Source organism: Schistocerca gregaria, chromosome 1, assembly GCF_023897955.1.
Source record: "Schistocerca gregaria isolate iqSchGreg1 chromosome 1, iqSchGreg1.2, whole genome shotgun sequence".
Taxonomy (NCBI): Eukaryota; Metazoa; Arthropoda; class Insecta; order Orthoptera; family Acrididae; genus Schistocerca; species Schistocerca gregaria.
Window position 1 is genome coordinate 745,658,289 of NC_064920.1, and position 72,089 is coordinate 745,730,377.

The following is a 72,089-nucleotide window of genomic DNA, read 5'->3' on the forward strand; positions in this document are numbered from 1 at the left end:
GGTTCACCACCTCCCTTCTCTCATCATCTCCAGCACGAACATGACACTACACTACGAAGGTACACCCGTCACAGTCACCTACACTTAACAGATACACTTTCTGATAGCTGGCGAAGGAAAAGAGCCTATGGGCTCGTATGATAGGTAAAACCGTTTCGATTACGCAGCTGAATCTGTCCTTCGAGGTCTCCTAGCCTTTCATGCACTAAGACTTTACTTTACTTTAGTGTGCTTATACACATTATTTCAGTGGGCCTGTAGAGCATTATATTTCCTAAATTAAGATTTACTTTTGATTTGTGAAACATTTGCCTATTCTCTGAGGTCCCGTAGCGTCGCAGGAAGTCCTAATAGTGGCCGCGGCTAGAATCCACCCGTGGCGTGCTGGAGAAATAACCCATCGTACAGAGTGTTTCAGAAAGAACACACGTACTACAAGGTATTATGCTGTCAAAATTGTCCATAGCTGCGCCGTCATTATTAGAGAAATGAATGCATTGTCTAGTTTATATTAATTGCCTCTAAATGCCGATTGTCTTGTTTTTTGCTTGTTTACCGTCACAAGTTGCAAAATGGCTACTTCACAGCAGAACTAATTTTGTTTTCTCGAGTTTGCGAAGAGTAATTCTGTGGTTACAGTGCGAAAACGTTTCAGGTTGAGGTACCAAACTAATCCTCCGAATGGATGGAACATTTGGAGATCGTATTGTCAATTTGTAGACACAAGTCGAGTATGTGAATGTCTCGTGTTTCTGACGAAATGTAGCAAGAATTAAAACTGCTCTCCAACGCAGTGTCACAAAAATCAACTCGTCGTTCCACCTAGAGGTTACAACTTCCGACAACAAATGTTTGGTGTATTCTGAGACGTCGATAGACTATGACGCCGTACAAGTTAAAATTATTACAGTCTGCACGCGATGACGATAAACGTAAACAAGTGGCATTTTTTTGACGAGCTTCAGAATACTGTTGACAATGCTAACACTTTCCAAAAGCGCACTTTCTTCAGTGATGAATCGACTTTTCCCCTTAGTGGGAAAGTAAGCAGACACGGTGTTCGAATTTTGAGCCGACAGAACCCACAAGCACAGACTGAACATCTAAGCGATTCACACAAAGTCGATGTATCTTGTTCCTGATCACACTCATCTGTTTACAGCCCATTCCTCTTTGATAGAAACACGGTTAACGGTCAGCAGTGTCTTGGTTGTTTTCGAGGTTGAGCGAGAAGTTCATTTTTCAACAAGAAGGGGTTACTTGGATTGGTCATCACACAGCCGGCGACTTAGCAGTTGGCCCGCACGGTCAGCGGATTTGACGGCCTGTGTATTTTTCCTGCAGGATTTTATTAAGGACAAGATCTATGCACCAACACCACCACAGAATACAGAAGAGTAACCTGCTTCATGTGATTTGATTTTATCTGGGAAGCACAGACAACACTGGTCAAGCCCGCTGCTGCCCGCACCGAAACCGGGTTTATTGTGTGGTATCTTTCCTTATGCTTCTAGTAAAGCCAACCAATCCCCTTTTAACAGTGCAAGCAGATTCTATACCAGTTCTTTGCTAGACACAATTTTTTCAGGACTGGTTCATCAGGATATTCTGTGTCTTTTAATCTCCAATGCCTCGCATTCGGAGATCAAATGTGATGCAATTTTCTCGCCCACATCACACATCCTACATTTGGGGTCTTCTTCTATTGTCCCCATTATATGTAGGTGTTTTTTGAAATTCCTATGGCCTGTCAATAGTCCACCATGGGTATCATTTCTCTCCTGTTCAAGCCCAGGATTGAAAGACTTCTCTTAGAACATGGCTTCGGCATCTATACCTTGCTATGTTTGTCAGGACAGACTATTATTCTACATGCTGTCTTCTTGTCCAGTCTCGTAGTTTCATTTTGATCATCGCCTTGATGATTGTCAGGACAGGTTCCGGTCCAAAAAATGGTGTCATCGCCCCTATCCTGGCCAACCTATCGCCTTGCTCATTACCACTACTCCCTGAGTGACCAAGAACGGACAAAAGGTTTACCCTATTGCTTTTCTCTAGCTCCACAAGGCCTTTGTGGCATTCTGCCATTATCTTTGATCTCGTGGCAGAGGTTGCCAGTGCTTTCGGGGCTGCTTGGCTGTCTGAATAAATGAAAATGCTACGACCTCTGTAGCACCTCTGCAAATTCTACTCCACATACACCATGATAGCAGATATTTCTGCTTGAAACACAGTGGCCATCTTCCCTAGAGAGACTGCACTCTCCAGCATTGGCTGAACCCCGTACAACCCGGCCCCAACACTCTGGTCTGTTCGAACTGCCAGTGAACCAGACTATGTCCCCAATACAGTGTCGAAATTTGTTCTCCCAGAGCTCTGTACTTCCAATCACCACATTGAAAGGCTTGTTGAAGCAGCTGTCAGTTATTATGTAGTCGGCTTGCATTTCCCCAACCACACATATGTCTACCTAACTCAGTATTTTAGTGTGAGATACTGGATACCCCAATTAGTTCCAGATTTTGCCTGTCTTTAACCTGTGTGCTCCAGCTGCTGCCTCCATCTTTACCCACAGCTGTAATGGTGGTATGTCTAGCATGGTTTACATCCCAGCAGTGAGTGTGCTCCTAATTCCTCTTGCAATGGGAAAGCAGGCCAATCTCTGCACCTTAGCAAGCTCCTTAGCAGTTACCTGCTGTTCTACCTTTTTCCAACACACTGTAGCCCCAGAGGTAATCATACGTCTTACTACTGTGCTGTATATCGAGCACATACTCTTGGGGCTTAATCCCCGGTTTTTATCACAAGCTGTTCTGGTACTCAATAGAGTACCTTCCGCCTTGGAACTGGTGCTCCTCACGTGAGGGGTCCACGACAGTTTCTCATTCGGGGTTACCCCTAGATATTTCACTATCCCCTCCACTGGTAGAGTTTCATCGAGAATCTTGGGATTGCATTATGTTTATTGAATCTGCTTCCTCGTAAATGGTACTACGACAGTCTTCTTAGGACTGTCCCTTAGATCTTGTTTCCTGCACCAATTTTGCACAATGTTCAATGCTCTTTGTGCCATAGCTCTGACTGTACTTGAAACTTTGTCAAGTATTACTATGACAAGATTGCCTGCGTACCCCTGACAAAAGTACTGACGAGAGTATAATTCTACAATGAAATCATTCACCATAAGGTTCCACAGTAGAGTGGACGGGACCCCTCCCTGTGAACAGTCTCTGGTGGCGTTGATTACCATTTCTTTTCTTGTGTCATGGTGGCTTCTACCTTTCTATCACTAAGCATGGGTCAAATCCACCTACAAATGGTGGTCTCCAAGCCTCTGCTGCCTTAACGATGGATTCGAAGGTCTTGTTAAAAGCCCCTTCGTTGTCCAAGAAGATGCAGAGGGCTATTTCGTGAAAGCGCAGTGCATTTTCCACCTTCCCAACAAGCTTGCGGAGTGCAGTTTCACACAGTTCTCCTGGTTGGTATGCATGTTGGTTTATGTGTAGAGGGGCATAATCTTAGTGGAACGTGAAAGCCAGCTCCCAACGCTAAGGGGAAACAGAGAAATTTTCAGCATTATTTACTCTTCCACGGGCGCGGTAGTGCAGCAGCACAGACAGACACCGTCTATGTCAGCATGACAAATCAGAAGCCATCAACGTGCTATACACGGTCACCACAGGAGCAGCCACTGCTACTGAGGATAATGATGGTGGTAAAGCTCGAACCCAGAATTAACGCAGAGCGAATCCGCCTCCTTAGCTGAGTGGTTAGCGCATCTGATAGCGACGCATTGGGTCCAGGTTGGATTCCCAGCCGGATCGGTGATGTTCTCTGCTTGAGGACTGAGTGATGTGTTAACTTCATCACCATCATCGAGAAGCAGTTCGCCCAATGTTGCGTCAACGGAAAAGACTTACTACTCGGCGACCGAACTTCCCAGGTGGCGACTCCCTGCAACCAGTGCCATGCGATCATTTACTTTCACTCAACGCAACAAGAAGTCCTAAAATATTTTATACTGGAGTGTTGTCGCAAAAAGAACTTTGCTCTCATACGCAGATATGTTGCTACACTTCTGTGCCACCTAATACGACATTCACTTTGTTTCTATAAAAATACCAGACGACTTTAAACGCTTTAGGCTGAAACTGCAATACTTGCATCCAGAGTTACAGGTGTTCACTTTAATTTAATCCATTTAAGTTTTTCATCTAATAGGGTAGCATTCTTGAGTGTAGTATATATCTTGATAGCATCTAGCCTCAAGGTAGAGATAAAGTAATCCGTTTCTGTGGTCGAGATGAAATTGTGCTTGCTGAAAGTTCTGGAAGACGCACGCTGTGTACACAAGCAAGAGGTACACAACGGACACCGCTAGGGACCACCGCCACACAGGCTCAGCCACTCGTCTGTCGTCTCTCAGACCCGTGCAGCAGCCTCCAGATGGCGATCACAAACCTGGACCTCTTCCTTCTTCCACTCCACTTCCTTCAGCGTATCGTGTATGTCTGCTAGAGTTCCGCTTCACCAAAATTCTGGTTCAGTAGTTTTGGTACACTGCATAAAGACGACTTTCGTTCTTCTTTTGTTGGTTTGTTTGTTTGCCTTCCACATAATTTTCCCCACCTCGTTCATTATTAGTCCATTGTGTATTTTATATCCTTAGAGGATATAAACTGTATTTTATAACTAGTAAAAATTAGTTGATCACTTAACTTCTGTGCTTTCATGTAACGAAAGCAAGTACTTTTGATGCAACTGCAGTTTACATGCGCAACGTTATTGTTGTTTTGTACTCAATAGAATGCACTTCATCATAAAGAAAGGCAAGAGTTTTCTGTTGTTTGATAAACACGAAATATGTTTATGAATAACAGAAACATGTTTATGTAAATTAGATAAAGTACTGAAGCGATGTTTGATATATTTTTGTTTTGCTGTTCTTTTTAATTTTATCTTTTTGTTGGGGTACTATAATTCCTAGCGCTGAATGAGACATCTGTATTATTTCATTTATTTATACTACAACATCCCTCTGTTTCGCATTAGAAAACAACCGTTTTTGAATGAAACTTGAATTAAACGTCGACAGATTCAATTTTGATATAAATACCGTCTACTTTTAAGTAACAGACAAGAAGATAGCTAACTAGAGCAAATATATTCCACAGAGTATCCGTCGCTTTGTGTATCCTCACTTAGTTTCTAGATGGTCCACTGCTTCCAGTTTTCAGAGGAATCTAGTAAGACAGTGATCGCATACACAAAGAAAGAGATTGTTTTGAGGTAGTGCCCCATAGGTATGCAACACACCTAGCGCACAGGTAATGCGGGTACGACCTTAACTGAGCAAAGCAACTAGAAAAGCTACAGTAGTCTATGGTTACTTATGACAGTGTGTGGTTGCCTACAGTAGTTTTTCAATTGCAATGGCCACCTGCAGTTTGGACAGGAAATAGGGAGTGTTGTGAGCCGTAAACTACTTCAGTTCCACTTTGTGTTGACAGACATGCAAAACCTTCTGCTGACACGCTCAAAGCATGAAACGGCACTTACCCTCCCCTAGTTCCCCACCAGCTATCAGACTGTATCGTTCAGCGCCTGCAGTCAGCTCATTAAAGTACTGTGATGACCGCCTTCCGAACTAGCGGTCGCTGTGATTGGACTAGCTAGTGTCTGGTCAATTACAATCAGTTATAGTAACAATATACAGAATGCCAAGAGACAGTTATTTAGATATCATTGTATTAGGTTTAGGACATCAAGTGACATATGTCAGACTGTTCCAATATAAAGTAGAATTTTGCAACATACTCATAATAAATGTTATCTGTGAATCCCTTTTGTCTTGTCTTATGTTTGTTACAGTGCCGACCTATCAAACAAATGTTTATTTACAATTGCGCAATTCGGGCACCGTTAAAGAACCTTAGTAGGTACACACGTTTTTTGTTACCTTGGATGTTTGGACTAAATTAACAGTAGCATTCAGTTCCTACATACATAAAAACGAGAAAAAAATCACAAGGATTTTAAGAGTGGAAGGAGATTGTAAAAACAAAATTTATTTTGCAGACGTAGGTTAAAATTCACCAAGATGATGACCGTTACATAAATTATATCTAACTGAAATTCCTAGAAGACGAGAAAGAACATATTTCTTTTTACAGATGGGGATTGTAAAAACAAAACTTATTTCACAGATTCTGGTTAAAAAAGTTCTCAAAAACTCGCTCTTATGACTTGACACTAACTATCGTACTGTTTCATCTGATTGTTAACCCTCGTATTCTGCCGCGCTAGTACAAACACATCATTCCCTACCTTACACCTACACATTCTGTCCAGAGATCTACCCTTCCTTCCATGTTTAACGGAATACTCCTCTTCCTCTTCCACATTTTCCTCACTCCCTCTCCATCGTTTGGTACGTTGATCCCCCCCCCCCCCCTTTTCCCGCCCACCTCCTACCCACAATTCTGCCTTCTCACATGCTTCCTCTACGTCAACAACACTCTTCAACCATTGCTCGGTTGCAGCGAACTGCTGCGCTGGGGTGAACCGTTCAATTTTTTACAATGACTGACTCCAGTTGACTATTTTAAAGAAGCCAACTGTATTTTACTTTAAACCTATAATATACAACCGATAGTTTTAATTCTGTTTTAGAAACATGTATTATTTTAATTTTTGTTTTGTTTCTGAAACTTTGTAGATTTATAGCATTCTCGGCTGAATAGCCTCAAGGAACCGTTGCGAGTCCACTGAAATAATAACAAAGGAAAAAAAAACCGTTGCCTACTAGGACTACACTGTAGATTATTATCAGTAAGTTTGTGCGTATATTAGTGGCTCTTCTAAATTTAATGGTGGAAGGTAGTGTTGCAGATTTTGGTATTCTCGATGGTTTCTGTGCTTTTAAATCAGTACAACGATTATCCGCAAAAATTTTGTAGCGAAAAAGTCAAACTGCTAAAACTTTTACGGTTCAGCTTAACTAATTACTCTGACATTGAACCAATAATTTCCAGAAATTGTTGAAACACTTTTTCAGAATATTCTGCAGACCACAAACGATGATGACTTATAACTAATACATTTTGAATGAGTGAACCGCACTGGCTATAAAATATAATTTAGTAAAAGTTATAATCGGTTTCTCGTCAATTGAAGTCGCATCCTCAGGTGATCTGTACAAAGTTAGTAAGGAGCGTTTTTTTCTTCGTCTCCTCTGACGCCACCTGTAAACACCTTCCGCGTTACAGAGCGGTCAGTACTGCCTTGCCTGCTGCCGCTCCACAACCTTCCTGCTTGTGGCGCCGTAAGGCTCTTATATTGAAACTGTCTGAGTGCGTTAGTAATCTATAGCTTTCTTTAGCTCGTTTGGTTTTATTTTTATAGGTTCTGCTGCCCCCTTCATTTTGACTATGGACTACCGTTTTTAGCGCTTTGTTTGTTTACAGCTTGACGTGAATGGTGAGGAGTGGCTCTAAGGCAGTTGCCATTCCGCTATGACTTGTAACAAAGAATCTTTGCGAGTACTCTTCAAGTACTGCTACATGATACTACTTCCCAGTATCCCATTTTTTGTCTCCCAGATACAAACTACCAAACAGAAAGTCGGAATTAATTACAACTTAGAAGATTTATTCTGAAAACAAGCTGAAATATAACTCAGCGTTATCAATCGTGTTCAGGTTGGTAGCCAAAGTTCATCTCCCGTAAACACTATTACAGTAACAGCGTCGCCACAGAGAGAGAACTGCCCCGTACTCCAGAAGGCCTACCAGACGATTCCCCTTCCGGGCCGCGACGATGCGATTTAATCACGTGGGGCTGCAACTTGATTGTCTCCTTCGACTCCAGCGCTGTGACTGCTGCATCTCTTGCGGCGCCTCCACTGTGATCACTTTGAGGCATGCCGCGCTGTTTCCACAGGAGCGTTGGCACACGGTGCTCTAGAAGGCGGTGGCCGCGTTTTACGAGCGGCGACCCCACTGTGGCCGGAGTGGCCGCGCGGTTTGGGGCGTCATGTCACGGATTCGAGTCCTCCATCGGGCATGGGTGTGTGTATTTTCAGCATAAATTAGTTTAAGTAGTGTGTAAGTCTAGGGGCCGATCACCTTAGCAGTGTGGTCCCTTAGGAATTCACACAAAACAACAACCACCCCACTGTATGAATGCACAGCACAACACCTTCATTCTTCAGACAGTTGTTAAGGACTTCCTTGTTTATTTTGTACAGATCACCTTAGGATGAGCCTTCAATTGCTGAAAAACAGGTCGTGAGATTTAATAAAATATATTTTACAGCCAGTGTGGTTCATTTCTTCAAAATGTGGAAATCTGGCTGCGGTTGTCCGCAATTTAAAATACGAATAAGTTGTAATTGAGTTCTTGGCTGCATGGTATGCTGTGTTGTGTTTGTTCTTCGCGTTGAATGTAAATAAAACTGGATTCTAATTAGCAGAATCGCTAACCTCCAGACGTTTTTTAAACCCAATAGTCTAGCTTTTACATTACTTTTTGCTCTTTTTGTAAATTATGTCGTGGACAATGCATCTCACTGCCGACGGCTGTTCACTGTAACATGCTAGTGCTTGAGCAAAGCTGCAGAATTAAAGAATTGTCCGAAGAACGAATGAAAAAAAAGAACATTTGGTCCAATATGACCCAAAGTTTCATTGCTACGGTAACGAATAAAACTGAGTTACCCTAACGATTCATTCCATACTGAGAAGCCAAAGATACTTATTTGGTAAGAAAGTATATATATTCGTAAGTCTTTTCTTCATGTTCTTCTTTTTCCTAGTCTGTATCCTGTCACTTCACGGGGGCGAAGTATTAATTATTCTGGGTGTAGGCCTCTAAATGGTAGAGGGCGGCCCTGCCTGTTGTGCCACCCTGTAAGGTGTCAGGCAAATCCAACACCTTCCATGAAAACCCTAACATGATAAGCAAATCCAGTAGTATGTCACATAGCTCCGAATAAATCGTGACATTAAACTAATCAAAGTAATACGAGTAACGAATGAGCAAATGGAATACCACAGACTAACACAAGAATGCCTAAATGCATGTCGTACCTTCCCACCGTGAGACCGACGCAGTTCCGAGGGGAGAAACGAGAATGAAAGCCAAGAGCAGAACCGTGTTGAGCTAGAAGGCCATACGATAAGGGACGGACTGGACACCCACATCGCCAGCTAACCATTAGGACGACACCACCTGCAAGTCTTAGCGTGAGACTTTTTCGCGTCTTTGTTACGTCAAGGACCAACCGACAGCCCATGTTAAAAGCTAGAGCCCCCCAGAAAAACAGTATAGATCTTACGATAATACAAAAAGGGCCACACCACGCAAGTTTTAGCGTGAGACTTTTTCGCGTCTCTGTTACGTTGCAAACTTTAAAAACATTTCCCCACCACCAAAAGTATATCGTTTCTCATTGGATAGACAGAATTTTTGTAGGCGGAGCTTAAGGTTAACATTGAGACCCTGATTGGTCAGATGAAAACACAGCCAGATAGTTTTTTTAAACCAACTTCGGTAAATTGTAGTAAGGAGAAGTTAGGAGAAGTGTTAGTTCCGAGACGACGAGGTGGATGGCTGCAGTGCCGGCCGCAGCCCCCCTGCGTAACCGACGACAAGTTAATGAACGCACGCGATGCCGCAAATCTCATCTGTTACACCCCCTTTTTGCGTAATACTAGGGTCGATCGTAAATTAAAGCTCATGGTGTTCACATTTGCCAGTTGAAGTAAAAATCTGAAATGCGATGATTTCTCTGTTATATAATTATTGAGAAGCCACATCAGCAACTGCAATTTACGACAAGTTAGATCAATAATTAAAGATAATTGAGGGTCACTATAGACCATTTTGATAGTTTTCTCTTTTGCGAAACTTAATTTAAACCTAGATTATAGATGTGATATGGCATAGGTCATCCTTCGATCCATTGTAGAACTTGGAAACCCATTCAGAGAATATTCGTTCACATTTTTGTTGAACACAGTTGGTTTTTACCATCCTGTATTGAAACATTTCGTTTTATCAATAGTTCAGTTTATAAACAATGTTTTGTGAGTAGAATAAAATTTCCAGTGGTAAACTTAACTGCTTTTTCGACGTTATTTTAAGGCTAAACAAAAATAGGAAAGCCTTGAACCCCTCCCACTAAATTTAGTTAGCATTAAGATTCTTTTACAGGGAGTGCAGTGGAGCTGACGCTGACATTTTTTGGATATATCATCGCTAGTCTCACTGAACTCTTCTGAATTCTACATGTCATGTGTGGTCTGGCGCCTCCTTACCAGCAACAGGTCCCAGGTTCAAACTAGTCAGTTCCCTAAAAAAAAAGCTCAGAGCGTCGTTGGGCGAAAGTGGTAGGGAGACACAATATAGAACAAACCGACACTACCATGAATGTTTAGCAAATGGCGACCCTGCCAGGATGGTAAAATACCATGATTGAAGGTCGACCACATGCCTAACTAGGTCAGAAAAATACCTGCTGAAAAATTTTCGTAGTTAAATATGTTTCTTCTTAAAGTTACACATAGTCGAAAACAGTAGCTGCAGCGATAGATAGTAAGAAAGTATTCTAAAAATGTGAGACATTCTAGCAGAGACAATAGCATAATTAAGTTATGAATTTTAATATTGTTAGAATTAAGTTTTCTCTCCAATGCAAGCGCACAGGTGGCGGATACATCGTTGACAAGTTGGTTCTGACCCAACAAGTAAGTGAATTGATTGTCAAGTCGTGAGAACAAAGAGTTTATGAAACGCGTGAGATCGTATGAGCGCATGTTGACGCGAAGTAGGACGCGTGAATTGCTTTTAAAACAGAAAATAAGGGATTCGAAAAGATTAGCAATGGCAGATCGAGACCTTGACTGAATTGGGGTAGAGACCCAGCATGAAAATGGACAGAGAACAGAGGACAGTACAACAGACGATGCAGTATAGCGAGAAATAGGACAGATAAAGCACCATAACGAGGATAATGTACGCCAAGGCACAGAAAACCTACGTCAGCATACGACAGAGGAGCAGGAAAGTAGTGAGACAGTCGATGAGGATTCTAACTTGCGTCTTGAATACGTAGAACCCATAGTACAAGTAATCAGAGCTCCCTCACAACAGAGTACAAGGAATGCGAGCAGAAACGTGTCACAGCACAGTTCAATGCAATCGGTTGCGAACCAACAATTGGGCGAAAACACAGAGCGTAGGACATCGGAACAAAACGCAATAGGACCCACCAATCTGGCAGAATTATTACAACAAATTACGGGAACCATGACAAGGCAAAATAAAGACATAGCGAACCAAATTCAAATTCAGAATGCAGAAACCGCGAGACAAATGCGTGAGATTAAAGAACAAAACAAAAAAATTCAGTTACACCTAAGTCGTATTGAAGACGAGGCAAAAGAATCTCGAGAAGTGATAGGACACTTAATAACAGGTCAAAATCAATTGAGAACAGACAGTGACAAGGTACAAGGGGACGTACAAACATTGCGTAATGACACTCAGGACGAGATCAAAACATTACGTAACAACACCCAGGCAGAAGTCAAGAAACTAAAGAAACAGATAAACGTAATTACTAGACAAGCAGCAGGTACAGCGGCTGAAATTGTTGAAAACAGTGTGTTACACAAACGTATCACAAAAGCAGCGCTGAAAAGATATAATAACCGCATAGTCAAAATAGAAGGGCAAACGAAGCGACAATTTCAGAAATTGCGAACAGAGTTGTTGCAAACCATTGAAGAGCGTAGTGAACAGGATCGAAGAAGCACAGAATCTGCAACCACATCCGTATCTGTAACAGCACCGGAGAAACAAGCAATTAACGAAGATATTACGCATTTGCGATTCAAATCACAGGCTGAAAGTAACATACGTGAAATCAGACAGCATGCACAGCAACAAACACGCTTCGAAATTCTTGATGAACAAACGGCACCACAAACACATGCGGAACCACAAATGTAAGCTTCAAGACAGTTTGGATCGTGCAATGAAACAGCAAGGTTAGCCAGACAAGATACCCAACCAATAGGTGACAATGGAAATCCAGGTCGCGAAGAGTACAGTGCAATGCATTCAGCTATACGTTCACAACCGATGGAAGAAAATTATAGCGTACCACTCCAACGATACTACGCAAGGGTAGGCGAAAGTTACAGTGGGCAATATCCAATGGATCTACCACAACCGGAAAGAACGACGGGAGAAATGATCAGAAACAAAAGTGGCGAAGAATCGCTAATTTCAGATGGAACTACGACGAAGTACGACAACGATCATTTCCTCACAGTCAGAAAATTTCAACACTTTCGAGAAGGAAACTCATTACATCCACGAACTTTTATTGATCAATTCCGAGTCGGATTACCAGAACACTGGACGCTAGCACGCAAATTAGACTCTATATGTGCACACATGTCAGGAACAGTCGCAGAAACCATGCAAAATGTTGGAACGACATGCCGATCGTACGAAGATTTCAGAGAGAAGTTTCTCTCACGATATTGGTCCAGCGAATCACAGAACAGAGTGAAGTACGGATTATTACAGAACCCATATTTTGAAAATTCAGGAGAGAAGAGTCCCGTGAAATTTTTCGTATTAATGGCAAAGAAAAATCAATGCTTAGATGTACCATACAGTGACGGAGAGTTGATTAAATTATGCGCGATGAAGCTACCATTGAAATACCAGCAATCAGTAGTAGGTCGCGGAGGCAATGACGTCGAAGCATTTAAAGGTATTCTAAGGGAACTAGAGTTCATATTTTCGGAAGATGACACAAGAAAAAGATGAAGCGCACGTGAAAACGAAAGCAAAAAGCAGTGGCATCCATAAGACACAGTACGAAGAAACAACAATTGTGAACCAAGTGATAACTTCAGACCAAGAAACGACAATAGATTTCAACATGGAACCGGTTACGGATTTAGAAGAGAATATGGCAACAACTATAATTCACCCAGGAACGGTAACAACTATTACAGAGGGAATAACGACAACTGAAACGGGTACTGGAGATCCAACAGACCGACAAATTATCAACAAAGAAACCACTATCAACAAGCTGAACAAGAAAAGCGAATACAGATAGAAGAGTTGGAAGTAAGATCACCAAAGCCCGATAAACGTTCGAATTGACAGCTAAGTGCCCATGTCGAAGAGAATGACGCACCGACCCAGGACAATTGCAGCACGTTGAACAGAGAAATAAAAATCTTATCACGAGAAGAGAAGAAGGAAGAAACAAATCCGCAGGGACCAGATGAAAACGAAGACAAGAAAATAACATTATCGTGTTGGGACGAAATTAATTGGGAGAATACTGATGAGGAGGATGAATTACCAGAGGCATGCACAACGAATGTAGGAGGAAAGGCCAAGGTAATGAGTATTGCACAGATATTTGAGATGGAAACCAGGGAAAGCGAATTCAATGAGGATAATGCGCAGTCGAATGACAATGAAGGAAGTTATGAAGCGATAATTAGTGCATTTAGATGCGATTATGTGGAAGTAGCGACGAAGAAGGAGAAGATAGACGAGGATGAGGAAAAAGTAGAGCATGGTGAAAGCGTAAATGAAGGAAGAAATAGAGAAGAGGAAATAAAAGAGAGAGAAGTAGCAGTCGAAGCTTATCCTACAGAAAGTTCGAATTCACAAGGGAAATTCCTAAAAAGACTCATGTATGATTCAGTGGAGGATTCTTTGATGCAAGAAGAAGAAGAACAGAACCAACCCTTTCAAATTCAACCAATTGTGAAGGCCATGGTAGAGCATATCCCAGTCAATACTGTAATTGATAGCAGAAGTGAACTGACTGCGATCTCAGAAAATTTATTCATGCACTTGGAATAATTATACATAACTGTGCTTAAACTGACAAAATATTTTTAGTGCAACGCAATCTGACTTCCAAAAATCCCTACGAAAGAATGGCATTGACTAACATTAACCTATACGTTTCACAAATCACTTACCTCACAAAAATCTTCGTTACTCAAGCTACTGCAATACAGCGAGCGCCACTACTGCCCGCTAAATAAAAGATTCAAACTACTGAAAGCACTAACTACTGATAGGCATAGTTAGCAAATGAAAGATTTTAATACAGAACAAACAATGTATTTACCTTAATAGTCAAAATATATATAGCAGTTCATGACATCCAGTCTCACAAATTTCAAAACTCCGCCATCTCTTTCCCCACGTCCACCACTACTGGTGGCTCACCTCCAACTGCGCAACGCTACGCGCTGTTCACATCCAGCCGCCCAACACTACAATGGCGAGTATTACAACAATGCCAACCAGCCACAGACTGCGCACAGCACAGCGCTACATGGCGTTACCAATAAAAAAACTTAAACAGCCTACTTACATAGCCCCCATGCTCCCCACAAAAGAATTTACAAATTGTTTTGGGCAGTGGCCAATACAGATTTGAAAACTTTTTTCATAATTACAATAACAAATAAATGAAATGCACACACTTATCGATACAATGTTGGTCAAAAGCTAAAATTTTCTCACAGTCCATAAAAACAGTCCTGATCATTCATCAAAGTAAAACTGCAGTGTTTTTCTCAAAGTCTGAGTAGTAAAAGAAAATGCACACAGAAATAGTGGATTTCCATGCAGTCTTGAAGGAGTAGTGTTGTCCTTCCAACGGAAAGACAGTGCTGACTCTTGACATGCTGACATGTAATGGGCCACAACAGAGCAAACCCACAGCAGAGTCAGTCGAAGTTTTGAAGAATATTGGTAAGTAAGTCATCACAGAGCAGACCACTGTAGTCCTGTTAGAGATTGCAGTATTGGTGGGCCACCAGAGATGCAGACCAACTGTAGACCTTGTAGAAATAATGGTATTGGTGGGTCATCAAAGGTGCTGACCCACTGTAGTTCTTGTAGAGATGGCTAGCAGCTATCTGTTGCGACTGTGCAGGTGCACAATCACCATCGAAAAGTCTTGCAGACAATAATGCAAGTCCTTGAACCACCACTTGTGCACTCACAAAGTTTTTTATAATTGTCCTTAGAACCAGCAATGCTGTTAACCAGTCCCTTGCTGAATTAGTAACACATGGGTAAAAACAATCTGTCCCCACTCCTCACATATTGTCCATATACTATGACCAACAGAAACGTGTGCATTGAAATGTAACTTACAAGTTACTTAATTTGATGAACTGGTGTCAATTACAATTTTATAACATGAGAATACAATAATAAAGGTACAAAATATATCATTAAAGAACATAACAGTACAGATAACTTTCGTAGTAAAACAGGCTTTACAAAGAATAGAAATAAACATGCACATCAGTGTTACAAAACTTATGACATAAGTACATACATAAAGATCAGAATAACTTTTGAAACCTAAACTTCACATATGAGCATTAAAACAGATCAGAATTAATAATGTCTAACATCTTTACGAAGTAAATAACATATTATTAATGAAAATTATATTTGAGGATAACAGTATTCCTCATCATAGTTCATGTAGCTGTGTATTAGAAAAATTCTGCAACATAAGTATTATCAGATAAACATATAAAGACCGGTAGAACATAAACACAAGGGTACACGAACACATAGTGGGATAACAGAAGGAAAGGACAGGGTTTGTTTTCAGTGTAACATTTGGTACTGCAGTCCAACCCAAAACTTCATTCTGTAGATCTTTCGTCATATGTCAACATTTGTTTCCACCAAAAATATCCTATCCAAGCATGCTTTCTGTATTTTGTTCACATCCTCTTTCAAAAATAGTTTTTCTCCACTGTACACTACTTTTTTGGCCAAATCATTTCTTATAGCTTCTCAATGCATTTCTTCCAATTCATCACAACTCGTACTCTTTTATAGCATACCCCATCTTAAGTTAACTTAAAGCTACTGAACTCAGATGCTAAGCTAAGGGACGAGGCAATGCAGCAGCACAAAACAATGAATACAAACAACAATGAAAAAAAATGGAAGTTGTCAAAGCAAGCAGCAATATTGAAACTAATATAAGGCAATGCGCAGCAAACAAGAAAAATAAATCTATAGTAAAACTGGCTTAACAGAGTAATACAAAGTCAAATTCAGTAACATTATTCCTGGCATACAGCAGTAGCAAATGCAATAGCTTATAACTAAACATGACAAAGCTCAAGCAGAAAAAATATTACAGTGAAGACAACAATGTAGAAAAGGGAAATGTCTATTCACATATTAATGTCTATGTCATTAAAGTGGTGCAAGACAAGAAGTTATTCTACCATAAAAATCACCAAGCACTTGAAAAGAAAATTATGTATGCACTTCCTGTGAAGGGAATACTTTTTGTGCTTCTTCGTTTTTTTTAAAGTACATCATAAAGTTATTATTTACTGGATCTGTAGGCATAAAATATCTATATTAGTACATCCTTTAAATTTTATTGTACCCAATGCTGCAGTGCAGCTAGAAACTAGATATTAAACAAAATAGGCAAAGCAAGGCGTGAAACGTCATTCGCTAGCCATAAGTCATTTCTTAATGCAGTAAACAATCTTCCAAATAGCAAGACAATAGACATGAAATGTTTCTCATCATTTCATTTCAGTAAATATCATAAATTAAGAACTCCAAAGTGTAATCATATGTTTTCAAGTTTGAGTGTGTCGCATTTGCGACACTTTCTACAAAGAAATGTCAATAGCGAGGATAATGGCCTTTTATTTTTCTTGTGCCTCAGAAAGGCACACACTAATGGCTTGTTTCCAGGTGGCTGTCGCGCAGCTGGGTGCCCACGACGCATTACATGCAGGTGGTCACTTAACTTTCTTACCGAAATATTTACGACACCAGTGGCAGTCTCATATAAAAAATTTCACAGGTCAAGAATTTGCGTTACAAATCTGTAGAAACAAAATCCTATTGATATAACAGTGTACAAAAAAGTTCTGTCGCCATTTTAATACATTCACACATTTACATACATTTCATCTCTTAAAGTACGATTCTTGGTTTCCAGCAACCTTTTTCACAAACCAGAGTCCCTAACCACTACTCATTACTCCTTACCTTATTACACATATACATATTCGTCGACACTTCTTCAATATTTCATCATAACAGAGACGTAGCATAACCAAATAACTCATATAGCATCAGCTTATTGATCATAAACATACCTCAGCAGCATAATACACATAGTCATCGTAATAATAACATCATAACACCTCAGTCAACTCTCAAAATCGTCGTAGCTTCCTCCAATAATTTCAAAACCTAAAAAAAATTCTCTGCTCATGTCAAAAGTGTTATCTGCCTCAAACGTACTTTAAAAATCATGATCCCATACCAAATACATCATTCAAACCGTCTCATAGTATCACAATGGTTCCGAAAAAATATGAACATTTCACAAAGTACAGACAAAATAGAATTTCATAAGTGTGAAATTATCCAACTGTGTGATTGCGTAAACATGTGTCACTGATGTAATAAAAAAATGTTTGTCTCTCAGTTAAATGATCAGATAGCTGTGTAATTTATGTGTTAGAGAAATATGGTACCGATGTGTAAAGTTGTATAAGCAAATACCGTATTAGCTAGGGCTCCTTGTGTTTGCCAGACACATGGTACACAAAGTAGCGTGTACCCCCCTGAGGATTAATGTAATTATACCCTCAGGTGTTACAGATTACAACAATGGAATGAAATGTATCACGGAAAACTTTCTTTGTATCATTGTACTTCAAATATCTTTAAAAATAAATGTTTTAAGTACAAAATTAATCACTCAAATGCGTGTTCTGTAGCGCTAAACTGTGCGTCTTGTTGTAAGATAATCTCTGTGGAAGTGTCCTAGTTATCGTTCTCTGAAAGCTAAGTTCTCCAGAAGTCAATGTACTTACCTCATGATAAACAAAAGTGAAATGCTTTGCGTATAGATATCGTAGTTACTACGCTTAGTGCGGTGATGAAGTAAGTACTGTACTGTAATGTATTGTTGTGCTACAGAAAAGGCTGTCTCATTGTAGCTATACCACAAAAGTGACTACTAAAACATGTTTTACTATCCAGAAGAATTCAGAAAAAATGGGCAGATATAAAACAGAAACACCGCAAAAGCAACATTGTAAATTGTCACTCATTAGTAGCGTCGTGATAAAATCGTGTAGCTGTCAAAGAAACCAAATACTAAGCCATCTTTAATCTCACAGAAAGTACTTTAAATCCAGAATTTATTTTCAAGTAAACCAAAATGTTGCATTGAAATCTCATTAGCAGTACCAGTATATGTTATAAATATGTAAGCCTTATAGTCGTTACGCAATCATGCAACTAACAAGCAAGAATGTACACACACAATAACACTGTGACGTCTGTTCACTATAACAATGCATTCGTAATTTCTGTTTAAATATGTTCCCTAGGTTCTAGACTGGATATTTAACTTCAAAACGTTGTTGCATGTTAACACTTTCTCAGTATGACAAAGCATACTAGTAATGTAAAGTGAAAAGTTATATGGCAAAGACAAAGTTAAAAAGCAGATTATCTTTCAATAAACGGTTTTACATGTGAAATGTAGTACAATACTTTACTCTTCCTAGTGCTCAGAGTTAACTTGAACGCAATTATCATGCGGTATAAGTCGGTAAGGAACACTGGAATTTTGCTGAAGGTTAGCTTATGTTATTTTTCTCTGAGCCAGCCGGCGCACGCGGCTGCCTGCGGTGCGAGTCATTGATGTCTCTTCGTTGGCGCGCGCCGTTATTGGGATTAGGAGACCTAACTTCTACAAATTCACCTTGTCGAGAGGGCCCTGTCCTGTAGGAACCCCGCCAGTTATGATGCAATTCAGGTCTGTCGTTTTGTCGATAGTTTACGTAGTTTCTTGTTTGTCGGTCATGTGGTGGAGAATTTCTCCCGGCAACGTAACTGCGCGCTCGACCCTTGCGTCTGAAGTTATTCTGTCTCCCTATGTAATAATTGTTTCGGTTCTCATATTGTCTGTTTCTATGGTTATCTCTGTCATATTCATTACTACGGAAACGCAATCTTTCTCTGTAACTATTATTCTTCCAACGGTTGTCTTATGGGTGGTGTCTGTTTTGGTCACTATTTGCGTTGTAAGAATAGACTTGTCGTGTCCAGTTATTATTTCTTTCATCGCGGAATTGCGACGGATGTGGCCTGTAGTGTTTGTTTTCCTGTTTTCGCATCCCGCGACTGTCTGTGACAATTTCTAATTCTTGTAAGAGTCCCTGAAAAGCTCCAGTGTCGTCTTTGCAACGCCCTGTCAAAATAATGTTCCTAAAATGTTCCGGCAATTTCATTGAGCAAATGAGGATGAGTTCTGAAGGGCTGTATGGGTTTGAAAGATACTGATTCTTATGTAACATGTCTTCAAAGTATTTCACAAGACTGGAAAATTCAGATTGTTCGAAATGTTTCATCATAATGATGCTATGTTTTAATCGGTCTTGTGTAGTTTGAGACCAATATGCTGAGAGGAAGGCATGATAAAATTCTCCTTCACTGTGACAATCGTGAATGACCGATCGCATTCTTACAGCTGGTTCATTCTCCAAGTAGCCACACATAAATTCTAATCTGTGCTCTAATGACCAGTTGGGAGGAAAACAATGAGAGAATTGATGAAGCCACGCTTGTGGATGAATGTCGTTGCCAGAACTCTTAAATGTTTTAAATTTACGTGTAGTAATGAACAGCTTATAGTCAAAATCATCATGTCGGCGAGTCGCATGTCGGTGATTGTTACATCGTTTCGGCGGTTCCATCTTAAAATTCAGTGTACCTTGCCAATTTCTTTCATGATTTCCGAAATGTCCTGTGTTATTATTTTGTGGTTGTTCTGTATTTCTATGTCCCTCTTCCCGTACTGGGGCGCGAATGTCCTCTGAAATATGTAATTCTTGTATTACTTGAGCCAACTGATCTTGTATTTCCCGCATTTCTCTTTTGTAGAGTGTGTTGATTTGATTTTGATTCTGTTTGAATTTTCTAATTTGTCCATACTCTTCAGTGTCAGTGAAGGCTACAGGTTTTGTGTCATTCAGATCATCATCTACCTTTGTAGATAAGTTAGTGAACTGATCTGAAAGTTCGGCTACTTTATCAGATAGTGAAATTATTTCCTCTGTGTGTTTTTCTGAACCAAGTTTCAGAGTGTCCATTTGTGTTGAAATCGTATCTACTGTGTCCTTTAAGTTTTCCTGAGTTTTTGCAAGTTGTGTAACCGAATCGGTAGATGCAACTGAGTCAATTTTAGCTTGCAAGGTCTCATGATTTTCATGAACAATCGTTTGCAGTTTTTTTATGGCTGCTTCGTGATTCTGTAATGCATTTTCATGCCGCGAAAAAATAGGTTGAAAATGCTCACAAATTTGTGTTTTTACGTCATTACAGACTTTTTGACATTTCGATTCAATGTTATGTAACTCATTAGTTAAATCTTCACGTGTTTGTTCAAGCGTGGTGTCTAACTTTTGAAGCTTTTGCTGTATTTGTCTATGATTTTGTTTCATTGTGTCTAACTTTTGAAGATTTTGTCCCATTTGTTTCTGATTTTGTTCAAGCGTTGTGTCTAACTTTTGTAGCCTTTGTCCCATTTGTTGCATTAACTGTAATAACAGTGCACTGTTGTCTGAAACATGTTCCTCAGTGCTATTCGGCAATGCATTTGAACCGGCAATATTCGCAGTTTGAAAAACAGGAAATGTGTCTTGACTTATTTGAGAAAACGGCGAGGACGCAAAATCTGAATCTACAGTATTTGCAAGATTGTATCCTGTCAATTCCTAATCCTGAGGCGAGCTGTTGTCGACCGATCGATCGATAATGCTTCCCTGTTCACTAATTGTTTCACTGCCTACACCATTATTTGCAGCCCGCTCCATTTTCCTATGCACAATTACCAAATTACTACTTTGAACATTAGTTAATTCATTACATGGTGGCGCTAACACAATGCTTTCGTCTTCACTGTCATTTCTCAGTTTACTTTGGAGCCTAGTATTACGTTTTTCACACTCCATTATTGTCACAATATTTCACACGATAACACAGAAAAGCACAATTTGAAGAGCAAAAATAAGAGAACACATTAACATAGCAAATAATATCTAGTTAATTTCAAGTGCAGCTGCGAAATACTTGGTGCAAATCTACATGCATGCCACAACTGTTGTACTGTACAACAATGAAAGACTACAACTGCAAAGGAGATTCTCTCTACAATTACGTGCTAGCAATAAACAAAATCTACACTAATTACACAAACTACAAGAAAAAATCAGAAGATTCCAGAGAGGTATCCTGGCAGCTTCGCCATATGAAACGTCCCCTGGGAATAATTATACATAACTGTGCTTAAACTGACACACAATATTTTTAGCGCAACACAATCTGACATCCAAAAATACCTACGAAAGAATGGCATTCACTAACATTAACCTATACGTTTCACAAATCACTTACCTCACAAAAATCTTCGTTACTCAAGCTACTGCAACACAGCGAGTACCACTACTGCCAGCTAAATAAAAGATTCAAACTACTGAAGGCACTAACTACTGATAGGCATAGTTAGCAAATGAATTTTAATACAGAACAAACAATGTATTTACCTTAATAGTCAAAATATATATAGCATTCATGACATCCAGTCTCACAAATTTCAAAACTCCGCCATCTCTTTCTCCACGTCCACCACTGCTGGTGGCTCACCTCCAACTGCGCAACGCTACGCGCTGTTCACATCCAGCCACCCGACACTACAATGGCGAGTATTACAACAATACCAACCAGCCACAGACAGCGCACAGCACAGCCAGTGATTTTTCATACAGAGCGCTACATGCCGTTACCAATAAAAAAACCTCCTACTTACACAGTGTAATGCCAATGAGGAATTGTCAGTTCTGAAATCACATAATATTAAAATGAGAGGTCCTATTAGAAACAATGCTGCGGAAGTTACGAGACAAACAAGGTTAACTCTTTCGTGCCAAGCTCAAAAGATCGAAGAAAACTTCGTGATTATACATAAACTAACTGTAGATTTGATTATAGGTGCAGATTTTTTAAATGAGAGACGAGCGAAAATAGAGATGGGGAAAAGTAGCGTAACATTAGGGAATGTCACACTTCTCTTTGAGCAAAAGCTAAATTTAGAAGAAATACCAGTTATAAACGAACAATTAAGAATGACGCGAGATAAAGAGGTTCAAGAATTAGAATGGTATGCACAAACGAAGGAATCGCCTCAACTCATGTTAGAAGTCCATAAAGAAATCGACGAAAAATTGCAAGAAGTTCAAGGTATTTCGGAACACAGTAAAAGAGAATTAGTGGGTATTTTACGAGATAAAGCAAAGGTATTTTTACCTAAGACTGGCAGTATTAAACACTTTCAGTACAAGTTTGAAGTAAAACAGCACAAACCATTTAGAGTGCCACCCTATACAAACCCATTAAGCTACAGGAATAAAGTATTCCAGGAGAAATCTAAAATGTTAGATGACGATATTATTGAACCAGCTACCTCCGCATATAACAGCCCGCTCTATATTGTACAAAAACGAGATGGGAGCATCAAGTTAGTGCTTGATTCCAGACAGATCAACACAATCATAATCACTGAGACAGATCGCCCAGAAAAATTAGAGGAATTGATACAAAACTTCCTCAGTGCTAAGATATTTTCATCAATTGATTTACGGAATATTTTCTGGCAAATAGAATTGGCCCCAGAATGTAGAAAATTTACTGCATTTATCGTGTTCGGTAGATGTTACCAGTTTAAACGATTACCATTTGGTTTAAATATATCATCAGCAGCGTTTATTAGGGGATTTAATACTATACTCAGTCCTGAAATTTTACAAAAAATTACTTGTTATGTTGATGATGTGATTATAGCAGAACCCTCTTGGGAACATCACAACAACACATTAAATCAGTTTTTACAGATCATGAAAGAGCATGGGGTCACAGTAAATATAACAAAATCCAAATTTGGAAGGCGAGAGGTCAAATTTCTAGGACACCTAATTTCCGAGAAAGGGGTAATGATAATGCCCGACCCAAAAAAACTAACGGCAATCAAAGAATTCTGTACTCCATATAATAAGAAAACTCTCAGAGGATTTCTAGGTCTCACCGGATTCTATAAAAAATTTATTTGGATCGACTCTCTCGCAACACCACGCCTATGTGCATTGACTGGAAGAAACACGCCATGGATATGGGATCAACAAGCCAATGAAGAATTTTTAAAAGTGAAAAACGCACTAACTACAGCACCCATTTTAGCACATCCTGATCTAACACGAAATTTTTGTATGGCCACTGATAGCACGAAAACAGGTTTAGGAATTGTATTATTCCAAGTATACGAACAGGCAGGGCTAAGATCATATAGAACAATTGCCTTTGCCAGTCGGGTACTCACAAAAAGCGAGAAAAACTATTCAGTCACGGAGCTGGAAGCATTGGCCATTGTATGGGGCTTCCAACGTTTTCGATATTTCCTACTCGGAAGAAAAACAAAATTAGAATTTCTGTTATCCGCCAAACTAACTCATGGGAGGTTAGCCAGATGGATGTTAATACTTCAAGAATTTGACTTCACTATTACACACATACCAGGACCAGCGAATGTATTAGCAGATGATTTATCACGATGCCCACAGGGTGCATTCAATAACATAGGTTTGGAATCAGCAGAAGACCAGTTTACAATGTAGTATATGAAACAAGTACCTTTCGAAAACTACGACAGCATTGAAAAACATAGGCAAAGAATAGGACAAGGATCCCGAAATACCAGGAATCAAACGCAAGTGGAGAAGTAAAGATTTTCCAGACATTCGACAGCACTATCTCGTAAAAAACAATGTTTTATTTTTTAGACGAAATGTTGCAACGAATGAATGGTTAATTTATATCCCAGATGAACTAATTAATAAGTACATATGGTATACACATTTAAATAATGGACACTTTGCATCAAAGAAATGCTTTTTAAAAATAAAACAAACAAGCCATTTTCCTAATATGGAAAGATGAATTAGAACAGTATTAGTCAAATGCAAAAATACATCACTTTTCAAACCAAACCACCTATGTCTCCAATAATCCCTAAAAGATTTAAACAAATAGCTGCAACAGATTTGATGGAGCCCCTCCCATACACAAAAAATGGATATATTTTCATATTTGTCGTTTTGGAACTTACTTCTAAATATCTTACTTGACACCATTAAAATGGGCAACAGTACTTGCTATAAGTAAAGCATTTAGACAAGATTTTCTCAGACAAGTAGGTCGAGTGGAACGAATAATTTCTGATAATGGCCCAGAATACAAATCAGTGCAATGGCAGAACAATTTAAAACAACCCAAAATAAAACCCATCTACATATCTAAGTACAAACCTAGAGTAAATCTCTCAGAACGATCTATGAGGGACATAGGCACTTTATGCCGATTCTATACAGGCAAAAGACACAACACTTGGGATATATACCTTAATGATTTTCAAGAAGTAATAAATGAAATGCCACATAGCACTACACTACTACCTCCAGTTACTGTACTTAAAAATTATGAAGCCCCAAACATAACCAGAGAAAGTGTTAGATTTCCTATTGTATCACGTAGACAGCACAAACAAGTCATAGCAACAGCACTGTCCAATATCAGAAAGGCAGCCATTAAAAGAAAAGAAAGAGGCGATAGAACAGCAATTAAAAGAACATTCTCAGTAGGCCAGAAAGTATTTGTAAAAAAACACCATCTCTCCAGCAAACAGAAACACAAAATACATAAGTTTTATGCTGCATACAAAGGACCTGTCATAATTAGCCGAATTGCTCATGATAATGCTGTGGAACTAATGAACCCAAAACAGGAAAAACCTTAGGACTTCACCATGTGAGCCATATCAAATAGTTTGAAGATTAATTTTATTACTGGTAAATAAACAGCACAATATTTCAAGATTATGTTGCAGATAAGGTCGTCAGGAGAAAGAAGAATGAAGAGAGAGGAAGATGGGAAAAAGAAAGTAGTTTCAATAATAACACCAATAGTACCATTGATTAAGGTGAAGGGATAAAGCGTAGATACTCTAACAGCATGAAATACTAAAATGCTATACACCACGACACTACACAAAAATAAAAAACGAATTTTAGGATTCTTGAGTAGACGTTAAGACTCCAAATATCTTAGAATTGTAACATGGAAAGGCTGCCGAAATTTGTAAAGCTTTTTTTTAAAAAAAGGCACAAAACAATATAGGTACTAGACATATGTTAGATGATTATAAGTAAAACTTTTTGTAAGAACTATTGTAAAAACTCCAACAAAGACCAGATGCAACGACCCACAAGTTGTAAAGCGAGAAGTATCAAGAAAGAAAAGGACATAATTAGCAAGACACGAGGGCAGCGAGACTAACAGAGTGACCTTCTTGTAGCGAAAGTGGGCAATAAATTTGCCCGCTAGGGGGAATTCTGCTGAGACGCTACGGGATGCCGTACTTCAAAAGGGACTGGTGCACCGACAGACAAGCAGACACCCAACTTTCGCCACTCGTAAACCCCGGGGTGCCCCCGACTCAGCGAAGCGAGCAAAAAACGGCCCAACGAGAAGACCGCTTGGACAAGCCACCGCTGGCAAAAAATATGCGTAAAAGTCACACTACTGCTATTCAACAGCATGCTGATGCACGAAACTGAAGAACTTCCACAAAATAAAAATGACACGCCCAAACAATTTATCAAACTGTTACTAGGAGGAGAACTTCAAAGCGACTAGTTATCAATTAATATTTCTATATCCTGCCCAGAGAAGAACCAAGAAGCAACTAAGAAGCCGAGAAAACGCAGGAAGAACAGAAGATGAAGATTCACCAAGATTGAGACCAAGAAAGAAGATGGGTGAAGAATAGACGGCATACCTTCCCAAATCCCTATCCTATTGTAAACTAGTCGTCTGTGCGAAATATTACAACGAAAAACGGCCGCATTCAGCGACACATAACGATGACTTTCACGCATACAAAGCCAGTAAACCACGAGATTCTGCACTCACAGCTCCATTCCATTATGGGACCTCCACAACAGCAACACACACTTGCAAAGCGAACAAGGAACGACGAATGAAGCTGTACATCATATACTTGCCCACATCCATCTCGCTCAATTCCATCGCCTTCGTGCCAACCTCATGCTTAAACATTCATAGGATTGTGTGAATGTGTGAAATCAAATTATGTGATGTAGGAATTGTGCAAAAGAAATGTGTGAAAAAGCTAAATAAGTTAAGCACACCAGACAGCTAATACACTAAAAAATAACAGTCATTGACTATGGACTTAAGTAAAAAATAGACTTGATAAAAGTATGTCATTAGTTCTGAAATGGCAGTACATAAAGAAACAATATGCCACTTATTTTCTCCTCATAAAAATAAAAGAATAACTATATTTTACTTATTTTCTCCTTATAAAAAAAAAATAAAAAATTATCTTGTTGGGTGTATTCCCTTTTTTTTTAAACATTTGTACCATTTGTTAGCATAATATCTCAATACTTGTGTAAGTATATTTCTTTGTCAAAGCAATTCTTGGAAATAATTCTTATTCGTTAGTGTAACAATGTTGAAATGAGTGTCTAGAAACAAAAACATTTTACTTGTACATGATATTTAGAAAATGTATTAGGAATAGATTTTACTTTATTACTACATTTATAAAACAATATTTCTAAGAAAATCGATCTGAAAGAGTCATCACTTTCTATAACAAACTTCTTAAATACAAACTTCACACTTAAATATAGAAAGAAAATAGCTAAAAATTAATAATACCATAAAATATTCTTCTCTTGTCAGTATTAATTATAATGTGGAAGAATATAAAAATATAAATTAGTAATACAAACTAGCATAGAACAGAATAATGTGGCTGAACAGTAGGCAACAAAATTTGGACACTGGAATAATTTTTGACTTACTTAGACAACGATTCAATCATTGCCTAACTTCAGTTAGTTCGAAGGGTGGTGATATGTAAGGTGTCAGGCAAATCCAACACCTTCCATGAAAACCCTAACATGATAAGCAAATCCAGTAGTATGTCACATAGCTCCTAATAAATCGTGACATTAAATTAATCAAAGTAATACGAGTAACGAATGAGCAAATGGAATACCACAGACTTACACAAGAATGCCTAAATGTATGTCGTACCTTCCCACCGTGAGACCGGCGCATTTCCGAGGGGAGAAACGAGAACAGAAGCCAAGAGCAGAACCGTGTTAAGCTAGAAGGCCCTACGATAAGGGACGGACTGGACACCCACGTCGCCAGCTAACCATTAGGACGACACCACCTGCAAGTCTTAGCTTGAGACTTTTTCGCGTCTTTGTTACGTCAAGGACCAACCGCCAGCCAATGTTAAAAGCTAGAGCCCTCCAGAAAAACAGTATAGATCTTACGATAATACAAAAAGGGCCACACCCCCCTCAAGTTTTAGCGTGAGACTTTTTCGCGTCTCTATTACGTTGCAGACTTTAAAAACATTGCCCCACCACGAAAAGTATAACGTTTCTCATTGGATAGACAGAATTTTTGTAGGCGGAGCTTAAGGTTAACATTGAGACCCTGATTGGTCAGATGAAAACACAGCCAGATAGGTTTTTATAAACCAACTTCGGTAAATTGTAGTAAGGAGAAGTTAGGAGAAGAGTTAATTCCGAGATGACGAGCTGGATGGCTGCAGCGCCGACCGCTGCTCCCCTGAAGCTGCCTAACCCACGACAAGGTAATGAACGCACGCGATGCCACATAACAGCGCATAAAGCTTCACTGAGAACTGCACAAGTCTCATCTGTTACACCCCCTTTTTGCGTAATACTAGGGTCGATCATATATTAAAGCTCATGGTGTTCACATTTGCCATTTGAAGTAAAAATCTGAAACGCGATTATTTCTCTGTTATATAATTATTGAGAAGCCACATCAGCCACTGTAATTTACGACAAGTTAGATAAGTAATTAAAGATAATTGAGAGTCACTGTAGACCATTTTGATAGTTTTCTCTTTTGTGAAACTTAATTTCAGTACGGTATTCACCTACTCGCATGTCGGAAACAGCCTAAAACCACATTTAGGCTGGCCGACGCACCCGCCTTCGTCGCTAATCCGCCTAGAGGATAACTATCCGGGACCGGCGCGCCTCCCTGTGGCCCAAAGTGGCGTGCTAACGCACAGGGCTATTGGGGCGGGTCAAAATACGTATCCGTATGCACTTTATTAATACGATTTGCATCAGTACCTCATATACATCACCAAAATGATTTCCATCAGATGCGTTAAGCCTATTGACATGTATTTAATAAAATTTGAATATTTTGAACTTTAGGCAGTGAAAAACAGAACTTTTTTATTTTTTATAGTGGCAGAGAGAAAATGGTCAGTTTTTCTCTCCCCAGTAATGTCAGTGCAAGGATAATTTTAGTACCTTCATCAAAGTATTTGCCACGGTGATTGTATGTGAGAAGTTGCAACTGTGAGATGGACTTCTTTCGTCGGAATGTTCTACCAAATGCACTACCTTCGCACACATGGCAGACCTACTTCCACTCCAGCTTGCTACCGGATAATTCCCTCCCCTTCCACAACGTAGAATCAGCGTCATCAGACTTCTGCACTCTCGATCCCGCATTTGTTGCAGGGCGTGTCAGTCTCGTTCTATCATAAAGATTTCTTATGTTCAGATTTTAGACCACAGATGGTCCGTAAATACAATCTTATTTATGCTTCAATTGAGGTAAGCAGTTTTTGGCTGCGTTTAGACAGCTTTAATACTGACTTCAAGCTCTCCATGCCCGCAGTTGCAAGTCTGAAGCTTTTAATTATTTCCAGATTAGTCGCTCGGTAATTACCGAGTGTAGAGAAGTTTCGCAATATCATGTTTCTGCTGCTTGTTTAAGCAGAACTTGCACGCCTGTTGCTTCCTGCTCTCATACCAGAAAATTGATGCTACATAATGAATTTACTGTAAGTGTGCTAAATTAGATGAAATACGTATATTACGTTATTTCACTTTGCTGCATAATTTTACGGCTGAGTTTCCGATTTAATGTCCTTCTTTAGTAAAATGATATGGTACAGAGCCTCAAATATTATCAAGGTAAAGAGCTGCATGATAATAAAACGCTAGGAATTTGGTTTCTTCAAGCTCATTTGGAGTGGGACTTGCTGTCCAAATATTGTACATACTTCCGTACTCGGTATTTTTATTATTATTGGGGGATTGTCAAACTGAGCTTTTATAGATCAAAGTCTGTAATTGACACTTCTGGCTATTAAAACTGCGACTCGAAGAAAGGTAGGAAATAATAAAATTTTAGCCACTGTGCATATGCAGTAGGAAGAATAAATCATTAAATTTGTGATTCAGATGTGCGAAGTTAAATTCATAGAGCTGCCACCTCTGGAAAAACAGTGGTTCTATACTCTGATTGCCGCGCTGAGTGGCCGCGCGGTTTGCGACGCTACGGGTCGGATTGCGCGGCCCCCCGCGCCGGAGGTTTGAGTCCTCCCTCGGGCATGGGTGTGTGTGTTGCTCTTAGCATATGTTAGTTTAAGTAGTGAGTAAGTCTAGGGACTGATGACCTTAGCAGTTTGGTCCCTTAGTAATTGACACATTCTATACTCCGATTAAAAATCTTTGTGGTTGACGGAATTCAGTGGCGGGGAGTGGCAGGCGGCTGGCGGCCTTGGTGGTGAGCAGCCAGTCTCGCTAGATAAGGCTCTGCACGGAACTGCAAAAGAGGCAACACAGCGAGAACATGGCGCTCGAGAAACACCTACGATTGGCTGTTGGCTGGCGCCTACCAATCGACTCGCTTGGACGTGTAATGCTTCTAGCTTACTTTTGCTATACGAGAAAAGTGTCGTGAGCTCTGCATTTTCATTCATCGTCATATTTCATGTCTGTACTCTGGACATTTCTCAAACAGTTGTTTTCAGTAGTCGAAAGGTTACAGTATAGAGGTTCTGAGCGATAGCACTCTGATCTTCAGTTGCTTGTAGTGTTTTCGTTGCCGCAGCATTCTGATGAAACTAGTAAGAGACTCGGGTGTTGGCTGTGCTCCTGAGTGGTCTGAAATATGTTGCGGAGAACAGAGGATGATGAATTATGGAATATATTATGGTAAAGATTAATTTGACAAGTGAAGATTTGAGGTAAAGTTGTTGCTGGACTTCTTGCTTGCGTGTAGTTACGACGCGTTTGAACAACGGAAGGTTGTAATGGGACTTTTCTTTATTGGTGTGCTTTATTGAGATTCATTGCTGAGACGTAATTAAAGGAAGTTATTTATTCACATAGCTTGCACTCAGAGGTTATAGATTTGTCACTCCTTAACCAATTCAATAATTAATTTCATGGCAGAGTAATATTGGTTATAAAAAATAGTAATCGCCAAAAGATGGGTTTTCGTTTTCGCTATACAGTTTTTAAAAGCTGGATTATTTTTAGACATTTAGCAAGTTCAAATTACTCCACCATCTCCTCACGAAAATTTGGATTTTTTATTGTTTGTCGCCGCACTGCGCTTTTGCTTAGCAAAGCTGCACGTCCTCGCCTCGCACTGCTCAGGGCTTTCCTCTCTATTTAGCTGGTTTGTCACTGAGCTGTATTTTTGTGTTAATTACTTCCGAGCAGTACCATGTTTCAATTGTAACAGGTAAGCCATGGGAATTATTAGGATCAATTTTGCATTAATCAAGAAAGTTGAAAGATCATAGACAGTCAGCTTTGCCTCTCCAAATTAACTGATTCAACATAGGTAAAGTTCAGATTATGTCTCTTATGCAAACGGTTTTATTCTTACAGTGTAGTGTTACATTTCCAATGTTTCGAATTTTGTTTAGTCAGTATGAGTGCCTAAATTTACAGGAAGTTTTAATAAAAGCATTTTGGTTACTTATTTCTCAAGATTGGAATGATAATTTTATGTAGCACTGTTATTCTGTTAGTATTGAGTGTCGAAACTGGAAGTCATTAGTGTGACGTGATGCATTGTAGCACAGCTCACTGCACTGTTCAATACAGAATTTCACAGTACAGTTTCTTAAGCATACATTTTTAAGTTCTATTATTATTATGGTAAAGGTCTATTCAAATACGGTTATAAAATATCAGATAGTTTTGGCGACTCATTTAATTAGATCGCGTTTCCATAATTACACCACTTGTATCGTTCCAACTTTCAGGATTCTACACAGATACACGAATTTAAAGATGGAGAACCAGTCCAGGTTTAGCTCACAACAAGAAAACATTTATTTGTTCAGAAAAGTTGCAATCGTCACTTACAGAGTTATATATCTGGTGTGTGTTCTTTTGGACATGTTGGCAGGAACAGACACAATCTTGACACTGTAGCCACTGTGAATCAAGTCACAGCAAAATTAAAGATATTAGCTGCCAGAGGACACTAAAATGTAAATGTCGTGTGACTAGGGCCTCCCGTCAGGTAGACCATTCGCCGGGTGCAAGTCTTGCGATTTGACGCCACTTCGGCGACTTGCGCGTCGATGGGGATGAAATGATGATGATGAGGACAACAAAACACCCAGTCCCTGAGCGGAGAAAATCTTCGACCCATACGGGAATCGTACCCAGACCCTTAGGATTGACATTCTGTCGCGCTGACCACTGTTTTTCCATTTTTTTCGGTATTGTTCGTTGCGTTTGGTCTGGGCGGACGTCACAAGACATCCTATCAAGTTGATAGTTGATTCCTTTACTGAGTTTTTTTTTTTTATAAAGGAGGGCGAGCAGCCCTCTGACCGAACACGCTGAGCTACTGTGCCGGTGCTCAGCTACCGGGGGCGACGCCAGGGGCACTGAATTATATCAACGGGGAAAATTCGTACCAGACCAGGAGACGAACCTAGGTCTCCTGCTTAGTAAGCAGACGCGCTGACCACCGTGCTCTCCGGACACAGTGGTGAGCACACTGCACAGAGTGCTTTAGCGCCCCTCTACTCATACGCAATGTACAGGCTGTTACAAAAATGTACTGCCAAACTTTCAGGAAACATTCCTCACACATAAAGAAAGAAAATATGTTCTATGGGCATGTGTCCGGAAACTCTTACTTTTCATGTTAGAGCTCATTATACACTCCTGGAAATGGAAAAAAAGAACACATTGACACCGGTGTGTCAGACCCACCATACTTGCTCCGGACACTGCGAGAGGGCTGTACAAGCAATGATCACACGCACGGCACAGCGGACACACCAGGAACCGCGGTGTTGGCCGTCGAATGGCGCTAGCTGCGCAGCATTTGTTCACCGCCGCCGTCAGTGTCAGCCAGTTTGCCGTGGCATACGGAGCTCCATCGCAGTCTTTAACACTGATAGCATGCCGCGACAGCGTGGACGTGAACCGTATGTGCAGTTGACGGACTTTGAGCGAGGGCGTATAGTGGGCATGCGGGAGGCCGGGTGGACGTACCGCCGAATTGCTCAACACGTGGGGCGTGAGGTCTCCACAGTACATCGATGTTGTCGCCAGTGGTCGGCGGAAGGTGCACGTGCCCGTCGACCTGGGACCGGACCGCAGCGACGCACGGATGCACGCCAAGACCGTAGGATCCTACGCAGTGCCGTAGGGGACCGCACCGCCACTTCCCAGCAAATTAGGGACACTGTTGCTCCTGGGGTATCGGCGAGGACCATTCGCAACCGTCTCCATGAAGCTGGGCTACGGTCCCGCACACCGTTAGGCCGTCTTCCGCTCACGCCCCAACATCATGCAGCCCGCCTCCAGTGGTGTCGCGACAGGCGTGAATGGAGGGACGAATGGAGACGTGTCGTCTTCAGCGATGAGAGTCGCTTCTGCCTCGGTGCCAATGATGGTTGTATGCGTGTTTGGCGCCGTGCAGGTGAGCGCCACAATCAGGACTGCATACGACCGAGGCACACAGGGCCAACACCCGGCATCATGGTGTGTGGAGCGATCTCCTACACTGGCCGTACACCTCTGGTGATCGTCGAGGGAACACTGAATAGTGCACGGTACATCCAAACCGTCATCGAACCCATCGTTCTACCATTCCTAGACCGGCAAGGGAACTTGCTGTTCCAACAGGACAATGCACGTCCGCATGTATCCCGTGCCACCCAACCTGCTCTAGAAGGTGTAAGTCAACTACCCTGGCCAGCAAGATCTCCGGATCTGTCCCCCATTGAGCATGTTTGGGACTGGATGAAGCGTCGTCTCACGCGGTCTGCACGTCCAGCACGAACGCTGGTCCAACTGAGGCGCCAGGTGGAAATGGCATGGCAAGCCGTTCCACAGGACTACATCCAGCATCTCTACGATCGTGTCCATGGGAGAATAGCAGCCTGCATTGCTGCGAAAGGTGGATATACACTGTACTAGTGCCGACATTGTGCATGCTCTGTTGCCTGTGTCTATGTGCCTGTGGTTCTGTCAGTGTGATCATGTGATGTATCTGACCCCAGGAATGTGTCAATAAAGTTTCCCCTTCCTGGGACAATGAATTCACGGTGTTCTTTTTCAATTTCCAGGAGTGTATTACGTCTCTTCAAATCACATTAATCATGGAATGGAAACACACAGCAACAAAACGTACAAGCGTGACTTCAAACACTTTGTTACAGGAAATGTTCAAAATGCCCTCCGTTAGCGAGGATACGTGCATCCACCCTCCGTCGCATGGAATCCCTGATGCGCTGATGCAGCCCTGGAGAATGGAGTATTGTATAACAGCCGTCCACAATAGGAGCACAAAGAGTCTTTACATTTGGTACCGGAGTTGCGTAGACAAGAGGTTTCAAATGCCCCTATAAATGAAAGTCAAGAGGGTTGAGGTCAGGAGAGCGTGGAGGCCATGGAGTTGGTCCGCCTCTACCAATCCATCGGTCATCGAATCTGTTGTTGAGAAGCGTACGAACACTTCGACTGAAATGCGCAGGAGCTACATCGCGCATGATCCACATGTTGTGTCGTACTTGTAAAGGCACATGTTCTAGCAGCACAGGTCGAGTACCCCGTATGAAATTATGATAACGTGCTCCATTGAGCGTAGGTGGAAGAACATGAGGCCCAATCAAGACATCACCAACAATGCCTGCCTATACGTTCACAGAAAATCTGTGTTGATGACGTGGTTGCACAATTGCGTGCGGATTCTCGTCAGCCCACACATGTTGATTGTGAAAATTTACAATTTGATCACGTTGGAATGAAGCCTGATCCGTAAAGGGAACATTTGCATTGAAATGAAGATTGACACATTGTTGGATGAACCATTCGCAGAAGTGTACCCGTGGAGGCCAATCAGCTGCTGATAGTGCCTACGCAAGCTGTACATGGTACGGAAACAGCTGGTTCTCCCGTAGCACTCACCATACAGTGACGTGGTCAACGTTACCTTGTACAGCAGCAAGTTCTCTTACGCTGACATTAGGGTTATCGTCAACTGCACGAAGAATTGCCTCGTCCATTTTCTTGAGACGTTTGCAACAGCATATAGGTCACTAATCACACAGAAACAGCCATAATTCTTTGTAACGTCATTTATAATGCGCAGGTATGGCACTGGAAGAATTTAGAAGTTAAAATTCACTCATTCCCCATGCAAATACTAACGAAATATGCCATACAAACAAATATCTTACTGCTTTCATTAGGCATGTCTACTTTATGACATTCTTATATTCTTTAATTTTCGTGAGTTTCTATGAGGGTCTACATAAACAAAACAACCTTCACTTATTTCTATATAACGTTCATTTTAGACAACAGAGTTATTTGATTGCATCCGTGACTTTATTATCGACATGACAGATTCAAGACCATTGTTTTCGCATTGTATGTTTGCTCTGCTGTTTCCCTCAAATAAACATATTATAATAAGTGAATTAGTTAATGAAAATTTGTCCTTACTTCCCCACGTTATTTTTTGTTTTCTATTGCTGGCGATGCTTTCAGTTCTCTATAAATATTTTTATTTCTTTAATAATGCAGATTCATATTATATTACTATCCAGAAAAAATTTCTTATTATTACTGAATCTCATCACAGCGTAACACGTGATGGAGAGAGGCGATAACAACTTTGTTGTAGCTTCCACTCTGTGGAACTGGCGGCTGTCTAGGGGACGGCCTTACACTATGGATAGGCTTGGAGGGGGGTGAATGGGCGTGACTTGTTCCGGGTGAAATCCTGGCGCTAAGGGCACGTAGCAAAATGTTGTTCCACTTTTCCCGGAAAGTGTTCGCTTGATATTTCAGTAGTAAATCTATCCTTGATGCACAACGCCTCTCTAACGTCTACCACTGGAGTTTATTGAGGATATCTGTAACGCCTTCGCGCCGACTAAACGATGCTGCGACGAAATGAACCGCCCTTTATTCGATTTCTCTATCGCTTCTATCAGTTCTGCCTGGTAAGGATTCCAGATGCCAGTTCAGTACTGAAGAGTCGCTCGAACAAGCGCCTTATAAGCCACTTCCGTCGTGGCTGCCGGCTATAGTAATTGGCAGGGGACTACACCTACCACGGACATAAGTCGCAACTCTATGGTATGCATAGTGCGCGCCAGATATCGAACGACGTGCTGCACAACGACCGAGGCGGCCGCCAGGGACTGTCCCATCGACGACGGCACACACCTGTTCGACTGGCGCGGGCAGCGCGACTCCAGCGACGCCTGGCGGGAATGGTATCTTTTTCGTAAATATTCGAGCCTCTGAAATATCAGCTGTCAAATAGAACACAAGTGGCAACTAGCCATGGAAGAATTTTCGTGTGTTCCAAATCCTAAGGATTTCCTGCCGTTCGGCTCTGGTTCAAATGGCTCTGACCACTATGGGACTTATCTTCTGAGGTCATCAGTCCCCCATAACGTAGAACTACTGAAACCTAACTAACCTAAGGACATCACACACATCAATGCCCGAGCAGGATTCTAACCTGCGACCGTAGCGGGAGCGCGATTTCACACTGTAGCGCCTAGAACCGCTCGCCCACTCCGGTCGGCCGTTCGGCTCTACCATGGAAGCTCTGTTTCAGTCGCTAGCTTAACAACAGCAATGTAATGGTGTCGTGCTGGATAGTGATTGCGTTGAACCGGCATTCGCCACCGGTTGCACAGCCGCCGGTTGCTCAGCAGCTAATTGCTCACCTACCGTCATTCTGCCTCTCTGATGAACCCGCGGCTGGAGATCTGTAAGGCTTTTTCATATCCTGGAAACCCCTCGTATTTTTCACTTACTTTGGAAGGTAGCTCCTCTGCACAAAACCAGCCTCGCTTTCCTTTGGCGATATGTGACATTTGCTGTCCTCCTATCAGCAAAAGCATACACATGTGGTCGCTGCGCTTGTTGAAGTCTACCAATGTCGCAAGCAGCCGCAGCAACTGTATCGAGCTTGAGCAGTCAAGCTTCACTGGCTGAGCTGTAAACGTCGCTTTGTCGTGGCTGAGTCTCATGAGTCATATGTGGACAACTTGATCCGAGACACAATCACTCAAGCACAAAAGGTTAAATATTACATAGTCATTCGAGGTATCCCGCGCCATGAACCTCTCATTGGAGGCTTGCAGTGATGACGTTGTTGACAGCATACAATTCCGACTTACGGAGCCTCGCGCTCTAGAGAAAGAGGAGGTAGCTGCAGCACAAACACGCTCGCCAGGACGCCGCCTTTGAGACACGTCGTCGGCAGCAGGAACAGCGAACGCTTCTACCTTAGTGTGATTGCTGTTTCGTACATCAAAAGTGGAATGTGAAAAGATAGGTCGTATAGCAGTGGTATTTCAATCTCTAAACCTTCAGGAGCCCTTTTAGGAATCAACAGCCGAGGATATTCACGCTGCTAGATCGTAGTGTTCGCCATTGTCTGAAGGCCAGAACAAACTTTTCGTTGAAGTGTGCGTAACAAACCAACCATTAAGTCTATAGGTTCACATGGACGCAACCGTATTCCTACTTAACTCACAGACATACACCTGACAGCTGGTACGCTCTAACCAATAGCAGATTCCTGTTCCTGTTCATTTCACAACGACACAGTTTTTATGAACGTTGTGCATTCTGTTACATCTGGTGATAAGTGAGGCGAGTACTGAAGATTTATTTGTGTTGGATCTCTTTGCTACAATTGCTTTCTCAGTCATGGATGCAGTGCATGTGCTGTCAGATCATGTACCTTTTTTTGGGGTGCGGCCTGTGGCAGTTTCTTCACGCGACCAGGTCAGGGTGGACCCGTATCACTCAATATCGTTTGTAGTGATTCAGCTGATTTCCTCAAGTGAATGGGCCATGGTCTTGATGATCCTAAAGAAGCCTTATAGTCAGCTTCGGCTCTGTGGCGATATCAAGGTCACTATAAATGTGCAAGCAGTCATAGGCACATACCCCCCTACCTTAGCCAGAGGAGTTTCTCGCTAAGTTGAGTTATTTCAGAAAACAGACTTAGCGGAAGCCTATCTACAGATTCCGTTGGATGAGGCAGCAAACATTTTCTTGTGGTCAGTGCACCTTTTGGTCTCTTTCCGTATCTGTAGCTATCTTGTAACATTTTCTAGAACAGGTGACACTGGTTTTCCTTGACGGTATTCTCTGACAGGCGCTATAATTGAGGATCACATAACCTTCATTCTTTGTTTACTGTTCTGCAGACTACAGACCTCGAATATAACTTCAAGTCTCAGTTTTCCACCCTTCCGTTGTTTATTTGGATCACATAATTTCCCATCAGGACCTGCGTCCCACGGAACAGCACGTCACTGCCATTGCAACTTTCCCTCATCCGTCTCATCTATAAGAACTTCAGGCATTCCTTGGCATTCTATCACAAGTTTATTCCCAGAGGGACTACTACTGCCCACCCCTTGCATCTGTTGCTTCAGAAAAATACTCCTTTCATTTGGTCTACAAACTGTGAGCGTGCTTTTGTGCAGCTCAAGGATAGTGTTTGCTCTTGCAATGGTCCTAGCTGTGGATGTGTCTGAGTACAGGGTGAGGGCGGTCCTGACTCAGTGCCATTCTGACAGCTCCGACCAGCCTGTTGCCTTTGCATAAAAAACACTTAACTTGGAGCAACATTACTCTCAGGTGAAAAAGAGAGCCCTTGCCATAATCTATACTTTAAAAAAACTTAATGTGTTCTTGTAGGGTGCAAATTTTCATTTAATTACCAACCATAAGCCCTCAGTTTCACTTTTTAGCCCGCCATCGTCCCTACTGGACAAAGCCTCCCATCATCTTCAGGGCCCAGTACAACTATCAGATGTCGTTTCGTCTCACGACGCAACTTGCGGACGTGGATGCTCTGTCCTGGATCCCCATGGCCCTGGTCCCTCATTTGATCAAGAGCAGCTGCTTTGTTTTCAACTGGATTTGGAGGTGGGGCACGTGGTGAATGGTTTTCCCATCACCAGTTCCTGTACTACCTCTGCTACGGCGGAATCCAGTGCTTTGGTAGGTTGTGTGCATACTAACAGGGTTATGCTGAGTGTTCGAAAGGCTGGGGGTCAGACCCGCTTCAGAATTATTACGCATAGAGCCATCACCTCTCCCTCTTGGATACTATTCTTCTCTTATCACAGACGAGTTTACTCCCTATCTCATGCATTTCTGTGGCTCTGTGGCAAAAGTCCTCTGGTCACTACGTCAGGTTCACTGGAGGGTCTCTCGCAGGAACCTGTTGGCACATTGCCAAGTGTTTTAGTCAGGCATCAATCAAAAGGTGGAACACTTTGTTGTGGCCTGTCACAAGATTTCAGGTGATCAGGCGGCACCGTGCACGGCTTCATCGTTTAGTGGCGAGGGCTTTGTTTTGTTATAACATGAGCGGGTACGTGGTGCACTTTGTATACGTGTAAAGAACAGCTGTCTTTATGTTGCCAGGGTAAACATGCACGAGCAAAATCATATTTAAATCTTAGTTTAATTATTCAAAGATAAAATAAATTTACATTATGTGAGCTAAATCATTAAATAATAATAACCGTTCACTACATCACTCTGTGGTCGCACACAAGTGCCACCCCACAGTAATGACCCACCGGAAGCATTAAACAGCACAATTTCATCACATCCCAGCCAACGGCTTATTCGATTACTAATTACCTTTTAGAAAACTGCTTAGTTGTGGGACTGAGTTGCCAGCTTGGTATCTGGGTCATTATTTTGCACGGATCGTAAATTTTCTCTCACTTAGCTCGCTGTATATTTTATATTACTAATACTCACTTGGACGTACGACAGTACAACTTAGTACAGTGTTAGCTAAAGCAATAATGAAGGAATAGATACAGGCTAGCAATTGTAAATCAACAGTGGAACGCTACAAGCAAATGTTATTTGTGGTTGGTGCATTGTATATATAGGCGCGCCTGCACGAGTGTTAAATGAGAATATGTGGATTTTAGAGTTGTTTTTAAGGGTTATGTAGTTTCTTAATGTTGCATTTATAAATTTTAAAGAAAAATTCCTTCAGAATAGCTTTGATATAATCTAATCTTTTCATATTCGTCTCATTTGTTGCCTGTGATATTCCGAGGGTGTTAACGCTGAATGTGGCCCGTTGTTTCTACGCTGATCTCATTTACAGAAAGGAATCTGTGGCCATTACTGGCGGATCGGTGCTGCCTGAAGTCACCTTGCAAACTGTTGGTCCCACAGCCACGATGGAATCTCCACTGTAGCCTCCGAAATTACTGGGCTGGCGCAAATGAATTTTTCATTAAAGGTCATTCAGTTCATCCTCTTCAGTTACTAAAATCTCGGCCATCCACTCCCAACTACTAAAACATCAGCTCACTAAACAAGATGACTGATGTTACAACAATCTGTATGGTGAGCAATCGAAGACGACGATCCTGAGAGTACAAGCTCAGTCGGCATGATTACAAGTTTAGAATTCAAGATGTAGATCCAATATGGTGCTCCATAACTTCAGTGATGACATTACGGTCCAAAATGGCGGACCAAGATGGTGGATAGTCTGCAACGTTGCCAGCCTGAAATAGTCGTTTCAGTATCTGCAGTGCTGCAGTCATCTACGTCACCACTCATACAAAGCGTCCAAGCTCGGTAGCCATTTTCACTCGCGCTCTGTACACTAGAGTGAAAGGGTGATCATCATCATGAAGCATCATTAGAGATCTACGACCCCCAAACAGAAGAAAAACTGACTTTCACGGTTAGATGTAAGTACTAACCCATTCCTCTTCCTCTCAGTGTTTGTTATTGTTATTATTGTTATTATTATTCATTACGTTTACATGTGCTCCCTGACGTAGAAAATGCAGTGCCTGATACATTTGAGCAACAATAACAGAAATCAGGTCAGCACCTAGACACACCCCCTGACTGAGCTCTCAACACATCAGAGTGGAAATGAAATCAGCACACAGAAATGTTTATAGACGTCGAATTTCCACTACACCCAACATCTGCACCGACCGTCGAGTCACCTGCATTACAAAGCGCATCGAGGAAGAATGTCTAGAAATTCTGGCAACAACACACTTGGCGGCAGAACCTGCACTGTCTACCTGCTGAGAGTGAAAGTCAGTGTTAGCATGTACTATAACCAAGTGGCTTTTAAGCTTAAACTTTCCAACTGATTGACAGTGTTCATACCTATACTGCCGTAGACTTTTCAGAGAGGTTTGAGATTTAATTTGGGGCACTAATTCACAATTTAGTGAAAAAATGAATGCCATCACCTTTTCCCTTCCCGCTACCGCCTGTTCCCTAAATAGATTGATATGGGAACAGTTTTTCTATCATCTTAATTGAACTACTTACAGCCGAATCGAGCCCAGCGTGTCATCAAGAAAGTTTATAGTGCATCCACCGAGCAGTCTAGTTGCAGAATGACGCTAGTTTGAAGCTTCTCCAACTAGTGGCTGGTGTGTAAGTGAGGAAACCCTACTAGCGGCAGTGTTAAGTTTAGCATAACTGGGTGGAGTAGGAAACTTCGCCATGGCAAAAGGTTGCTGCACTCTGCAGTGGGCCAGTGTGTTGTATTATGCGTTCTCTGTTAGCTTTGCCTGCATGTGTTAGTTCACATCAAGATGAGTCACACCAAAATAAGTGCATCTGGCCACAAAATAATATAACAGCTCAAATCAGTTTATAACTATGTAGTTTTAACAGATATATGGATATCGAGAAAATGTTGTTAATTGGATTAGAACTTTGGCAGTTCAGTTTAAGTGACTTAGAGTGCATAAATTATAGCTCGATGGAGTATGTTGCTGTAGAGGTGGAAGAACAAACAATGGACCAGTTAAAAAAAAGTATTGATTAGTATAGCAGTTTTGTGGCGTTGTCTCTAAGGATTCCAATATTCTTCACAGGTAAAAGAACAATGCCGTTCCATGAGACGAGACATTTAAGAAATCATAACATTTTTCTAAAAGGGAAGAGATAAACGTTCCTTAAAATTACGCACAGTATGCTTGTCATTATCGGGTTTTTCCAAAGTCGTCGAGTAGCGTGGTATGATAAACCTATGATCTCTACTGAGCGTTTTAATGTAAATGTGCTAGGTATTGATCGTTACTCATACTGTACAGGTAGAAATTTGATTTTAAATAAAGTAGATCAATAGTTCTCTTAATTTAAAATTTTACGAACCTCTACTGGAACATCTTCAGCTTTAAAAGAAGGTATTCCCGGAAAATGTGAAGGAAAATGATATTGTTTAAGAAAGTATAATTGGTTTATTACAAATATGACCTTGGTCACAATGATGAGTTTTTTTTTACTGCAAGTATTACTTATCATTATTACTAACATATCGATCTCTCTAACAACGAATCAACACATAATGGTCATGACTGTTACAAAAAGTTTGTGATGCTTCGTGAAACAAATAAATAAGTTAAATGGATTATTTAGGAACAAAATGTACAAATACAATGCGATTTTCTGTATCAGTGTTTTCAGAAGCAATGACGATGAATGGTGTAGTGTGAGAAGGGAGACGGAGACCTCAGAATGGACAGCAGTTGCCCCACGGCTCCTGCAGGCTGTAACAGTTGACGCCCACGCAATACTGTCCCGTGGCCGCCAGCTGCACCATCTGCTGGAATGTTGGGTGCGTCGAGATCTTCACCCAAATGTACATGTTGATATCGAAATCACTCGGTGTTGGCAGGTTCTGTGAACACAAGAGTTCAACCGCAGTTGATGTTAGCGGAAAGTAAACACCATGAATATCGGCTACGTGACACGAAATTCTGAAATGCGTAAATACAGGTAAAACATAAAAACCATCGTTTGAGCACAAAATTTTAGTTAGTTACCTATTTCATAGGGTTGTTACATTAATTTACATTTGTTTATGACTACATGTTAATAATTTGCAAAAGAGCTCACAAAAGAGAAAAATATACATTTTAATAACAATAGTGTATAAAAATACTGTGCTAAATCAAGTACAAATTTCTGAATAGAAATCATCTTTCAAGCAGAAGTTGCTCAGAAAGTACTTTTACACTTTACATAAAAATTCAGTACGAAGTCCTTCTACTGTCTTTTCAATAGCGTTTGTGCTTCATGAAAGTACATTTCAAAGTAAAACTTCATCGGCAGTGCTTCAGCTGGTTATCAGAGTCCTTGCACTGTGACATTAACAAGTGAAAAACATGCATCTTTGAATTTTCCAGATTTCTGTTATTTATAAAATAGTGTGGAAGTAACTTCTACAAGTTGTTTACACTAACAGCTGCACGCACCAGGCTGTCTTAGACATTCTATTATATTATGCAGACACAACGAAGTCATTCGTTTAACAATTGAAGACTTGATAATGAAGATGTGCTTTGAAATCTACTTCTGCGAATTAAATACACCAGTGAAAAGACAGTGAACGACAGTTATTATTAAGTATTCCATTCATTTCAGTGTCTCAGTATTGCCAAGAGTAGCTGCGCTGGCTACCATGAAATATTGTACATTACTTTCTAATTAAGCGTTTCTCTCTGTCAGGTATTTAATGTCATTGGTTACTGAGTAAATAGTTAAAGTTTATGGTTCCAGCAACATTTACTCCATTCTGAGCCAATACCAGTTTTAGTAAATACAAACAAAGTTAATTTTTATTTCCACTATTATAATTATGTATATCATTATTAGTTTGAACACTTTCTTGACAAGAGAAAATTTGTACGCTAATACTGTTGATCAGATACTAAATATCTTAAAGAACTGACTGCTGGACAACTTTGGATGAAAAAACACGTATTATTCTTGCTGCGCACCTTTATCATATGGTAACTTAATTCCTTAAGGATGAGTTTCTTCAGAATGTAGTAACATTTGACATTCAAAATGATATTAGAAAAAATAGGTACATTAGCTTACAAATAAATGTGATTTACACAGAAACTGTTTCACATAGACTACAAAAATATCTAATATTGATTATTTATTATTTAATCCTTTGATGACGGAATTTGTAAACAATGTTATTGGTGGAGAATCAAAATTGTTTTCTACTGGGTATACCGTTATTAGTGTAGTTGTTCATTATTGCAGAGTCATAACTCACACGAAGTTTGTTAAGTGTGAGCAGTGAGTAGAAGTGAACTTCAGACAGTGGGAAAACGCTATAAGAAGGAACTGTAGGCATCTGAAGTGCGGTACTCCAACAGGACGTAAAAATTTCAGTGAGCAGATGAAGAACGAAATAGAAAGCTGTTAGAAAGAAAAGGATGGAAGGAGGGGAAAGAAATACGTGGAAAAAATACACCGGAAGAAGCGACAGGTTAGTCAAACATAGCTGTCTGGAATAGAACTGCTGAAAGAAGCAATTGAAGAGAGACATTTTAGAGAAGGAATTAGGTATGTGGAATAAATTATTGAGGGCGTTGTGTGTAATAGGTATGCAGAGATGAAAGTATTCATTTCTTTATTTACCACGGCAAAATTAAGGCCATGACGCTTTCTCTTAAGTCTAATTGGGCCTTCTCCTTACTATTGTTCGTTACATTCATTACAACGAGCATGTTAGAAGTTGCATCTAATACAGACTCGCACATTTAGAAATTACTGTGACATAAATTGTGCACAAAAAACCTCTTTATATACGTTATTAATGAATACAAGAAGAAAGACAAATTACAGAGAAGGTAGATTTAATCTATGAGTGTTAGCAGCAATGAATGTGACAAAACGGATGGAAATGAGAGAGAGAGAGAGAGAGAGAGAGAGAGAGAGAGAGAGAAAGAGAGAGAGGACGAGAAAGATCGAGACGAAAACATGTAATGAAGTTGCGAAAGAGGGATGACTGAATGAGAAATGAGAAAAGAAACCAGAGTAACTGAGAGGAGATGGGAGTATTTGCTTTACTGTTTGAAAGAAATGACTGGTCACATAGTTTAATTTTGGGAGAAATTTTTGAGGCGGACGGAAGGAAGTGCTTCAGTTTTCTCTTAATAACACAACATAGAATTGTGCGGATAGTGTAAGGCAGCCTGTTTCAGAGGCGGAGAATGGCATCAGTGAAAGTGATCACGAATTATTTGTTTTATGGATGGGTACAGCCGGAGTGCTAGATAAGCGTGACCTTGTGATTGTTATCTTTGAAATGAGGTAGGCCTACTGAGGTGCTTGCGCACTGAGGAGGCGATGAAGAAGAAATTGGCTTCTGGTAGTCAGAAAATTCGTGTGGCCTCAGTTATCGTTACAGAGCGTGTGAAGCACTGATATGGTCAAATAAACGGTTGGTGCAGATGTAATGGATGCAAGCATTCATGGTTAGTTCTAACCGTCTGGAGTTATCACTACTGATGCCATATTGGATGATATAGTAATAACGGAGGTACGGAGGTTCGGCAGAACGAGTGACTCCACAAGTTTACGTTCCACATCTTGTAGAAATACGTGCCTAAACTTCTGGGAGGGATGGTAGCTAGTTGAAGTTTGCCTGGATTCAGCGATGGTATCTTCTTTCTCAGACGAGATGCTCATCAGATGTTACACCCAAGTTGTTCTCTGTTTGCTGGTATGGTACTCGGACACCGTCGAATATTGGCATTATAGTCTTAGGTGGAGATTTCAATTTACCAGATATAGACTGGGACACTCAGATGTTTAGGACGGGTGGTAGGGACAGAGCATCGAGTGACATTATACTGAGTGCACTATCCGAAAATTACCTCGAGCAATTAAACAGAGAACTGACTCGTGGAGATAACATCTTGGACCTACTGATAACAAACAGACCCGAACTTTTCGACTCTGTAAGTGCAGAACAGGGAATCAGTGTTCATAAGGCCGTTGCAGCATCCCTGAATATGGAAGTTAATAGAAATATTAAAAAAAGGGAGGAAGGTTTATCTGCTTAGCAAGAGTAATAGAAGGCAGATTTCAGACTACCTAACAGATCAAAACGAAAATTTCTGTTCCGACACTGACAATGTTGAGTGTTTATGGAAAAAGTTAAAGGCAATTGTAAAATGCGTTTTAGACAGGTACGTGCCGAGTAAAACTGTGAGGGACGGGAAAAACCCACCGTGGTTCAACAACAAAGTTAGGAAACTACTGCGAAAGGAAAGAGAGCTTCACTGCAAGTTTAAGCGCAGCCAAAACCTCTCAGACAAACAGAAGCCAAACGGTGTCAAAGTTAGCGTAAGGAGGGCTATGCGTGAAGCGTTAAGTGAATTCGAAAGTAAAATTCTATGTACCGACTTAACAGAAAATCCTAGGAAGTTCTGGTCTTACGTTAAATCAGTAAGTGGCTCGAAACAGCATTTTCAGACACTCCGGGATGATGATGGCATTGAAACAGAGAATGACACGCATAAAGCTGAAATACTAAACACCTTTTTCCCAAGCTGTTTCACAGAGGAAGACCGCACTGCAGTTCCTTCTCTAAATCCTCGCACAAACGAAAAAATGGCTGACATCGATATAAGTATCCAAGGAATAGAAAAGCAACTGAAATCACTCAACAGAGGAAAGTCCACTGGACCTTGGACCTGACGGGATACCAATTCGATTCTACACAGAGTACGCGAAAGAACTTTCCCCCCATTCTAACAGCCGTGTACCGCAAGTCTCTAGAGGAATGGAAGGTTACAAATGATTGGAAAAGAGCACAGGTAGTCCCAGTCTTCAAGAAGGGTCGTCGAGCAGATGCGCAAAACTATAGACCTATATCTCTGACGTCGATCTTTTGTAGAATTTTAGAACATGTTTTTTGCTCGAGTATCATGTTGTTTTTGGAAACCCAGAATCTACTCTGTAGGAATCAACATCGGAAACAGCGATCGTGTGAGAGCCAACTCGCTTTATTTGTTCATGAGACCCAGAAAATATTAGATACAGGCTCCCAGGTAGATGCTATTTTCCTTGACTTCCGGAAATCGTTCGATACAGTTCCGCACTGTCGCCTGAGAAACAAAGTAAGAGCCTACGGAATATCAGATCAGCTGTGTGGCTGGATTGAAGAGTTTTTAGCAAACAGTTGTTCTCAATGGAGAGACGTCTACAGACGTTAAAGTAACCTCTGGCGTGCAACAGGGGAGTGTTATGGGACCATTGCTTTTCACAATATATATAAATGACCTCGTAGATAGTGTCGGAAGTTCCATGCGGCGTTTCGCGGATGATGCTGTAGTATACAAAGAAGTTGCAGCATTAGAAAATTGTAGCGAAATGCAGGAAGATCTGCAGCGGATAGGCACTTGGTGTAGGGAGTGGCAACTGACCCTTATCGTAGACAAATGTAATGTATTGCGAATACATCGAAAGAATGATCCTTTATTGTATGATTATATGATAGCGGAACAAACAGTGGTAGCAGTTACTTATGTAAAATATCTGGGAGTATGCGTGCGGAACGATTTGAAGTGGAATGATCATATCAAATTAATTGTTGGGAAGGCGGGTACTAGGTTGGGATTCATTGGGAGAGTCCTTAGAAAATGTAGTCCATCAACAAAGGAGGTTCGACCTACAGTATATTTAAGTATTGCTCAACAGTGTGGGATTCTTACCACATCGGGTTGACGGAGGAGATAGAGAAGATCCAAATAAGAGCGGCGCGTTTCGTCACAGGGTTATTTGGTAAGCGTGGTAGCGTTACGGAGATGTTTAGCAAAGTGGCAGACTCTGCAAGAGAGGCGCTCTGCATAGCGGTGTAGCTTGCTCGCCAGGTTTCGAGAGGGTGCGTTTCTGGATGAGGTATCGAATATATTGCTTCCCCCTACTTATACCTCCCGAGGAGATCACGAATGTAAAATTAGAGATTCGAGCGCGCACGGAGGCTTTCAGACAGTCGTTCTTCCCGCGAACCATACGCGACTGGAACAGAAGAGGGAGATAATGACAGTGGCACTTAAAGTGCTCTGTGCCACACACCGTTGGGTGGCTTGCGGAGTATAAATGTAGATGTGGATGATAGGAAACGAAAATATGGTAACAGCAACGCATACGAAAGACATGAATATCCATTCAAGATAAGGCGAAAGACTACTACTTAACTGCCTGACAAAAAATTGGAGCTTGCAGAAGAGGAGGAGGAACCGAAATGACATCTCATGAGTTGAGAGGGTATGTTATGTTTTTAATTGATTACAAAATCGATCCAAGTTTGTGGAGAACTGGGAAGTAACAGGACACGTAGCGATATGGTGATCCAGCTCCTGTGGCCTAGATGATTGCAGTGTTTCGGTTGGGAAGGGTGTCGTAATGCTGTTGTATCCTCTTCTGAGGCCAGCCAGCCAATATTTGTCATAACTGGTCCTTGATATCTTGCACACTACCACTGGAACTGTGTTGTCGTTCAAGCCGGTCCCTCATGTGTGCTACTAGGGCAGATCTGGGGATTTTTCTGGCTGTGAGAGTACCTCAACACATACAGATAGTTCAGAGAGACTCGTGCGATTTGTGGACAAGCACTGTATTGTCGAAAAACTGCACCAAAATACTGTTCCATGAAGGGTAATACATGAGGGTGCAGGATACCCATGACATACCGTTGTTCCATTAGAATTCCTCCAGTCAGCACCAGCTATGAGGTAGCGTCATACCCAGTGGCTTCTGGCGTAGTACACAACTGCAATTCACCACTGAACACAATGCAAAACCATTCATCAACAGCTCATGGCTCCCAGTATTAGCATCACTCGAAACAATCGGGATAGTAATTCCCTAGTTGGGCTGCTGTTAGTCTCCGGTCAATGCCAAGTGATGACTCAGAATGTCAAAGGAGGTTCAAGGGTCTACGACAAGACTGGCGACCCTCTGTCGTGGTCGTCACATCCAGTCTAACATCAGGCCACTGCACATCGAAACGCCTCGCATCTCTGAAGACGCACAATAAGACAACATTCCAATTCTGCCAGGTTCCTATAACACTGTCTCACACGAGTATGTGGCACGTCCGTGTCATTCATAGTGATCACTCAGCATCTGACGCTGCTCGCGCCTCTTGTATACCCCAGGAGACTTGGTAACAACACGAAGGAGAACACATAGAATTACTGCTCCAATTATTGACGTACCTACAGATTGTATCCGCATATGAAGAGATATTAACGTCCGAGATTGTCTTCTGAGTACTTCACTTTTTTGTCAGGGATTGTGTTCAGGGCTGGGCTGGTAAATAAATCCCTAAAAAACAGTTTATTGAAAATAAAAGTAAAAACGTTCACTATTCCTCAAAGTGGTAACCTTGGGCGTCAATACACTTTTCCGAGCGATTCTACCAGGTGTGATAGACTTCCTGGAACACACTGACAGGAACCTCCTTCAGACACCTCGTCGCGGCGCTTTCACGGCGTCAACCACCCAAAAATGATGGTCCTTTACGTTTCTCTTTATTCGAGAAAACAAAAAGAAGTCCCCTGATGCTAGCGCGGAACAGCATAGTGGCTGGGGCAGTGTTTCTATACCGTGCACTGGCCAGGAACTCGCTAACAACAAAGGCGGTAAGAGACGGCCCGTCGTCGTGCTGGAATCACCCGTTTCCACTTATCTCTCTGCTGAAGCGACGCACCCCGTCTCGCAGCCTCTCTTGGATTTTCAAGTAAAATCGACTGTTGACAGTTTGTTCCTGTGGAACGAACTCGGAGTTGCCAATGCCTTTGAAATAAAAAAAGATGAGGGGTCTCTTGGGGTATACAAGAGGCACGAACAGCGTCAGATGCTGAGTGATCACTATGAAGGACACGGAAGTGCCACATACTCGTGTGAAACAGTGTTATAGGAACCTGGCAGAAAAGATGAGCATCTCCTTCTCCCACGATTTCGTCATTCTTGCCGTTTTCGGCTTTGGGAAAGCCTTCGTGTGCCGCTATGCACTTCGTCTTTTTGATTCAGGATCGTATTCTAAAACCCATGTTTCGTTGCTCGTTATTTCTTATCAAAAATACTTCGCTCATTTTCTCAACACTCCAAAAGTCACGCGCGAGTGTTGAACGACCAGCCTTTTCTTCATCTGATAGCACCTTCGGAACAATCTTCGCGCAGGTCTTCCATGGTCCAGCGTTCAGTACGAATTTCATGCACTACAGTTTTCGGTGTCCTACACTGTTCTGGCATCAAATGCACACTGAAGCGTCGGTCTGAGACGAAAACTTTCTCCACCTTGCACACATCCTCGTCAACATGAGAGAGATGGACGGGCGTTCATCGTCGATATCCTCTCTCCCCTCCGAGAACATTCTTGTGTCATAGGTAAGTCACGTTTTGGGACATCACTTCCATCTCATAATCTCGTTTAAGCTTTGTGACGGTCTCTGAGCCCGATTTCGCAAACTTAACACGAAATTTAATGACATACCTCTGTTATTGAGTGAATCGTCGCATTTTGGTCTGCCGATGCGTCACTGGAACATAGATACACACTACGAACAGTCTGCACTGGGCAACTACCGCCGCGCAACTGGCGAGGAACGTGTTGCCTTCCCAAAACGTCCCACAAAGTTTTCAACCGCCAGTCGCAACAATGCAACGTTCCGGGTTGGCAGGAAATAATCATTTCACTTACATTCCGGACACACCCTGTATCTACCGGGTGATCAAAAAGTCAGTATAATTTTGAAAACTTAATAAACGACGTAATACTGTAGATAGAGAGGTAAAAATTGATACACATGCTTGGAATGACATGGGGTTATACTAGAACAAAAAAAGTGAAATACCCCATATTTCTAGACGCGTGAAAGATCTCTTGCTCGCGTCGTTTGGTGATGATCGTGTGCTCAGTTGCCACTTTCTTCATGCTTGGCCTGAAAGGTCCCCAGAACTCAGTCCGTGCGATTATTGGCTTTGGGGTTACCTGAAGTCGCAAGTGTATCGTGATCGACCAATATCTCTAGGGATGCTGAAAGACAACATCCGTCGCCAATGCCTCACCATAACTCCGGACATGCTTTAGAGTGCTGTTTACAACATTATTCCTCGACTACAGCTATTGTTAAGGAATGATGGTGGACATATTGAGGATTGCCTGTAAAGAACATCATCTTTGCTTTGTCTTACTTTGTTATGCTAATTATTGCTATTCTGGTCAGATGAAGCGCCATCTGTCGGACATTTTTTGAACGTTTGTATTTGTTTGGGTCTAATAAAACCCCATGTCACTCCAAGCATGTGTGTCAAATTGTACATCATTCCTTGATTTATTCAGTTTTCAAATTAATACTGACTTTTTGATCACCCGGTATAAGAAAAGGCTATAGCTGGAGAGGTGTAACTCACCTGGAACTTGACGAGCAGATCGTTGGGGATGCCGTAGAGGTGGTGCAGCTTGTCGGCCAGCGACCCGCTCTGGGGCTGCACGTGGCCGGTGGACGGCGCGAGTCGGCCGAGCGCCTCCGCAGCCGCGCCCGCCAGCGACGCGTTTCTGCTCGCCACCTGCTCCAGCCCCAGCGCCAGCTCGTAGGCCAGGAACGGCTCGCGCTCTGCAACGAACGACGGTGCTTTACCCGAGGGAAGGAAGCGTTTCTCAGTGTCGGGAGTCCGACCGAGGGAGGAGTTCGCTGGCGGCGACGGAAGCGCTTGCTGTCTTGTGGTTTGCAGGAAAACAGTCAGAGCTTTTAGTGCAAATACAGCAAAGCAGAAACGGAACTGTAAGGCGTTTTACTGCCGTTACTGCGTTTCTATTCCGGGAAGATACACAGGAACTGCAGATATTGTCAAAATGAACAGAACCTACAAGCTTCACTTGACTGGGCTGACAACGTCCTTCATTACATGCACGACTTCCTTCTGACTGGTCTGTGATGACTACAGTTCTCCTGGGGTGGAAAGAAGATGGACTCTGGTCGAAATAGCGCAACAAGGTTATCCACAACTGACTGGACTCGAAGAGCGTGCGATTTTAAAAATATAGGAATGATCTTGCCACAGTCACTGTTACGAGCTATTGCCTAAAACTACAACCGGTTGCCAGGATATTTTCATCTACACGACGTACTCCATAATTTCAAATTGCGTTGTCATACGCTTCGTAGGCGGTAGTGAGTCGGTACCTGGGACATCGTAATGGCGTGTGGAGTAGAGGAGAGTGGGTAGCAGAACGAAGGGCCGCTCACCTGGCTCTGGGAGCGAGTCGTACAGCTGCTGCGCGGTTGGCGTCGTGCGGGCCTCACTTCCTATTCCCGTGCCGGCGGGCAGCAGCAGCGCAGGCGGCAGCGCGGCCAGCAGCACCAGCGGGGGCAGGCGGGACACCATGTCGGCCCTGGGCAGACACACACAGTAGCGCTCGTAGCCTCGTCTCAGTGCTTAGTCGGCTGTTATAAAAAATTACCTCAGGTTACCTCTCGTCCAGAAGGCTGTTATATTGACTTGTAAATTACAGACTTCAGCTATCAGTCGTCTTTTTGAAATTTTATTGGCAGATCTAGATTTCAGGCAGAAACTCGCCATTCTCAATGCACTATCATTTTTGTCAATGCATTTAATGCCTCTTGCTCAGGCTTCATCCACAGTTCATTGAATACTATTCAATTGATCAAAAATGGTAGTGCATTGAGAATTGATAGTTTCTAGCTGAAACTAGATCTGCCAATAATATTTCAAAAGGACTACTGATAGCTGAAGTCTGTTATTTACAAATGAAAACACCTTGTTTTCGTCATAATAGTCTCTTGTAATAATATATTTGTCCAAGCCTGTGTTTGGTTTATTATCGACCTAGAGCATCGGTTCGCAAACTTTTGTGAGACCATTACCCAGGAGGGCAATCATGTACTAACTGGTACTACCCTGTCCCCTTTTACCCCACCACTCTCAGTATCAGCACCTCACCAAACTTTAGAATCTAAAACAATTTTCTTTGATCACTTTCATTTAGCAAATGATGGAAGATAAATGTATTTTATTGTAGGTGTTTCATTAAACAATGAGACACTGTCACTTACTTGAACCTTTTTTTTTCTGACTGCATGGTGTGTGTTACCTAAATCCCTTCTCCTAAAGGAAAGCTAACTGTCCACATCGAGTGTAGACACTTATTACAAAACATGCTTCCTCTGCGACACTCCTCTTCCTAGCGACACTTTCTTCACCCACATCCTGCGCCACCATTTATAACCGAATAAATTAAAACATGTGCGCTATATTTAGGCCGAATGTTCGTAAAACATGTGATTACCTCACCTCTTACTTCTGAAATGGCAGGTTTAATAGCTTTCAAACTGTAACTGCTTTGTGCCTCACCACTGTCAGAAATAATACACTACTGGCCATTAAAATTCCTACACCACGACGATGACGTGCTACAGACGCAAAATTTAACCGACAGGAAGAAGATGCTGTGATATGCAAATGATTAGAATTTCAGACCATTCACACAAGGTTGGCGCCGGTGGTGACACCTACAACGTGCTGACATCAGGGAAGTTTCCAACCGATTTCTCATACAAAAACGGCAGTTGACCGGCGTTGCCTGCTGGATCGTTGTGATGCCTCGTGTAAGGAGGAGAAATGCTTACCATCACGTTTCCGTCTTTGATAAAGGTCCGATTATGGCCTATCGCGATTGCGGTTTATCGTATTGCGACACTGCTGCTCGCGTTGGTCCAGATCCAATGACTGTTAGCAGAATATGGAATCGGTGGGTTCAGGAGGGTAATACGGAACGCCGTGCTGGATCCCAACGGCCTCGTATCACTAGCAGTCGAGATGACAGGCACCTTATCCGCAATGCTGTAACGGATCGTGCAACCACGTCTCGATCCCTGAGTCAACAGATGAATACGGAACGCCGTGCTGGATCCCAACGGCCTCGTATCACTAGCAGTCGAGATGACAGGCACCTTATCCGCATTGCTGTAACGGATCATGCAGCCACGTCTCGATCCCTGAGTCAACAGATGGGGACGTTTGCAAGACAACAACCATCTGCACGAACAGGTCGACGACGTTTGCAGCAGCGTGGACTATCAGCTCGGAGACCATGGCTGCGGTTACCCTTGATCCTGAAACACATACAGGAGCGCCGGCGATGGTGTACTCAACGACGAACCTGGCTGCACGAATGGCAAAACGTCATTTGTTCGGATGAATCCAGGTTCTGTTTGCAGCATCATGATGGTCGCATCCGAGTTTGGCGACATCGCGGTGAACGCTCATTGGAAGCGTGATTCGTCATCGCCATACTGGCGTATCACTCGCCTTGATGGTATGGGGTGCTATTGGTTACACGTCTCGGTCACCTCTTGTTCGCATTGACGGTACTTCGATCAGTGGACGTTGCATTTCAAATGTGTTACAACTCGTGGCTCTATCCTTCATTCGATCTCTGCGAAACCCTACATTTCTGCAGGATAATGCACGACCGCATGTTGCAGGTCCTGTACGGGCCTTTCTTAATACAGAAAATGTTCGACTGCTGCCCTGGCCAGCACATTCTCCAGATCTCTCACCAATTGAAAACGTCTGGTCAATGGTGGCCGAGCAACTGGCTCATCACAATACGCCAGTCACTAATACTGATGAACTGTGGTATCGTGTTGAAGCTGCATGGGCAGCTGTACCTGTACACGCCTTCCAAGCTCTGTTTGACTCAATGCCCAGGCGTACGGCCAGAAGTGGTTGTTCTGGGTACTGATTTCTCAGGGTCTATGCACCCAAATTGCGTGAAAATGTAATGACATGTCATTCCTAGCATAATATATTTGTCCAATGAATACCCGTTTATCATTTGCATTTCTTCTTGGTGTAGCAATTTTAATGGCCAGTAGTGTAATAATAATAAAAATAATAGTGAAGTTTAGCCCATACGGCATTATAGCACCTACTTTCATTATTGAGAAATGAATGATGGATCAATTTCTGGTCTAACCGCAGCAACCTACGACTGCAGAACGGATTTTAGGAGACATTTAGGCATAACTGATGTACCTATCTCAATTTACTGCCATAGATGCATGGAACAAAGTAAAATGCATGTATGTAGTCAGCGGACTGTGTGAGGAAGATGTAGTTTATACATTCGTTTCAAAATCTGTGATTCCCACAATCATGTGTTACCGCAGATTTTTGGGAAAAAGGGTAATTATTCATAACTTATCTACTCAATATTACTGTCTTACTAAGTAGTGATAATAGTAACGACATTTTAAAAATAAATTAGTTCCGTGACCGAAATATAAAGTGACCAATTTTGCAAACACTTTAGTGAATCGCAGCACGTCGTGGACAATAACGTGTGCTGAAGCGGCACCAATATCCAGAATAACGGCCATCTCCTTTACAGTCCCTGTTTTCCTCCAGAAGCTATTCCACTACCGCAATGTCTTCGTTCGTTCTACGCGGTTTGCCTGAGCAGGGCGTAGAGCCTCTTCCACTGAAGTTGGGCCTCTTTTAAACTTACTCCACCACTGGTACACATGCTACAGGGATACACACCAATCACCCTGTCTCACTTTCATCCCACGACCCAATTACAGTAATTTAACAGCTTCGCTACTAACAAACGTGTTACAGATCACGGTTTCAGTGCGCTGGAGGTGGACAATGCAGCGGCCATCTTTGCACTGACACAGCTTCCGTTCCTGTGAAACGACAAGCTGCAAACTGTCGGTCATTCGTTGAAAACCAATGATAAATCCTGCCAATAGCCAAATCGACAGCACAACTTTCAGGAATTTTATTGCACTTTTATGGTTTACATATTACTTGTGACTCGATGGCCGGGTTTGAGGATGATGTGTCTTACAACTATCTGACACGTACAACTGCCACTAGAGTGCATTACTTTTGCTCGTGTTTAGTATTCTCGTAAATAAAGGCGTGAACACCGTTAGATGTTGAGTTGACGCCAGTTCGGTGACTTGCGTCTCCATAACATATCCCAGTTATCCAACCGCGAAAACAGGTCCTACAGTTTAACGTGGACTCCGAACCACTGTAATTTCTGATGACTTCTCACAATACTGAGAGAGGAATGATAAATACAGACTGAAAATTTAGTGTTCCGACCGGGATTCGATCCTAAAACCTCTCGCTTTCCAGTCTAGCACTTCACAGCTAGACCAGCGTCAGGACCGACACGTTTTCATATGAATCACCCTCGTGTGTGATCAGGGATTAAATCTTAAGCCCTTCCATGGGGTCTCGTGATTGCTACCAAAAAAAAGGGGCACGAAGCTGCTATACACTGGAATTTTGATTCGCATTTCTACTTTTAAAGTAATTGCTTTTCTTGTATTATTATTAATTTCTTTTACACTTTTGAGAAAAGTGACATTCCCATTAAGACATTTGACTTGTATGTATAAAGAGCAAACCTGAGATCTCCGTTCGGCCTTCCGGTTTTAGTTTTCTTGTGGTGTTGCTGAACTGATCAAGTCGAATTTCTAAAAGGTCTTCAAACGAGGGCCTGACATATTGTGTGATAACCCTTCATATTATGCAGTAGGTGTGCTCTGTATTTCGGTACCGAGTTCCACTCTCTCCACTCCTTTTACGTCCATAGGTTTCCATTCAAAATGGCTCTGAGCACTATGGGACTTAACATCTGTGGTCACCAGTCCCCTAGAACTTAGAACTACTTAAACATAACTAACCTAAGGACATCACACACATCCATGCCCGAGGCAGGGTTCGAACCTCCGACCGTAGCGGTCACGCGGTTCCAGACTGAAGCGTCTAGAACCGCACGGCCACACCGGCCGGCATAGGGTTCTATTAAAACACAAATACAACACAACATTTTGCAAGCTTTCATCATCATCCACACAGCACAGACACACATATGAGACACTGATCTGAGGAAACAACCATTCACTCAGTTGAAGGTCGATGCATATAAATGAGAGACCAATGACTTACTCACAAATACGTCAAGGGAAATTTAATTCTGGACTACATAATACAAATTGACATTTTTGCTTCTTTATTTTCTGTATGACACACAAATTAAATGAACTGAACCTCTCGTCTGTGAACATTATCCTCAGCGTCTGGGATGTACTAACTTGTTATAAACAATATTCTTGCATTCCTTGTATAAATTATCAGCAGATTTTTGATAGTGGAAGATGATTTTTGCTCCGAGGTGCTTGTGGGTGCTAAGTTAACGCCTGTAGATATGTGGTACGTCGGAGAACGTTAAACATCGAATTCACTTTACGGCACTATTGATGTCTTGAAATTCAGCCTTACAGCTCTCGTATACAGTCATGAAATGAAACACCAAAAATTTGTTAGGTGCAACATCAAGGTGCTGCATGTATCCTCTACTGTGCTTGGTTGGTGACGTTGCGGAGAGCTTCAGTTTCCTTGAGCTTGTTTTTAATCAGGAAAGACAAGAATTAAAAGTTTGTCTATCGTTTTTCAGGTATCTTCTGGGGTTACAGTAGGCGTTCATTGAAGTCTTGCACAACCATGGAACAAAGGCACTTTATTTATAAGCAAGGTAACCGGGATAAGAGGAGGAAAATTAATATTTATGAGCTGTTGTTTTCTATTTGTGGAAACAAAGGCAGCAAATAATGCTTGTTTTTGCTAACAACACAGCAGTAGGAAACAGTGGCAGTAGAAAGATTTCCAGTTTTTCTTAAAGGGCCCCTTCTGTATTAACGTTTGTTGGTGATGAGTCGGCAATGTTTTGCACGGAAAACGAAGGCGTGCGACAATAAAAATGCAAAGGATCGAGTTTACCACATTAGACAAAAAGCATCTGAGTAAATCTGCGATCACATTGGTACTAAATGGTAAACCAATAATCAGATTTTATTTATCGTCTCTCGAAGCATTCAAGGATATACTGGAAAGACACTGTACCGATTTTAACCGATCTGGTGGTGGGATGCTTCCGAAACACATCACGAGATGATAAATGAAATTATTTCGGCAATCAAGGTGAATATTTTGCAATTTAGTGTTAAAATATGATCATTATGGAGGTTATTTGAGAAGAAATAGTACTTGAATTTTGGAAGGTGAGGAAGGAAATTGGCTGTAGTCATACTGGAGACTCATCCCCAAAAAAGGTTCAAATGGTTCTGAACACTATGGGACTTAACATCTCAGGTCATCAGTCTCCTAGAACATAGAACTACTTAAACCTAACTAACCTAAGGACATCACACACATCCATGCCCGAGGCAGGATTCGAGCCTGCGGCCGTAGCGGTCACGCGGTTCCAGACTGAAGCGCCTAGAACCGTTCGGCCACAGCGGCCGGCGGAGTCATCCCCTCTTGGTCCTGAAGTAATTTTGGAAAATCACGCGATTGCATTTTCTTCAAATACTAGTTATTCTTTTCAACGAATGCTCGAAATTTTTGCTTTGAAAATCGCTACTAATTTAACATGCCCAATGGAATGATTGGCTCAACCAATTTCCCGGAGTGTTGTGAATGGCTGTCGCGTCCTCAACATTTCATCGGTGTCGACTTGCGTGCATTCGTCAGTGAATAGCAGCCATTTTGTGATCTTGAATTCAGACGTATAATTTTTATTCGTCCCTCCGTCCCCCACCCTTTCTTCTGGATCCTTTCGCGTTTTGAAATTTTTCTAGTTTAAATTATGTACGTTTAGAAACAACGTAAAGACTGTGATCTTTCGTTGGAGATACTGCCAAAACAACAGTTTCCACGGAATACTAATCCAAAACTGTCAGTATAAACAGCGTTAGTCTTACTGAGTTTTAAAATAAACTGAACACAATACTTGTCGATGCCAAAGACAGGTGCTTCAGATGTTAATTTGGAATCTCGAGGAAATCTAGACATACAATGCATTAATATTCCAGAAAAGCTAATCATCTCCTTAATGTGTTTGAAATCAGCAGCGATATCTTCGGGCGGCAGAGTTGACAAGACAACATGATAAAACTAATTCTGCAGGAACGACATTATTATTTCTAAAGAATAGCTTGTAAAGCTGATGAAACTGCTGTCGTCGGCTCACCTCAATGAGCGGCGTTCAGTAAGGATCAGCGAGGATTAGCAAACTTCTCAGTGCAGGCAACACTTGTGCAGACTGGAGTGGTCCCCTTCGCGTGGCGCGGCTACTGTGTTCCTCAGTACGTACACACTAGCATGGTCGCTATTTATAATAACGATCTGTAATCAGCTCGTGTACGACGCGAGTATTAGGTTGCCGCGTAGTGGGGATCAACAACCACAGGGCTGAGATTAGTCGGTAATCCTCCGACACAAGTGATTGCGGCTACAGATACGTGAAAAGGTTATCGGCAGGAGTAAACTCTGCGAAAACCCATTTGATAACAATACGATTTCGCAATACCGCAGCCATATGCATACGCTGACGATGTCCAGCATCTACTATGACCCCAAAATTTGCAGTTTTAGGGTGCTTAATCGATAGTGTCTTTCATTGGCGTCGTGAAGTGCGTTTCTGTACTGTTGCACTATGACTGAACTTTTAGTGCAGAGATATAAATGAATGACCTAATGTTCTGCTAATGTCAACAGAAGTACGATGTAAAAAATTGTTTTTTATTTCATTTTATTTTTTATTCGAAAATTTTAGAGCCGCGCGGGATTATCCGAGCGGTCTAGGGCGCTGCAATCATGGACTGTGCGGCTGCTGCCGACGGAGGTTCGAGTCCACCCTCGGGCATGGGTGTGTGAGTTTCTCGTTAGGACAATTTAGGTTAAGTAGTGTGTAAGCTTAGGGACTGATGACCGTAGCAGTTAAGTCCCATAAGATTTCACACACATTTGAACATTTTCGAAAATTTTAGGTTACGCTTTACCTTCACTGTTATTGAAATCGAGTCAAACAACAAGTGTGCTGCTACCTGTCACTTTTTACTTATATCCACATTGAGTTTCAAAGTTTAATATTATGTGTTAATATATTAATATTAAAGTAAATTATGTTACATTATAAATTAAATTAAATTATATTCATATATTAATTTATATGTTAATATGACATAGCTGTGTTGTGTTACGACTTTGGGGTAAGCTGTGGCACTATCTACAGTGGTCGCAAGCTTTGTTTACAATGTGACAGTTTATATGTGATGGCAGAGAAAGCACTGGAAACATTGCGACAGGTTATCCCAAGGCCGTAACACAACACATTTATGTCATATTAACACATACAAATACACCTGATGAAGGTTTAAACCTTTAGATTTGTAAATGACAGTTTGACCTTTTATAGAAAGTGGCATGTTGCATCGTTAAAGCGCGGTCTTCTTCTCATCCTGTCTGATTTGCCCGCACTAACTGTGCAACATTCTTGCAGTGGCAGGCATTCAAGTTTTCTGCCATCGTCATACATCGTCGTCCTCGGTACACGATTCTGCACATCTTGCACTGAGGTGTACTTGCAGTTTGGTCTGTGGCTAACGTCTACTAGAAATCGCAACGATTCAGGTGCCATTCGGAGTGCTGGATTTTGTAACGGGACATTCAGCTGGTAACCTATCTGCAGCGTTCAAAATCGCTACTGCGAAGAAGACTGGTATATTCCGAGGTTCCAGTGTCACTGCACACGTTTGTTGTTTACTTTACTCTGAATTATGTTCAACTTGCTCAGCTCCACACGGGTAACACTATGTATTTCTCGCTATACGACTTACTTGTCGTAACAATAATAAAGATAAGTACCGAGGAATATTTGCTGTAGTATTAACTACTGCAGAGGGAATTGTGACACACATTACAACTGTATTTGGAAAGCATTACTGCCCTCATCTAGACCTTTCTTTTTTCAGTCATCATTCTTTCCACTGGATTAACTCCTCCCACATTTCTTTCTTTTCTTTGTCTCTTGTTTCATCTCTATGTGCGTTATACAATTATATATTGTCAGTTATCCTCTGTTTCGATGTGTTCTCTTAACGCCCCTACCAGGACTCATTGCTTATTATTACAAATGAATTTAATGAAAGCAATTTTTCAGACACATTATTAACTCGTCTCCTATTCCATGAGAGCCTCTTCAAGCACAGAAACAGTGTCACTATAGTCATTTTGCGTAAGATCGTACATGAGCATGTCAGGTGTGCACTAGCTGGACCTACTGAAAGGCAAATCGCTCGCTGAAATCCAGATGCTTAGTGAAATTATTGATCGGATTTAATTTAATACAATTTGATAGTAAAGTGCCCCTTGCAGTGAATTCCATGTATCGACATTTCGATAATTTTTATGCTGATATTTCTCATGAGGGGGATCTACTAATTAAGAAATTAAACGTAAGGCGCTGGTGAATCCCAATTTTATTACAAGTTATTGTGCGTGCACAGACTAGCAGAAAACATTACAACATTTCACATAGGAATCACACAGCCAACCGGTTGCAAATAACTGTTTGGTAGATTGACCTATGTTTCAACACATCTAAGAAACACAGAATGTAGGCTTCCACGACCGGATGACATAGCTGCTGGTAAACCTTTCGGCAAGACTCAGCGGAAGAGCGCCTCTGAGGACGTCCAGTGCAGTTCTGGACGAAACGTCAGGAACAGAAGAGTTTCTTGGACCACAACCTCACATCCCGAAAGGTTTACCAGCAGATACCTCTAAGAATGTCTTCATCAAAATGAAATTTTGAGAAACTCTGTGTTTAACAATTTTTTTGTTATGTCTTTGTACTTTGACACAGCCTTAGATTCCTGGGCTGGTAGAAATCGTACAGTTTTAAACAAGGCTGTATCTCAGCAACCGTATATTAGTTTTAACATAGGAATCACACAGCCAACCGGTTGATACATGAAATCGATTGCAAGGGAAAGAACAGTAAGGGTGTGGGAAGGCTGTCTGGTGCGGGTATGTACGACAATGATAAACAGCTTCCTAACTGATTCAATAAGCGTAATGGAGCTGCGTGAATATAATGAGTGAATAATCGAAAGAAATAAGAATTACCCGTGCACCACGCCTGTGAATTCAGTCACGGCCAGCCTCCGTCAATTTATTTGAGTCTAGCAAAGCCCTAACTCTCTTGCGACCTCATGTGCCGAAGCTGCTGTACGATTTAGCCATAAACGTGAGTAGACATGATGACTGCAGACGTGTAGGTGGAGATCACCAAACTTCCGACTGTTACCAGGGTGACTGTAGATATCGCCTTCGCCTTTCTCCATCTTCAATTTCAAGATCGACCTATGGTATCAGGAAGAGAATCAAACTGACACTGCATAAGCTGCATTAGAAAGTCAAACGAAGTTGCGCAGTGGTAAGATAACATCCGAACGCTTTCAGTTCATCCACGTCTGTACGTTTCTCGACGACAGTCTCCTTCAGTCTGAGTTGATAGATACTGATTCAGCCGACGAAACAGAGTTGAAGCAAACTAGGCTAAATAACTAAGCAAAGGACGCATAACTCAAGCTTGGAGGCAGAGACTTCAAGTTCACAAAACTTTCGGGCATGCGGGATTTTAAATAACTTACTTGAAAATGTTTTAAAGTTTAACCAATTAGGCTTTATTGCCTCCAAACATGTTCTAAATGGGTAGCAAGTTCACATTTATTGTTAACTAATTTTGATGATTGTATTGTATTGTATGGAACTGAGGACATAGAAACGACGAAGAGGCTTCGTTCCCGCCATAGCCCTCAGTGGTTCACAACCCCACAACAGGCTACAGCAGTCCACTCACCCCACCGCCGCCCCACACCGAACCCAGGGTTATTGTGCTTATTTAGATTTATAGGGAGTGTGCATAACGGGCTGTACACACACAGTAAGCAAATACCTTGACCCAGCAGCCAGTGAAAGTTGCGCTGACGTAAAGAAAAAAGGACTCCTCTCCTCCCGGCTGTACGGTAAGAAACAATCTAAGATTGCTTACTTCTCTGCAGGGTGTAAAAAGTTGGAATAATTTGCTACATTAGAAACTGAACACTCTTTCAGAAAGTGAAGTTTGCATCGCACTTCTAGCATCTGACGTGCACAGGATTTTACACTAGAAACATGGTCCAACAGTGGGAAGGCCCTCTGTAATAAAAAACTGAGTAAAGGAATCAAAGATCAGCTTGAACGGATGTCTTGTGACGTCCGCCAAGACCAAACGCAACCAACAATACCGACCAAAAAATGCAAAAAAAGGGGTGGCGTCTTTGATTCAACGTCTTCGGTCCCGGGTTCAAATCCTGCCGCTGCTTAAATTTTGATTAATAATCAGCAATGGCGGCCGAAGACTTCCGGCGGCATAAGAAGTCACCCCACAATCTGACAACGGCCTTGTCAAACAGGGCGGAGCAGCGGATAGAGGTTCAGGGCATTCTCTTGTCCTAGGGGTGGGAAACTGCCCGTAAAGACGGAAGAAACACCAATGACCAACGGCATGAGGATGCAGAAGGCAATAGAAACCACTGCATTAAAGACACGTAATGTGTATCATCAGGGCATGTGGACGATACCTGAAGAAGTGTCGTAATGATCTCTCCATTGGCGAAAGATTCCAGAATAGTCCCCGATTCGGATCTCCGGGAGGGGACTGCCAAGAGGGAGGTTACCATGAGAAAAAGATTGAATAATCAACGGAAGGGTAACGTTCTACGAGTCGGAGCGTGGAATGTCAGAAGCGTGGACGAGGTAGGAAAACTAGAAAACCTGAAAAGGGAAATGCAAAGGCTCAATCTAAATATAGAAGGGGTCAGTGAAGTGAAGTGGAAGGAAGAAAAGGATTTCAGGTCAGATGAGTATAGGGTAATATCAGCCGCAGCAGAAAATGATATAACCCCGGGAGTAGGATTAGTTCTGAATAGGAAGGTAGGGCAGAGAGTGTGTAACGCCGGAAATGCATATCCTCCTACTTCCATCTTTTGTACTATAAATTTTTTCCCTCATTTTGTTACCTGAAGATATGACGTTTCTGTGTCTTTTTATATTGTAATTGTTTTACGATTTGTATATACATGGATTTATGTCGGTGTATAATTGGTTTGTCTTGTAAATACTATTTGTATTTTTACGCTGGGTCTTGCCTAGAGAAAACTATGTTATCGAACGAATACATCGATAGGCCGTGTGGAGAACCAAAGTGTTTAGGATCTTTGGTTGTGTGAACTCGGCCGCGTGGAGCGCGGGCAGAGAGAGAGAGTCTGGCTGGAGGAGGGCAGTGGAGAAGGTGTGTTGTGTGACGTTCCCGCGAGTTGCCGCGCTTTCGGGGTTTGGCAACATGCTATGTTAGTTTCTGACCTGGTGTCGCGGACGGGAAGCGTTAGCTGGCACACATCAAGGGCCCGTTTCGGCTGGAGACCGTGTCGAGAAGAAGGCGCGCCAACATCCAGCTTCTGCAACAGCGACGGCCGACAATGAGTGACTGTCGCCACTTCCTCGATCGACGACTTCAAACCTTCAATCAACCAACAAGGAAGACTGGTAGCACGTAAAGTTTTAGAACTGTATGGCAGACCTCAGCTTTTCAAACTGTTAAATTTTTCTTACTAAATTACAGCAACGTAGAATGAACCTTTGTTGCTAATTGTCCCAATTGCATTACCAAGCAGGGTCCCTTCCTCTTCCGGAATGAACCCGAGTGTCGTTGAAATTCAAACACCAGCATTAAAGTAATATCATTCGATTTCACTGCTTTAATTTCAAAGTTCAGTTAAGGTATTCATAGCTGGCTACAATATTTAGATTACACGAGCACAAGTTAAGAGTGCGAGTTTTGTTACCGTATTTTAGCTTACCTGTGACTGCAGCTCAGCTTGGTACGTACTAAATTTTACTATTGTTAATTGTTCAGAATCATTTAATTCAAGTTCAAAGTTAAATCTCTTATTTCTAAATTGCGTAGATTCAAGTAGCTTTTGAAATGATTGTTGAGGTAGCCCAAGACTAACCTTATATTACTGAATTTCGATGTGCTTCAGAAACAAAGCTCACTATTAATTTCAGTCACTAAATTAACTTTCAGTTTTCCGGTTTTTATTAATTCTTTGGCTAAATTAAGTCAGAATGTAGCGAAGTTTATTACTTCTGACAAACTTTCAGTTTTCACACTACACGTGTCAACCTTCAGTTGCCACGCTTCTAGTGCTAATTAAATGTGTAATAACCTTTCGTTTTCAGTTACTATAGTATTTGTCCATAAGACTGGCGACCGTAATTTCCCCCAAATCTCAAATATCTAATTACCGCTAGTTAATTGTTAACGTAACGGCCGCACATTTACTTTCTTTATTAATTTTACTCCTTTTCAAAATTAATTTCCACCAGTTACATTTGCATTTTTCCTTTCACATAGATGTAACCCTTTCCTTCCTCTTTACCGACAGATTAACTTCGATGACGATTGCTTTTCTCAAATTTCCATTAGGTACACTCGGTTCAATTTTTCACTGTCATTAAGGTCGATAAGTGAGGAAGAGGTTACAAGTGGATGCAGAAAGCAATGGAAACCACTGCATTAAAGACACGTAATGTGTATCATCAGGACATGAGGTCGATAACTGAAGAAGTATCATGATGATCTCTCCATTGGCGAAAGATTCCGGAATAGTCCCCCATTCGGATCTCCGGGAGGGGACTACCTAGGGGGAGGTTACCATGAGAAAAAGACTGAATAATCAACGGAAGGGTAACGTTCTACGAGTCGGAGCGTGGAATGTCAGAAGAGCGGACGGGATAGGGAAATTAAAAAACCTGAAAAGGGAAGTGCAAAGTCTCAATCTAAATACAGGAGGGGTCAGTGAAATGAAGTGAAAGGAAGATAAGGATTTCTGGTCAGATGAGTATAGGATAATATCAACCACAGCAGAAAATGATATAATCCCGGGAGTAGGATTAGTTCCGAATAGGAAGGTAGGGCAGAGGGTGTGTTACTGTGAACAGTTCAGTGATAGGGTTCTTCTTATTAGAACCGACTGCAAACCAACAGCGACAACGATTGTTCAGGTATACATGCCGACGTCGCAAGCTGAAGATTAAGATTTAGAGAAAGTGTATGATATTGAAAGGGTAATACAGTATGTGGTAGTCATGGGGGCCTGGACTGCAGTTGTAGGGGAAGGAGAAGAAAAGGTTACAGGAGAGTATGGGCTTGGGACAAGGAATGACAGAGGAGAAAGATTAATTGAATTCTGTAGTAAACTTCAGCTAGTAATAGCGAATACTCTGTTCAGGGATCACGCGAGGAGGAGGTATACTTGGAAAAGGCCGGGTGACAATGGAAGATTTCAGTTAGATTACACCATGGTCAGACAGAGATTCCGAAATCAGATACTGGATTCAAAGGTGTACCCAGGAGCAGATACAGACTCAGATCACAACATAGTAATGATGAAGAGTAGGCTGAAGTTTAAGACATTAGGCAGGAAGAATCAATGCGTAAAGTAGTGGGATAAGGAAGTAATAAGGAATGATGAGATACACTTGAAGTTCTCTAAGGCTATAGTAACAGCAATAAGGAATAGCTCAGTAGGCAGTACAGTTGAAGAGGAATGGACATCCCTAAAAAGGGCGATAACAGAAGTTAGGAAAGAAAACATAGGTACAAAGAAGGTAACTGCAAAGAAACTATGGGTAAGAGAAGAAATACTTCAATGATTCGATGAAAAGAAGAAATTCAAAAATGTTCCGAGAAACTCAGGAATACAGAAACACAAATCGCTGAGGAATGAAATAAATAGGAAGTGCAAGAAAGCTAAGACGAAATGGCTGCAGGAAAAATGTGCAAACATCGGAAAAGAAATGATTTCCGGAAGGACAAATTCAGCATACAGGAAACTTTAAAGAACCTCCGGTGATATTAAAAGCAAGGGTGATAACATTCAGAGTGCAACAGGAATTCCACTGTTAAATGCAAGAGGAGAGAGCGGATAGGTAGAAAGAATACATTGAAAGCCTCTATGAGGGGGAAGATTTGTCTTATGCGATAGAAGAAGAAACAGGAGTCGATTTAAAAGAGATAGGGGACACAATGCTATAATCAAAATTTAAAGGAGCTTTGGAGGACTTAAGATCAAATAAGGCACAAGGAATACATAACATTCCATCAGAATTTCTAAAATAATTGGGGAAGTGGCAACAAAACGACTATTCACGTTGGTGTGTAGAATGTATGAGTCTGGTGTCATTACCATCTGACTTTCGGAAAAGCATCATCCCCATAATTCCGAAGACTGCAAGAGCTGACAGGTGCGAGAATTACCGCACAATCAACTTAACAGCTCATGCATCCAAGTTGCTTACAAGAATAATATACAGAAGTGTATGAAAGAAAATTGAGGATGCACTTGCCGGCCAGAGTGGCCGAGCGGTTCTAGGAGCTACAGTCTGGAACCGCGCGACCGCTACCATAGCAGGTTCGAGTCCTGCCTCGGGCATGGTTGTGTGTGATGTCCTTGGGTTAGTTAGGTTTAAGTAGTTCTAAGTTCTAGGGGACTGATGACCACAGCTGTTAAGTCCCATAGTGCTCACAGTCATTTTTTGAGGATGCGCTTGTTGAAGATTAGTTTGGCTTTAGGTAAGGTTAAGGCACGTGAGTGGGAATTCTGACGTTCCGGCTAATAATGGAAGCAAGAGTAAAGAAAAATAAAGACACTTCATAGTATTTGTCGACCTGGAAAAATCGTTCGACAATGTAAAATGGTGCAAGATATTCGAAATTTTGAGAAAAGTAGGGGTAAGCTATAGGAGAGAAGGGTCATATACAATATGTACAACAACCAAGAAGGAATAATAAGAGTGGACTACCAAGAACGAAGTGCTCGTATTAAAAAGGGGGTAAGACAAAGATGTAGCCTTTCGCCCCTATTGTTCAATCTGTACATCGAGGAGGCAATGATAGAAATAAAAGAAAGATTCTGGAATGGAATTAAAATTCAAGGTGAAAGGATATCAGTGATACTATTTGCTGATGACATTGCTATCCTGAGTGAAAGTGAAGAATTACAGGTTCTTCTGAATTGAATGAATATTGAAAAGAGTCCAGAGTATGGACTGAGAGTAAACCGAAGCAATACGAAGGTAATGAGAAGTAGTAGAAATGAGAACAGCGAGGAACTTAGCATCAGGATTGATGGTCACAAAGTAGATGAAGTTGAGGAATTCTACTACCTAGGCAGCAAAATAACCAATGACGGACGGAGCAGGAGGACTAAAAGCAGACTAGCACTGGCAAAAAGGGCATTCCTGGCCAAGTGGAGTGTACTACCAGCCTTAATTTGATGAAGAAATTTCTGAGAATGTACGTCGGGAGTACAGCATTATATGGTAGTGAAACTTGGACTGTGGAAAAACAGAAGAGAATAGAAGCATTTGAGATGTGGTGCTACAGACGAATGTTGAAAATTAGGTCGGTTGATAAGGTAATGAATGAGGAGGTTCTGCGCAGAATCGGAGAGGAAAGGAATACGTGGAAAACACTGATAAGGAAGGGACATGATGATAGGATATCTGTTAAGACATGCTGGAATGACCTACATGATACTAGAGGGAGTTGCAGAGTACAAAAACTGTAGATGAAGACAGAAAAAAAAGTTCAAATGTGTGTGAAATCTTATGGGACTCAACTGCTAAGGTCACCAGTCCCTAAGCTTACGCACTACTTAACCTAAATTATCCTAAGGATAAACACACACCCATGCCCGAGGGAGGGTGCGAACCTCCGCTGGGATCAGCCGCACAGTCCATGACTGCAGCACCTCAGACCGCTCGGCTAATCCCGCGCGGCAAAGACAGAGATGAGAATACGTCCAGCAGATAATTGAGGACGTAGGTTGCAAGTGATACTCTAAGATGAAGAGGTTATCACAGGAGAGGAATTCGTGGTGGGCCGCATCAAACCAGTCAGCTGGTTTGCCAATTTACTCCCACTATGGACTGCACAAACATATGTTCCAATCCAGTGTCTGTCAGCCCGCTGTGTTTCGAGAATTCTGGACCATGGGCCTCCGTCATGAACACACATTTTTGGTCGGCCCGTGGTCGGTCGTTTTCCAAAATGACACTTCGTTTTTCAAGAGTTTTCAGGGAGTTTCTTACTGTAGGAGCGTGGTGAAATTCGTCACATCCCTGCAACAGACGGTGAAAACGGCATATTGATAATTCGTCGGAATGTTTTATTTGCTTTCATATCGGGAGAAAAGACATCTTTAAAAATAGGCCCCTCTACTCCCACCTTCCACGAATTCGCCGAACACACAACAAAGCTCAAAAGACAGGCCGTGGTTTCGCAGAAGAGCCGAGCAGTAAATATGGTCGATCCGTTACTGGGATGAATCGCTACGGCGCCTTTTTAATGGGGGCGAGTCTGCTCGATTGTTATTTAGTTGGCAAAGGGTAATCCAGACCGCCACAGTGGTGACACACCAGAATACATTCGTTGGGCCCGTACCTGCGGCCTTTGGCGTGGCCCTCGGCCTCTGTCCTTCAACCCTCCGCAGTCCTGTGCGGTGCGCCCACGCCACCGTACGACCGTACGTCGCTACGGTTTTTTTTTTTCGGCCAACTATTCATGTTCCGCTCACCATTTCACAAACACTGGGTTTCACGAGCGAAATACAACATCTACGTAAGCCAATATTGTTAATTAGAGAAGAAAGTGATCTTTTCTTACAATCACTGATATTACTGTCTCATTAAATCAAAGAAAGATTCGCCCGAATGAGCATGATTTGTCAAATTATTAATTGAATTAGCGTATAGAAAGAAAAAGAGAAGAGGCAGCACAGAGAAGGCCTCACGCTTCTGAACTTATTGGCATCAACAGTGCTAAAATGTATTGTAATTGACTAGAGCGGGGATCTGGCTGCTCATTCAACGCAATATAAAGCCAAGTGAAAGGACGATAGAGGCCTGAGACACTGTCAAGCCCACCCAGAACAGGATCATGACACAGGCGAAACACTAGCGCATCTGGACACATCCATACAACATAAACGTAAATTAATGCTTCCCTCGCCAGAGGAAAATTACCGTATAATGAAATAACAACTTTGGAAAAATATGAATGTGATATCAAAATGTAACCCATACACGCAAACTCTACGTTTCATTACGGTGGCAATACGTACGAAAGGACAACTCATCTGCAAGAAACAATTATCAATGAGAAAGAAATCCAGACCGAGAACTTCAAACAACAGAAAGTGATCACACACCATACGGGTACTTCCGGCCGTGGTGGCCGAGCGGTTCTAGGCGCTTCAGTCCGGAACCGCGCGACTGCTGCGGTCACAGGTTCGAATCCTGCTTCGGGCATGCTTGTGTGTGATGTCCTTAGGTTAGTTAGGTTTAAGTAGTTCTAAGTTCTAGGGGACTGATGACCTCAGATGTTAAGTCCCATAGTGCTCAGAGTCATTTGTACCATATGGGTACTAAAAACGACATGAACACACAAAAGGCCACACTGAAAAATCACAACACTTTCAACTGGCGAGACACTGCACCATCCAAGCCCGGAAACTACGTTAAGAGACAAACACTACCGCCCAGTACATCAGACAGAATTACAAAGCCATTAAGTAAAATAGACTACGACGATATTGAACAGAACTTGCGCCTCAGTCGACTGGAAAAGAATGGAGTTTTTCAACTGCGCTAAAACTGGTAACCAGAGTAAATTACCCATAGGGCGAATATTTACTATTAAAAACAGTCTTGATCACGATTTATATATTAAGGTGACCGGTTTCGACCACTACCGTGGTCATCTTCAGACTGCAAGTCGTATACAAAGCTTTAATTAGAGCTCTACACACATTAAAGAAAATACATATAGTTATAAAGCTATAAAACGATGAATTACCATTGAGTAGGAACCTCTTTGTGCTGGAGAATCACTACTGGAGAAACCAGTATAAATAAATCGTGATCAAGACTGTTTTTTGTAACACATTGATCACTGTCACTCCCAAAATGTATTCAAAAATAACCCATAGGGCGTGTCTATATGCTACCCAACGACTGAACAAATAGACAGAATGATCCTACGAAACGAAAATCCACCAGTGGATAAACTCGAGCTCTGTAATCTTTTCCGCAAATAACGTGAGCGAATAAATGAAAATCTTAACCTTGACGATGATCCTACGAACAGAAAATTCACAAATAGATAAACTCGAGCTCTGTAATTCTTTGCGCAAATCACGTGGGCGAATAAATGAAGATCTTAACCTCGACAATGTCTACAAGGATCTGGTAAGGGAGCATGGACTCGCGTGCTTCGATTACACCCACAGAGGCCCGAAGTTCTTGGTTTTTACTAAGTTTCCATTGTGAAAGTCGTGCAGCTAAACTGTATGGGTAGCACGACGGTGGACGCAGAGCTTGGTAGGTTGGTGAACGAGGTATACCTGGAGATATTGTGTCTTTCAAGAACCGTCCACACGAAGTGGACGAATTCCAGGCCTTCCGAGGCAGTATGTGCAAGCCACAGGCACAAACATGGCCAAGGTCGCAATCTTTATAGTAAACACTAACTTTACAGGAACACAAGGAACGCAACTATGCACGCAGCATACGGTTCCGGTCGAAATAGCTTCAGGAAGGGACACGTGGATCATGTCGTCGATCTACGCCCATTACTCATTTGATGTAGAGCATCTTACTGACGCAATAAAAGAAATTGTTCGATTTGCAAATGGCAGACTACTAGTTATCTTAACAGACATAAATGCTAGGTCAACCCTCTGGCACTCTGATAGAACGGACGCTAGAGAACAAATAATAGTGGACGCTACATACGAATGTAATCTTTTTGTTTTAAACAAATCAGGCCGCCGCCATCTTACCACGAAAATAGTGGAGTAGGCAGTAACGTAGACATTTCTTTGGAAAACTGCGTATCGTTAATACAGGTAGCGAAGTAGCAGGTGCTCGATAAGAGAATACTCAGTGATCATAATTCAATAATTATATACACTAAGACAAACCCAGAAACAGATACAAAGACGTATGTATCACCGTCCCCTTTCCTCTCGAGCAAGTTGCATTAGCAATACACGAAATAAAGAACAAAAAGGCGCTGCAGTTAGGGACTGTGCGGCTGGTCCTCCCTCGGGCATGGGTGTGTGTGTTTGTCCTTAGGATAATTTAGGTTAAGTAGTGTGAAGATTAGGGACTGATGTGTGTGTTTGTCCTTAGGAGAATTTAGGTTAATTAGTGTGAAGCTTAGGGACTGATTTGTGTGTTTGTCCTTAGGATAATTTAAGTTAAGTAGTGTGAAGCTTAGGGAATGATGACTTTAGCAGTTAAGTCCCATAAGATTTCACACATATTTGAACATTTCTTTTTTGAACAAAAAGGCCCTAATGGAATCCACTCCGAAACGATCAAGCGAGCTGCCCCACTTATCGTACGATACCTGATACTTACTGAATGATTTTCTACTAGATGAACGTATACTGAATATAGGGAAGATAGCAAATGAAGTTATAATCAAGAAAGCAGAAGACAAAGACCCGACTGACCCTAAGACATACAGATCATGTGCCTCATTAACATTCTGGCGAAGGTACAGGAGAGACTGCTGTGCGACAGACTTCAGTCACACAGGCAGCTCTTCGGCCATAGCCCATATCAGTTTGGTTTTCGACC

General features: G+C 41.7%; 1 protein-coding gene across 1 annotated transcript; it reads right to left on the reverse strand.

The window, feature by feature from the left end:
• Positions 1–41,846: 41,846 nt before the first annotated feature.
• Positions 41,847–58,638, reverse strand: LOC126303193 (uncharacterized). Its single transcript, XM_049991785.1, has 4 exons — positions 58,522–58,638; positions 51,695–51,840; positions 50,859–51,061; positions 41,847–42,306 (listed from the first exon to the last, which is right to left on the reverse strand). Exons 2-4 carry the CDS (start codon positions 51,831–51,833, stop codon positions 42,139–42,141), a joined length of 510 nt encoding a protein of 169 aa, XP_049847742.1. The 5' UTR covers positions 51,834–51,840; positions 58,522–58,638; the 3' UTR covers positions 41,847–42,138.
• Between the last annotated feature and the right edge of the window lie 13,451 nt (positions 58,639–72,089).

What these genes read in the sequence shown, in the direction of transcription:
- LOC126303193 (XM_049991785.1), bottom strand. Translation starts at nt 51,833, where the DNA reads ATGGTGTCCCGCCTGCCCCCGCTGGTGCTGCTGGCCGCGCTGCCGCCT. An exon ending in CGACTCGCTCCCAGAGCCAG is followed by an intron (nt 51,062 to 51,694) that starts GTGAGCGGCCCT and finishes CGTTCGTTGCAG; the next exon opens with AGCGCGAGCCGTTCCTGGCC. An exon ending in ATCTGCTCGTCAAGTTCCAG is followed by an intron (nt 42,307 to 50,858) that starts GTGAGTTACACC and finishes TTGTGTTCACAG; the next exon opens with AACCTGCCAACACCGAGTGA.